Source organism: Apium graveolens, chromosome 4, assembly GCF_009905375.1.
Source record: "Apium graveolens cultivar Ventura chromosome 4, ASM990537v1, whole genome shotgun sequence".
Classification (NCBI taxonomy): domain Eukaryota; kingdom Viridiplantae; phylum Streptophyta; class Magnoliopsida; order Apiales; family Apiaceae; genus Apium; species Apium graveolens.
In genome coordinates this window covers 300,099,340-300,171,428 of record NC_133650.1, presented here as the reverse complement: position 1 = coordinate 300,171,428, position 72,089 = coordinate 300,099,340, and the positions used below count along the sequence as shown (strand labels likewise).

The 72,089-nt window shown below is 35.6% G+C and overlaps 3 protein-coding genes across 3 annotated transcripts; 1 reads left to right on the top strand and 2 right to left on the bottom strand.

Moving 5' to 3' along the window:
• The first annotated feature begins 29,544 nt into the window (after nt 1–29,544).
• On the top strand, nt 29,545–50,478 carry LOC141721385 (4-alpha-glucanotransferase, chloroplastic/amyloplastic). The gene is made up of 16 exons (XM_074524305.1): nt 29,545–30,028; nt 36,725–36,787; nt 37,580–37,668; nt 37,765–37,825; nt 38,713–38,791; nt 39,654–39,790; nt 39,881–40,039; nt 40,132–40,208; nt 46,951–47,090; nt 47,174–47,205; nt 47,296–47,370; nt 47,992–48,064; nt 48,167–48,255; nt 48,556–48,600; nt 48,748–48,900; nt 50,073–50,478. The coding sequence occupies exons 1-16, from the start codon at nt 29,690–29,692 to the stop codon at nt 50,175–50,177; spliced, it is 1,716 nt and encodes a 571-aa protein (XP_074380406.1). The 5' UTR covers nt 29,545–29,689; the 3' UTR covers nt 50,178–50,478.
• Nucleotides 50,479–50,678: 200 nt separating this feature from the next.
• On the bottom strand, nt 50,679–55,211 carry LOC141721386 (uncharacterized). The gene is made up of 10 exons (XM_074524306.1): nt 54,929–55,211; nt 53,534–53,629; nt 53,287–53,361; nt 53,099–53,167; nt 52,356–52,432; nt 52,031–52,119; nt 51,665–51,794; nt 51,208–51,298; nt 51,064–51,129; nt 50,679–50,951 (listed from the first exon to the last, which is right to left on the bottom strand). The coding sequence occupies exons 1-10, from the start codon at nt 55,097–55,099 to the stop codon at nt 50,832–50,834; spliced, it is 984 nt and encodes a 327-aa protein (XP_074380407.1). The 5' UTR covers nt 55,100–55,211; the 3' UTR covers nt 50,679–50,831.
• Nucleotides 55,212–57,461: 2,250 nt separating this feature from the next.
• LOC141721384 (pentatricopeptide repeat-containing protein At3g51320-like) lies at nt 57,462–59,939 on the bottom strand. Its single transcript, XM_074524303.1, has one exon. It carries the CDS (start codon nt 59,803–59,805, stop codon nt 58,072–58,074), a length of 1,734 nt encoding a protein of 577 aa, XP_074380404.1. The 5' UTR covers nt 59,806–59,939; the 3' UTR covers nt 57,462–58,071.
• Between the last annotated feature and the right edge of the window lie 12,150 nt (nt 59,940–72,089).

The following is a 72,089-nucleotide window of genomic DNA, read 5'->3' as shown; positions in this document are numbered from 1 at the left end:
TTGTATATTTACAGCCATATATATATACAACAGAATATACATATATATATGTACTTATTTAATTACGAATTTTAATTGCAACAACTTCACAAATTCATAATAAAAAATCTATAAATCATAAAATTATGAAAAAAATACCCAGACGATCTACAACACTTGTAGAACCCAGATCAACATTCAAAATTATTATGAAAAACGATTTCTCATCAGACAAAATTAATCCATAATATAACTTGTAAAAATCATAATTAATTCATACACGCACATAAAATTCTGAAATTTTTACCACAGATCTATATGCATACAACCTAAGCTCTGATACCATTGTTGGATTTTAATCGCAGCGGAGGCATTGTAAAACACTTTTACACATATAAAATCCAAATAAAAGCATATAAATCGTGATTAAAACATAGGGAACGAATACTAACCTTTAATATGCGATCCAAAAGCAACGATCGGAGATCCTTAGCAGCTGCTCCTCAAACGTGAAGCACTCCACCGGTATCCACCAAGAAAACGACGTTAAGGAGGAGGAGGAGGTGGAGAGAATTAGGTTTTTCTAAAAATTGGGGTTCGAATAAAAATAGGGTTTATAATAGTATATTTATAGGCAAAATTTTCAGCTGAAATTTTTCCATAAAATATTATTATTATTAACCCATTTATTATTCTCATTAATAATTAAAACACCTTTTAATTATTAATCCTTTTTCTAAACACTTTAGAAATAATTTTCTCTCTTGATTTAATTTCCAAAAAATTAAATTCTTAATTAATAATATTAAGAACTTTTCTTAATTAATTTATAATCAATTAAATCTCATTTAATCAATTATTAAATTTGCCAATTAATTATTTATTTCATAAATAAATAATTATTAGCCATTATTAATTAATTCCTCCACCATTAAATCATTCTCTTTTTATGGTGTGACCCTGTAGGTTCAATATTAAGCCGGTAGTAGAAATAAATAATAATAAAACTATTTTATCATTATTTATATAAATTCTCTAATTTATTAAATATGATTAATTAATTAATCATATTTATTCTACATCGTGAGGGATACTTCTCAGCATATCGCGACTATCCGGATAATATGAATTCACTGCTTAGAATACCAAGAACCTATTCAGTGAATAGTTACCGTACAATAAACTCCTTCTACCCTACAATGTCCATGATTAAATACAAGGCATGGATCTCGTGTCAAGCCTATCTAATTTAATCACTTGCTTACCATTTACTATGCTTAGTTCTATGCAAATTAGAAACTCCTTTCTAATTTCATTCACTCTGGCCAGAGATTCCTGAATTAGCATAAGTGGATCAGCCTTGAACATTCGCTTCCTTCACTGGAAGGGGTAGATCCTTTATTGATCATACACTATCTTCGTGTACAAATTCCTATACCCAGTAGAGCCCTAATAATTGTCCCTGGAGACTAAGAACTAAACCAAAGCATAGTTCAGTGTACACAAGATGACTATGATGACCTCAAGTCTAAGGATACTTGTACAACTATCACTATGTGAACAACTGCTGACACGTGAGTGAACTCCATCAGTTGTTCAGCTGTGCGAGTCATGTTCAGTGAACTTATTCTATAATAAGCACCTACATACTAGCTATAGTGTCACCACACAAATGTCTATGAGAACAGACATCCTTCATAATGAAGCAAGCATAGTATGTACCGATCTTTGCGGATTAATAATTACCAGTTAGTAATCCTATGACCAGGAACTATTTAAGTTTAGAGTTATCATCTTTTAGGTCTCACTATTATGATCTCATCATAATCCATAAAAGCTTTACTCTAAACTATGGTATATCTTATTTAAACACTTAAATAGATAGAGCCCGTAATAAAAACAAAACAAGTCTTTTATTAATATCAATGAAATCAAAACAGATTATATAAAAGTTATTCCTAAATCCTAATAGATGATTGGACTTAGGACATATTCCTTTCAATCTCCCAGTTGTACTAAAGCCATTCACTCTGGTATCTAATACCCATCTAGTATTTATGACGATCAAAGTGACTTTCATAAAGTAGCTTTGTGAGTGGGTCTGCTATGTTGTTATGTGTGTCAACTCTATTTCAATACAACACAAGAAATGTTATCGCGCTCCCACTAACCCTTTTGTAGACACATGGTTCATCTACGTTTTTCATAAAACCAAACTCTTTGATTGTCTCATCAAAACGGATGTTCCATCTACGAGAAGCTTGCTTTAAACCACATATGGTTCGCAACAGCTTACACACTAGGTTTTCATTTCTCTTGGAAAATAAACCATCTGGCTAATTGCCAGATCTCATAGTCGTAGTAAGCAGCAATCGCAAGCAAAATCCGAACTGATTATAACAGGGCTACAGGTAAAAGGTTTCATCAAACTCAATCCATTGCCTTTGTTTGAATTCTTTTGCCACAAGCCTGGCCTTAAAGGTCTCCACCTGGCCATCTGCTCTAATCATTCTTTTTTATCCTGTATACATAGATTTCATTCTGGATTTTATGGCACTATGCCATTTCTCTGAGTCAACACTACTCATAGCCTCATTATAGGTCACAGGGTCGTCATCATCAATGATCAACAACTCATTGTCATTCTCAATGACAAGGCCATATTACCTCTCAGGTTGGTGAGACACTCTCCCTGACCTACGAATGGGCTGTTCCACAGAAGGTTGTTCAGTCAGAACAGGTGTTTCCACTTGATCCGTAGTAGTTTGTGCTTCTTGAACTTCATCAAGTTCAATTTTGTTAGGTCCCAATTTGTTTGTAGAAGGGGGGGTTGAATGCAAACAATACCGTTTAGTCGAATAAAATGCGGAATAAAATTGTGAAACAAAATTCAAGTTAAATAAAACTTTTATTAAACTTGAAAGGTGTTACAACTACGGTATCGGTTACAAGGGATTAATCTCAAATCAATTATTACAAATCTAGAATAAATTCGACATGAACTTTTTCTATTTTTGTAATTAAAAAAAAAATCAAATGCTAAATGCGATTTGAGATTAAGTTCTAGGGATTTTAATCCGCTAGATTGATACACAAGAACAAGATAAGTATTTCTAGTTGATTGGATTTAACTTTACAATCTAGAAATTGATCTTGAAGTTGCAGATGAGATGAAATATTTTTCTGCTCCTTTTTCTTTTGTTCTTGAGTTTTTGTTCTGTTTGATTGATAGTGAAATAATAGACTTCTGCTCCTTTTTATCAAACAGCCGAATGTAAACATGTACTGGCATGACAATCTTCTTTGGCCAGCAAGACTTTCGGTATGACAAAATTTACAACTAGCAAGACAATTAAAATGAGCTAGCAAGACTTTCGGTATGACTATTGATTGTCATACCGATTGTCATATTAGTTCAAATAAATTGTCTTGCTGAATTAATAACAGATTTTAATCTAAACAGAAATTCTAATAAGACAATTAAATGTATTGGCATGACTTTCGGTATGACTATCAATTGTCATACCGATTGTCATACTAGTTCAAATGAATTGTCTTGCTGAATTTAAGCAGATTTTAAACCAATTAAAATCTTGTAAATCCTTAATATTAATTCTAAATTAATTAATCAATTTAATTCAATTAATCAATAAATTAATCTTTGCAGATATAATTTATTTTCTTAATTAAATTATATGACTTAATTAATTAATAGAGAATTAATACTAACCCTGAGCAGCATCCATTCTTCTGACAATCTTCTGAAAGTCACTGAGACTTATGAATCAATTCCGCCACTTCAATGCTGACACTCGATGTACTGTCTGGTTCATGAGTGACTAACTTCCGTGACGTTTCTTCATGTCTTGACTTTGATATTCTGATTGAATCCTTGTAATAAATGATACCCTGACGAGATCTATGTCACTTGATTAAATCCACGATCTTGATTTATATCACTGAGGCATGATCAAATTCTTGAACTTCTTCCAGTGAATCTTCAAGTCTACAGATTAACAATGTTTCTTTATTCTTTGACAGATGTTACATTGTGAGATCTCTCTGACGATTGATCCACTATTTACTTATTACATTCTTATTTGAGTTGAGTTAAATACTCGAATAAACGAGTAGGCTATGACATATGCCTTTCAATCTCCCCCTATTTGCTTGTTAGACAATAACAACAAATACCTAGAGGATAACTCAACTAACAAATAAGAAAAAGATATAAACAGTAATGTAAAGTAAATAGCAGAAAAGTTCTGGATTATATTTAACATTTTCCAGATTCCAAATGAAATTTACAAGTGAATACAAGATAGATGTTCCTCTAGCCTGAACATATAACTACATTAGACTATCTTGATTCATAAAGCTCTAATCATATTACATTGAGTTTTGAGCTAATTGACTTCAGTTGTCTTCTCTTCTGACTTCACCTTCTTCTAAATCTTGAAGCAATTCCTTGTCAAAGACACGATCCTTTTCTGAAGTGAAGCTTGCTGGTCTGACTGGTTGAACTCCAACTGACTTCAGCTTATTCTTGAGTTGATTGTATCTTTTAACATTCTTTTCACAATAAGCTTGAATCAAGTCAGCAGCTTGAGTCTTCAACATGGATGAATATCCAGCAGTTCTCAAATGATGTTCCATCCAGACCAGATGCTTAGCTGAGTAGTCTTTAAGAGATTGTACATCTAGCTGACAGATTTGAAGACAATCAGACTTAAAGAATCTCACCTGATGAGGATTGTTGACCACTTGAGGACTAGCCCTGCTGGCAAACTCTTTAAGCCTTTCTCGAAGAACTTCATTCAATTCTGAGCTTCTTTTGACTTTGTTTAAAAGAACCCAAATCTCTGACAAAGAACGATTCTCAAATAGATGAAGTGACACCTTGAATGATCCTTCACTCTGACAATATACAAAAATGCTCATCTCATTTAGGGATCTATCAAAAGCAGCTGTGATCCTTGAGACTTCAGTCTTGATAGCATTCATGTACATGTCATTGTTAGGATTTGAGATTTCCAGCTTGTCAAGAAGATGTAAGAACTGCCTATCATTGTTAGTGCTCAGCTGAGGCATATCAAGTACTCTCCTAGCTTCATCCCATTTTTCACCAATCTTTAGTCTGACATCTCTTCTCCTTTCTTGAGCCTTAATGTCATGAAGACGTTGCTTTTGAAGAGTTTCTGTTCTTTGAATGTCTTTTTTCATGTCAATGATCTGAGAGACCTTCTTGAGTTCAGCTTCTTTTCTTTTCATCTCTGACTGCTCCTTCTGAAATTCTTTCTCAAACATAGGATCCACTTGAGCTTCTTCTTCCCATTCTCCAAAATCACTTTCCTCTTCAGCTTCAAATAACCCATCTTTATCTTCCTGAACTGGTTCAGTGGGAATGTCAAAAATATCAAAGTCATCCTGTTCTCCACTGTAGTAGACATCATCAGCCTTTCCTTTGTTTTCAGCAGAGGTATCTTTTTCTTTCCCTTTGGCACTACTTCCTTTCTTCTCCCCCTTAGTTGAGGGATCCTCTACTGACTTTCCTTTGGAACCTCCATCACCTCCAGAGCCTGATCCTCCACCAGACGGTCCTTCAAAATAAGTTCTTTGTTCTTCATTAGGGCAATGAGAATTCTTGATCATGAAATATAGGTGCTTCATCCCTTCATTGAGATGTTCCATGCCCGTCTCTATCTTTAAAAATCTTGAGGAGTCCAGTGAATGATTCATCTCAACGAGGTCTTCAAGAGAAGTCATTCTTGTGTGTAGAGAGCAAAAGTTGGATATGTCATCAGCTGATAAAGTTGGAGTGTCCTGAATAGAATTGAGCTTTGGTATTACAATGGTCTTTAGATCTGAGATGTCATTCCTTATGATTGCAAGCTGATTGTTGACAGAGGTGGAAGAAGAAGACCGTTCAACCACTTGTGCTTTGAATGCTTGAGCTTCAGCTTGGCTTTTAGCAAGTTCTTCTTTTAGGGCAGCAATCTGAGCTAACAGGTTTACAGTATCAGTGTCTGTGTGTGCTCTCACCTGAATTTCACTCGTGTTTGGTTCACTCACCTCACGTGCATGTGTTTCTCTCAATATAATTGCTCGTGAGGAGTCTTCCTGTTGCTGTTCTTCTGTACCTGCATTAAAAATCACCCTAGCCTCTTCAAGAGAGGTCAGTGGTGGTGCAATGGGAATTCGTGAGTCCCGATCCTCAGTCAATACTATCAAATCTTTTGGAATAGATGTCTGAATTGCTTCAGGGATAGATTGACCGAGTTGCCCTCCACTTTCTCCAGATAAATCTGCGAGTGGAGAATCCCATAAGGGATCCAGAGGTGTTGGATCTGGGAGGGGAGAAAATGACTCTATTAAAGATGGCGGAGAGTCAGATTTTCCCTCTGAAGCATGTGACTGCTCTTCTGCCGTAACTATGGCAGGCACTGTAACCGACTCTACGTGCACTCCTCGCTGTGTGTCCTGAGTATGATCTGGGGAAGTGTATGGTTCCATTGTGAGTAATGGAATTGTGCTTGACTCAGTACAAGATGCCATGGCCCTATGGCGAATTTCAATAGATGCATGCTGTTGAGAGAATGCCTCTAGTAACTGTTCATTGGCCATTTCAAAGTCCATGTGCTGTTGGGAGGACAAGGATGGGCTTTCAGATGCCTCAGAATATGTTCTTCTTTTCTTAGGAGGAGGCAGAGCTGAGGGTTCACTCATATTTAACAATGTACTACTTCCTAGTAATCTTCTGGGTAACATTTTAGACAGTGGGGGAGAGGTTGAGATAGAATGTGACTCTGTGTTTGGCTCTATGACCTGGGATTGAAGCTGTGGTTCTACAACTTCATGGTCAGCCCTATCAACCACTGGGGGTCTTTCAACAGAAGTAGGAAGGGAGTGAGAGTGAGGAATTACTACCTGTAATGGAAGAGCATCTGATGTTGGAGGAGCCTGGGTGGCTTGAACCACTGGAGGTTGAGGTTGCTGTTCATGGCCGGGAAGATTGAAAATAGGTAAAGGAATATAAGTGGCCATAAAAGCAGATACAAGTACTGGAACTTGCATGAATTTGAAGGTTGTGTCTTGGCGAGTGTAAATCTTTTTGCTAACTGGAGGGGGTTCGGTTACTGCAGAGTTAGCAAAAAGGGCTTTGTGTTCAGGTGTGAGAAGATGATCTGCTATAAGCATGAGAAAACGAGCATAGTAACATGATACCCTACGATTTGTAGAATGATCACGTAAAGCAAAAGTTAGACGTCTCAAGAGAATGGGAAAAAGTAGTTTGCCAAAATTGATCCTTTGATTGAAAACAACCGCCAGACCAATATACTGCAGAGTGGAAGTGATGTTATGAAAATTGGATTTTGTGCAGTTGGCAAACACTTTGGAAAGTGTATCGAAGAAAATATCTCATTCAGACACCAAATTTGATTTAGAAAGTTTGGTTAAATTGATCACCCCCTGATAGTGAATAGCATTGAAAAAATTTGAGATATCATTTTCAGAGGGTAAATTACAGAAATTGTCTAGTGGAAAATTTAACGCACGATTGACGACTGTTTCATCAACTACATACTGTGTGTTTGCGACGGTGAATGAAAAAGATTTTGAATCATCGGCCACAGTAGAGGTTGTGCAAATCAGTCTAAGTAGATCGACGTTTAAAATCACATTTGATTTAATAGCAGAGCTAACAATCGAATGGTCATTTAAAAATCTAATCCATGGCTTAAATTTTTCAACATCACATTTTTCCGGATTAAAATAACCAACCTGATTATGCGCGACAATTTGGAAATTGAGAGCCATTTAAAATAATAAGAAGACACACGCTTTTCAGAATTTTAAGAATAATATTAAGAAAATTCGAATTAATTAAATTAATTTAATAATTCGAATTAAATTAATTATAATCGAAAAATTTAGACAGAAATGTATCTCGTTAAAATTCTTAACTCACAAACGCAGTTTTGAAAAACCAAAAGACACAAATCAGAAATTAAAATAAAAATAAAAAGTTCAAAATCAACAAACTCAAATTGAATTTGAAGGGGCAAACTGATATATATAAAAAAAAATTTGAAAATTTTGACAGCACTCCTGTATGTATATATATGTAAGTATATATCACAGGAGTGAAGATTCAGTTTGCTGAGTAAAAACTCGAGCAAGGAAGGAAGCAGTTCGAAGAGAGAGAAGAGAGAAACTGAAGACAAAAACTGTTCGAATTTTTGAAAAGAAATGAACTGATGAGAATGGTTTAAAACAAAACAAACAAACTCCTTTATATGACAGCTGGTATGACAATCCTGGATTGTCATACCGATTGTCATACCAGGCAAAAGAAGGAAAAGAAAAAAACAACAGAAATAAAGGAAATAACAAAATAAACACTGAGTATATATAACTGGTATGACAATCTGATAGTCATACCGATTGTCATACCAGTATAAAATAAAAGAAAATATATATATATATATTGTTTATAACTGGCAAGACAATTGATAGTCATACCGATTGTCTTGCCAGTATAAACTATACTGAAAAATACTAATATGACAATTTTATAGCTTAATGACTTTCAGCAAGACAATTTCAATTGTCTTGCCGATTGTCATTTTAGTAGAAATACAATCAAATATGTACAGACTCTATAAATGTACTGAAATTATATTACAAAATGGTAAAACTGAAATACAGACCTATAATATTTACAGAAACAAAGACAATATATCAGAATTTATTATTTTTTATTCCAAAAATAGATTTCTATTGAATTTTAGCAAATAAAATTTATAGTAAAATATTTTTAGAGGAAATAAAATATTCTGAGATATTTTAAATTAACAAGTAGGGAAAATAAAAATAGATAAGATAATATATATTACATAGAAATAAGCAAGAAATATGATAAAATGATAAAATAAATTTGCAAATGAATTTTTCATTTATGAAAAATTCATTTGTAAATTCATTCAAGAACAGATCCCAGATATTAACTAAATTAATCACTAAAACTATTCAACATGCCCAATTTACCAACTAATCTGGTAAATGTGGATTCGTCAAGTGGTTTAGTGAAAATATATGCTATTTGTTCTTCTGTTGGAACAAAAAATAGTTCAACAGTACCATTCATGACGTGCTCTCTAATAAAATGATACCTGATGTCAATGTGCTTTGTCCTCGAGTGCTGCACAGGGTTGTTGGTGATGGCTATTGCACTTGTATTGTCACATAAAATAGGAATCTTGTTCAATACAGAGCCATAGTCTCGTAGTTGGTTCCTAATCCACAAGATCTGAGCACAGCAGCTTCCAGCAGCAATATATTCAGCCTCGGCCGTTGAGTTGGAAACTGTTTGCTGTTTCTTGCTGTACCATGAGACTAGCCTGCTTCCTAGGAATTGACAACTTCCTGAGGTGCTTTTCCTATCAACAACACTTCCTGCGTAATCTGAATCTGTATATCCAACAAGGTTAAAACCATATTCTTTAGGGTACCAAATACCTAGATTTGGTGTTCCCTTAAGATATCTTAAGATTCGTTTAACAGCAACGAGATGAATATCTCTAGGATCCGCTTGGAACCTTGCACATAAACATGTAGCATACATAATATCTGGTCTACTTGCAGTAAGATAGAGTAACGAGCCAATCATACCTCTGTAGCTTGTGACATCTACCTTAATGGAGTTTTCACATGGTCCAAGCTTGACAGCTGTAGTTGATGGAGTCCTTGCTGATGCAGAATCCTCTAGATTATACTTTTTGAGGAGTTCCTTGAGATACTTGGATTGACAAATAAATGTTCCATCTAACCTATGATTTACTTGTAATCCAAGAAAGAACTTCAGCTCTCCCATCATGCTCATTTCAAACTTGCTGTGCATTAACTTAGCAAATCTCTTACAGAGATTATCATTAGTAGACCCAAATATTATATCATCCACATAGACTTGGACTAATATAGTATCCTTCTTATGTGTTTTAGAAAAGAGAGTTTTGTCTATGACACCTCTAATAAAGCTATTTTCAATAAGAAATTCAGAGAGAGTGTCATACCATTTTCTTGGAGACTGTTTTAGCCCATAGATAGCCTTGAAAAGAAAGAAGACAAAATCCAAATGATCTGGATCTTCAAAACCAGGAGGTTGCTCTACATATACCTCTTCATCCAGCTTTCCATTCAGAAAGGCGCTCTTGACATCCATTTGATAAACTTTAAAGTTTGAAAATGCTGCGAATGCCAGAAATATCCTGATGGCCTCAAGTCTAGCCACTGGAGCATAGGTTTCATCATAATCAATGCCTTCAGCTTGAGAATACCCTTTAGCTACCAGTCTTGCCTTGTTTCTTGTAACCACACCATCTTCATCTAGTTTATTCCTGAATACCCACCTAGTACCAACAGCTTTCTTGTGTACAGGCCTAGGTACCAGTTTCCAGACTTGTTGACTTTCAAACTGATTGAGTTCATCTTGCATAGCAATCACCCAATCTGGATCAGTCAGTGCTTCTTCAATTTTCTTAGGTTCCATCTCAGAAAGAAATCCTGAGAACAGACACTCATTTTGAGTAGCACCTCTAGTTCTGACTCCAACATCTGGATCACCAATAATCAACTCAAAAGGGTGAGCTTTATTCCAGACAGTCTGTCTTGGAAGATTTGATCTTGATGATTCGCCTTGAAATTCATTGTGATGTTGTGTCCTACTAGATGATCCTTCAGCATCTCCCCCTGAGTTGTTGCCATGTTGACTTGAAGATTCTCCGTCAGTAGCAGTGGTATCTCCATTGTTGCCAAAGTTTCCATCACTATTACCTTGAGTATCATCAGGATTAACAGGTTCTTCACCAGCAACAACCTCAGGTACTTGACCATGTTCTGATTCTGAATCTGACGTATCATCAAACTTCAGTTTCTCAGAAGGATCTTCAGTTTGGATACTAGGGAGTTTAGTGTCATCAAATGTAACATTGACACTTTCAGTTACTTTGTGTTGATCAATGATATACACTCTATATGATCTTCTTCCATATCCAACAAAAATACCCTCATATGCCTTTGCCTCGAACTTACCACGACGATCATCTCCATCCTTGAGCACGAAGCATCTGGCACCAAATACATGAAAGTATTTGATAGAAGGTTTCTGTTCATTCAAAATCTCATAAGGAGTTTTCATGAAGTCTTTGTTGATTAGAGTTCGATTCTGAGTATAACATGCAGTATTGACAGCTTCAGCCCAAAAGTACATTGGAAGACCTGATTCACTTAACATCGTTCTTGCAGCTTCAATCAATGTACGATTCTTCCTTTCTACCACTCCATTTTGCTGAGGGGTTCTAGGAGCTGAAAATTGTCTGGTAATCCCTTTGTCTGTACAGAATCCATTGAGAAGTGCATTCTTGAATTCTGTCCCATTATCTGACCTTATTGCTCTAACAGGGACGTTAGAATCTAACTCAATCATCTTGATATGATCAATCACAACTTGTGGTGTTTCATCCTTAGAGTGAAGAAATAAAACCCACGTATACTTGGAATAGTCATCAACTATCACAAGACAGTAACACTTCTTTGACATAGAAAGGATATTAACTGGACCAAATAAATCCATGTGCAATAATTGCAGAACACCAGTTATGGAAGATGTGTCAGTGCCTTTGTGACTTGCTTTCTTTGACTTTCCTTTCTGGCAAGCCTCACATAGTCCTTCTGGAGAGAATTCCAGCTGAGGCAGACCTCTTACCAATTCTCTTTTGACAAGAGAATTCATTGTTTTGAAATTGAGATGAGAAAGTCTCTTGTGCCATAGCCAACTCTCATCTGACGATGTCTTTGCATAGAAACAATTGACTTCAAGATTGCTTTCAGAGTTCATGTCAGCTACGAACAGATTTCCTTTTCGGATTCCCATTAAGGAGGGTTTTTCACTTTTCTTGTGCAGAATCTGACACTTCAGCTTGTCGAATAAAACATTGTAGCCGTTGTCACAGAACTGACTAATGCTAAGCAGATTGTGTTCAAGTCCTTGCACAACATATACATTTTCAATGATAACATTTCCAGCTAGCAAACAGCCATATCCCTCCGTTAAACCTTTGCTGTTATCTCCAAAGGTAACCACTGGGCCAGCTTTCTCAACCACATTTGATAGCAGGGCTCTATCTCCGGTCATATGTCTTGACGATCCGCTGTCAAGAATCCACACTACCGGTTGTACCTGTTTAATGCCCTCTTTTCTTGACGATGAGGTGCTTGCATTACTAGCCATGAGAGCAAGATTCCCAACTTCTTCATCTTCACTGTCAGTATCATCCCAGCTTCTTCCCTTTGCCAGGTACGCCCTTTCAGATTTACTCTTCTGATTAGAATCGTAAGAGTTCTTCCTAGCTTGTTTTGGCTTCCTGCATTCTGTGGCAAAGTGTCCCAACTCATTACAGTTGAAGCATCGAATGGTGCTTCGATCAACCATCCCTGTTTTATACTCACCACTGCTGGTGTTAGAGGATGAAGATCCACCTTTCTGGAATCTGTTGTAGTTGGACTTGTACTTGAACTTGGGATTCCTTTTGAATCTGACATTTGAGAATCTCTTGACAATTAGGGCCATTGACTCATCCTCCAATTGCTCCAGTTCTTCCAAGGAATAATAATCATCTCCTGATTGATTTGAAGTAGGAGAATCAAATTCTGCTACTATCACATTATCTTCAACCTTGGAAGACTGTACCATTCTTTCTGACTGTTGAGATTGTTGTTGATATTGTGGTTGTTGTTGTTGCTCATCAGCTACTAGAGCAGTAGACGTGCTGACCACTCTTCCTTTCCCGTAAACTTCCTTCTGCTGAATCTGCTCCAACTCATAAGTCTTTAACACACCATAGAGCCTTTCCAAAGAAATCTCACTCAGATCTCTTGTTTCTCTTATGGCAGTGATTCTATGTTCGAGATGAGTTGGCAGTGTTAAAAGGAACTTTTTGTTGACCTCCCTGATGGAATAGTATTTACCATTAATGTTCAGGTTGTTGATCAATGCATTGTACCTCTCAAACACTTCAGTGATTCCTTCTCCTGGATTGGATTTAAAGTATTCATACTCAGAGGTTAGGATTTCTAGTTTGTTCTCCCTAACTTCCTCTGTGCCTTCATTAATAATCTCAATAGTTTCCCAGATATGTTTGGAATCTTTACAATTCATCACATGTCTATTCATCAGGGGATTTAGGGAATCTACTAAGATTAATTGAAGGCTAGCATCCAGGGAAGCTTCTTCTATTTCAGCAGGAGAGAAGTCCTCAGGATCCTTCACATAAGTTCTCGCTTTGGTGATCACCACATCATTTTCTATTACCTCTGGTTCCATAACCATAGGAATTTTTGGACCCTTCTTCAACACTTGCAAATATTTGGGATTAGCAACCTGTAAAAACAGTAGCATCTTCTTCTTCCACATAACATAATTTTCTTTATCGAAAAGTGAAATTTTAACGGTTCCAACTTTTTGTGTAGTCATTATGAATTTTTGAGTGAATAAAAAATTGAAGAAGTGAAAGAAACACAAAAGTCTAGGATCTAGATTTGTACGTTAATCAGAAGGCTCTGATACCAATTGTTAGGTCCCAATTTGTTTGTAGAAGGGGGGGTTGAATGCAAACAATACCGTTTAGTCGAATAAAATGCGGAATAAAATTGTGAAACAAAATTCAAGTTAAATAAAACTTTTATTAAACTTAAAAGGTGTTACAACTACGGTATCGGTTACAAGGGATTAATCTCAAATCAATTATTACAAATCTAGAATAAATTCGACATGAACTTTTTCTATTTTTGTAATTAAAAAAAATCAAATGCTAAATGCGATTTGAGATTAAGTTCTAGGGATTTTAATCCGCTAGATTGATACACAAGAACAAGATAAGTATTTCTAGTTGATTGGATTTAACTTTACAATCTAGAAATTGATCTTGAAGTTGCAGATGAGATGAAATATTTTTCTGCTCCTTTTTCTTTTGTTCTTGAGTTTTTGTTCTGTTTGATTGATAGTGAAATAATAGACTTCTGCTCCTTTTTATCAAACAGCCGAATGTAAACATGTACTGGCATGACAATCTTCTTTGGCCAGCAAGACTTTCGGTATGACAAAATTTACAACTAGCAAGACAATTAAAATGAGCTAGCAAGACTTTCGGTATGACTATTGATTGTCATACCGATTGTCATATTAGTTCAAATAAATTGTCTTGCTGAATTAATAACAGATTTTAATCTAAACAGAAATTCTAATAAGACAATTAAATGTATTGGCATGACTTTCGGTATGACTATCAATTGTCATACCGATTGTCATACTAGTTCAAATGAATTGTCTTGCTGAATTTAAGCAGATTTTAAACCAATTAAAATCTTGTAAATCCTTAATATTAATTCTAAATTAATTAATCAATTTAATTCAATTAATCAATAAATTAATCTTTGCAGATATAATTTATTTTCTTAATTAAATTATATGACTTAATTAATTAATAGAGAATTAATACTAACCCTGAGCAGCATCCATTCTTCTGACAATCTTCTGAAAGTCACTGAGACTTATGAATCAATTCCGCCACTTCAATGCTGACACTCGATGTACTGTCTGGTTCATGAGTGACTAACTTCCGTGACGTTTCTTCATGTCTTGACTTTGATATTCTGATTGAATCCTTGTAATAAATGATATCCTGACGAGATCTCTGTCACTTGATTAAATCCACGATCTTGATTTATATCACTGAGGCATGATCAAATTCTTGAACTTCTTCCAGTGAATCTTCAAGTCTGCAGATGAACAATGTTTCTTTATTCTTTGACAGATGTTACATTGTGAGATCTCTCTGACGATTGATCCACTATTTACTTATTACATTCTTATTTGAGTTGAGTTAAATACTCGAATAAACGAGTAGGCTATGACATATGCCTTTCAAATTTTGCTCCCACTATTTCCTTCAAGGATAAACTCCTTTTCCAAGAAGGTAGCATGTCTGGAGACAAACACCCGATGATCGGTGTAAAAGTAATACCCTAAAGTCTCTTTAGGATATCCCACAAAACTACATTTTACGGATCGAGATTCCAGCTTATCTGGGTCAACTTTCTTGACATAAGCTGGACATCCCCAAATCTTAACGTGTTTAAGACCCGGTTTCCTTACTTTCCATATCTCATACGGAGTTTGAGGAACAGATTTGGAAGGCACCTTATTCAGTAAATATGCCGAGGTTTCCAATGCATAACCCCATAGGAATACTGGAAGATTCTCATAGCTCATCATGGACCGAACTATGTCTAACAAAGTTCGATTTCTCCTTTCAGATACCAATCTGGAGGAGTCCACTGGGAGACTATACCATTTACTTTGAGATAATCTAGAAACACTCCATTAAAGTATTCACCACCTCGATCTGATCGAAGAGTTATAATACTATGTTTGGTTGTTTCTCCACTTCATACTTATACTCTTTGAACTTTTTAAAGGCTTCAGACTTGTGTTTCATCAAATACATATCCGAATCTAGATCTATTATCCATGAAAATAATGAAGTATGAAAATCCACCCATGGCTTGCGTAGACATTGGTCCACATACATCTGTGTGTACCATTTCTAGCAAATTTACAGCCCTCTCTCCATGTATACTAAATGGAGACTACAGTGCCACTATAAAGTGAGATTTTCATCATCCCTTTTCTTTTATTAGTTTGTTCAATATGAAGTAAATTATATCACATATATACAGACCATTATTTAAAGCACCACGTCCATAAAGAATATTATCTCTAAGAATAGAACATTCATTATTCTCAATAATAAATGAAAATCCAGCCAAGTCTAACATGGGAATAGAAATAATATTCCTCACAATCAAGGGATCAAAATAACAATTATTTCAAACAATAGTCTTGCCCGTAGGCATATGTAAATGAAATGATTCTACATCTTCAGCAGCAACTCTTGCTCCATTTCCTATCAGTAGAATCACCTCCTCTTCCTCAAGAGTCCTACTTCTCCTTAGTCCCTGCAACAAATTGCAGATATGAGAACCACAGGCGGTATCTAATACCCAGGTAGAAATTTGATTTAATGACATATTCACTTCTATCATGAACATACCTGAATCAGAAGCGGTAGTCTCACTACCCTTCTTCTTCTTCAATTCTGCAAGGTAAACCTTGCAGTTCCTCTTCCAGTGCCCCACCTTGTTACAGTGAAAGCAAACAACTTTGCTCTTAGGGTCTTCAGCTTTTGGTGGAACCGGCATTTTCTCACCTACTTTCTTCTTCTTGGAAGGGTTCCTCTTCCTTTTCTTAGGATTGGAACCTTCACCAATTAGAAGAACAGAACCCTTCTTAGGGGGGAAATTCAATTCCGCAGTCTTTAACATGTTGTGGAGTTCAGGCAGACTGACATCTAACTTATCTATATATTATAAATTGCTGGATAACCCTTTCCTAAGGTTTGGTATCCATATTTTGGTTCGGATATGATTTTTAACTTTAATTTGATCCAGTGGACTATCCATTTTTAGGTTCGGTATCCATATTAAATTTATAAAAGATCCATGTACTTATTATGACCCATTTTAATTATAGAAACTTTGCAATACACTTTTAAATATGAATTGTGTTACTTATGTTAAGTTTTTAATACAAATTTGAAGTAATATTTAAATTTTAATAGATCTATTTATAGAAATAATCTCATAAAATATATAACATAAAAATAACATATGTAACGAAAGCAGTTCTTAAATAAATTTATCATAATATGTAGATGCAATACACTTATTATATAGATAATTTAATCTTTCATAATCATATTATTCAATTTGAATTATAAATTTATTTATTTATTTTATTAAATAATTTTTGAGATCCCCGTGTATGTAGCACGGGCTATAAACTAGTTCATGTGAAAGTTCACAACAAACTGCGAGAACGAACTCGGAAGCGATTGCAAGACCAAGTCTTGGCTCAGCTCCCCATCCATGGCAAAACCAAGTTGTCCAAGACGTTCAATCAAATTGATCATCTTAAGTACATGGTCATTCACAGATGATCCCTCAGACATCCTACAACCGAACAGCTACTTCGATATCTCATATCGAGTTGTCCTCCCTGCCACATCATACAACTCTTGTAGATGTATGAGGATAGTGTGAGCATCCATATGCTCATGTTGCTTCTGTAGCTCAATGTTCATGGAAGCTAGCATGATGCATTGAGCAACATTTGCATCATCTATCCACTTACGATACACAACATGTTCATCATTATGCGCATCGCTAGCAGGTTCAGTAGGCTTACGTGAGTCAATCACGTATTCCAGCTTCTCAATCCTGAGAACAATTCTCAAGTTTCGAAGCCAGTCAGCATAATTAGGACCAGTCAACTTGTGAGCATCTAGTATGCTCCTGAGTGATAGTGCAGAAGACATAACGTACAAAGTAAATCTGTAAATGATAAACACATAACAACACTTAGCAAATATTCGATTTCATTTCAAAACACTATATGAATCGGGTCTTTATTCATAAGTGGCTCCCACTAGTTTATCTAATTTATTCAACCCCCTAAGTGAAAAATTAAGCATTCATAATGCTAGTGGGAATAGGGATCCTACATTCCATTACACAACCCCGGCTGTAGCACGAACCGCCATGTAATGTTCAATAGGCAGACAACTCTTGTCAATTATATCTTATGTTATTCCCTAATCAAACTTTAGCCTCTTGAATAATTGAGTCACGGCTGTGGCACGACAAACTCAATATTCTAAGTCAAGTCTAACCCAACATTTTGTACAATTGAATCAGTCCCCAAAAGCCCACGGCTGTGGCACGTATCGACCTTTAGATTCTTATTCAATGTACACATCTCTATGTAATAGACAAGTATTTCTTATTTCGAAATCAAAGCCCTCGGCTTAGCACGAACCGACAATGATTCAAAAATAAGAACTACTTTTCTATCATGTTGGAAGGCTATGACCGACACAAGCCCGTTGTGTCATTGGCCAATTACTACTTGATATTATTTAATTTTAGAGGGATTATATTACGTTACAATCATAATCATATTATAAAGAGATTCTTCCTTTTAAATTAAATATTTCAAATCAATAATCGATAATCAGATGATTCCCAGATCGGGTGGAGCATTGTCAAGAGGCATCACTTAATAACCCTTTCTTACAGATAGAAATCTGTTGTTGACAGAATCATCCTTTCTCTCATATCGAAAATTCATATTCAATTACGTGTTTCATAAACACAAGAATCTCATGATTGTATTCATAATATTTTTATTAAGGTTATGAAACAATTTCACTATACTAGGTTGTCTAACAAACGCCTTATGTTCATTTAAGTTCACCAAAATCTATCATCGCATGATAAACTAAGCATATATCACATATATAAACATGAATAAACATCAAGGTAGGCATGTTACATCATCTAGCATATAGGTCTAAGCATTATACATCTCTATGTATCACATGAAGCATTTAAAATCAATTTAAACGATCAAAAACAGCTTTAAAACACTTCTGTTAGCTATAAACAGTTCGAAACAATTTCATAAAATATCATATAATATTCCATTAGAAGCGTCTCGAAAAGACGAATCTAACGGCACAAAAATAACCCAATTCTGACCTCCCACGCGCCCTCACGCGCCAAAAGAAGCTTCCCCACGCGCGCACACGCGCTGTCAGGCGCGTGTGTGACTGTCTTCCACGCGCCCCCACGCGCACACGCGCATCACGCGCCTAACCCCCTATGTTGACGTCAGCATGACGTCAACACGACGTCTTCAGCGTGTGTGTACCACGCGCCGCACGTGGCACGCCAGCGCGTGAGCCCCACGCGCGCGTGGTCGACGCGCGGTCCTCCGTCCGGTTTTCAGTCAATCGCCGTTTTTTTTTCTTTCTTTCTTGGTCACCGTGCCGCCGTACTGTACTCTGTCTTCCGTTCCACCACCTCAAACCAGCAGCCAACAGCAAACAGTTGTATATTTACAGCCATATATATATACAACAGAATATACATATATATATATACTTATTTAATTACGAATTTTAATTGCAACAACTTCAAAAATTCATAATAAAAAATCTATACATCATAAAATTATGAAAAAAATACCCAGACGATCTACAACACTTGTAGAACCCAGATCAACATTCAAAATTATTATGAGAAACGATTTCTCATCAGACAAAATTAATCCATAATATAACTTGTAAAAATCATAATTAATTCATACAAGCACATAAAATTCTGAAATTTTTACCACATATCTATATGCATACAACCTAAGCTCTGATACCATTGTTGGATTTTAATCGTAGCGGAGGCATTGTAAAATACTTTTACACATATAAAATCCAAATAAAAGCATATAAATCGTGATTAAATTCTGAAATGTCTATGAGAACAGACATCCTTCATAATGAAGCAAGCATAGTATGTACCGATCTTTGCGGATTATTAATTACCAGTTAGTAATCCTATGACCAGGAACTATTTAAGTTTAGAGTTATCATCTTTTAGGTCTCACTATTATGATCTCATCATAATCCATAAAAGCTTTACTCTAAACTATGGTATATCTTATTTAAACACTTAAATAGATAGAGCCCGTAATAAAAACAAAACAAGTCTTTTATTAATATCAATGAAATCAAAACAGATTACATAAAAGTTATTCCTAAATCCTAATAGATGATTGGAATTAGGACATATTCCTTTCACTTCCTATTGAAGATATGGATGTCCAAGAAAATGATGAGAAGAGAGGATAGCCAGCAGAAGACTTGGTTTCCGTTCCTTTAGACCCCGAGAATCCTGAGAGGATGACTTTCATTGGAACCACATTAGAGGAGCCCCTTAGAGGGAAGTTGGTGAAATTTTTGCAAGAAAATAGTGATGTGTTTGCATGGTCAGCAGCTGATATGCCAGGCATAGACCCGGAGTTTATTACTCACAAGCTAAACGTGGATCCAAGCCGGAAGACAGTGAAACAAAAGAAAAGAAATTTTGTCCCGGAAAGACAAGAGGCTATAAAACAGGAAGTAGAAAAGCTTTTAGAGGCTGGTTTCATTGAGGAGATTCAATTTTCGGAGTGATTAGCAAATCCTGTAATGGTAAAGAAGGCTAATGGAAAGTGGAGGATGTGTATAGACTTCACTGATCTGAATGATGCATGCCCTAAAGACTGTTTTCCATTGCCAAGGATTGATACTTTGATTGATGCCACTGCTGGGCATGAGATGCTGAGTTTCATGGATGGATTTAGCGGATATAATCAGATTAAGATGCACAAGGATGACATTCCAAAGGTATCATTTATCACTGACTTTGGTGTTTATTGTTATCTTGTTATGGCGTTTGGTCTTAAGAATGCGGGAGCCACCTATCAAAGGTTGGTAAATAAAATTTTTAAGGATCTTATTGGTAAGACTATGGAAGTCTATGTTGATGACATGTTAGTCAAGAGTCTAGTAAAGACTGATCATATAACCCATTTGAGGGAAGCTTTTGAGGTCCTGAGGTACCACAAGATGATGTTGAATCCTACGAAGTGTGCTTTCGGAGTAGGATCTGGAAAATTCTTGGGATGGATGGTCTCAAAGAGAGGAATTGAGGCTAACCCCGATAAAATAAAGGCAATCCTGGACATGGAACCACCAAAAATTGTCAAGGATGTTCAGAAGCTCACAGGAAGGGTCGCTGCGCTAGGACGATTCATCTCCAAGTCAGGAGACAAGTGTTTGTCATTCTTCAAGTCACTAAAGAACATCAAAGACTTTGTATGGAATGAGGAAAACCAGAAGGCATTCGAAGAGTTAAAGAAGTATATGGCTCAGGCCCCATTGTTGGCCAAACCATCTTTGAATGAAGTTTTATTCTTGTACTTGGCTGTTTCAGAGAGCGCCTTGAGCGCGGTGTTGGTTAAGGAGGAGCTAAAAGTCCAGAAACCCGTATATTATGTCAGCAAAATTCTGCATGGTGCTGAATTGAATTATTCAACTATTGAGAAATTTGCTCTAGCCTTGGTAATGGCTTCGAGAAAACTGTGTCCTTACTTTCAGGCTCATCAGATTGAGGTGTTAACGAATCAGCCACTGAGAAATATCATTCACAGTCCCAAGGCAAGTGGGAGATTGATTAAGTGGGCAATAGAGTTGGGAGAGTTCGATCTCAAGTATAAGCCACGTACGGCCATAAAAGCCCAGGCACTAGCTGACTTCGTGGTAGAATGTACCATACCCAACCAAGAAGTTGGGGGACAGGAAGATACCATACCTCAAGACAAGGGAGTCGATAATGGGGACAAAGAGAAGGATGATAAAGAAAAAGAATATTGGGTTCTCTATTTTGATGGAGCATCAAAAACAAACTCCAGTGGAGCAGGATTGGTTTTGCAAAGTCCTGATGGGTTCTTAATTGAGTATGCTATGAAGCTAGACTTCCCAACCACAAACAATGAGACAGAATATGAAGCCCTGATAGCTGGCCTTGGCCTAGCTGGAACACTTAGAGTCAAAAACTTAAAGGTCCGTGGAGACTCGAAACTGATCATATCCCAGGTAAAGGGAGAATTTGAGGCAAGGGATGATACGATGGCTAAGTATGTCCGCCTAGTAAGGGTTGTGATGACCCAATTTAATGAATGCCATGTTGAACACATTCCAAGGGAAGAAAATGTTAAGGCAGATGCGTTATCAAAGTTTGCTTCATCTGAGATAGAAGAAAGTTCAGGAAGCGTGTACTTCCGTGTTTTGAAGACACGAAGCATAGATGTTAAGCTTGTGGCTCCCATAGGCCTGGGGACGTCATGGATTGATCCCATCAAAGCTCACATTCAAACTGGTTGGTTGTCAAGCGATGCAACTGAAGCACGGAAGTTGACTGTTCGGGCACTAAGGTATACTTTGGTAGATGGGATTCTGTATAAAAGATCTTTCATGGTTCCTTACTTAAGGTGTCTCAGGCCCGATGAGGCACGCTTGGCTCTTGAAGAAGTGCATGAAGGTATTTGTGGACAACACTTGGGGGGCAGGGCCTTGGCTCATAAGATAACCCGTTTAGGCTTCTATTAGCCAGAAATGATGGCTGATGCCAAAGAATATGTGAAGAAGTGTGATCGCTGTCAGAAGCATGCACTGGTTGTTAGACAACCCCCCGAGATGTTGACCTCTATTAACTCGCCTATTCCCTTTGCTATGTGGGGGATGGATATTCTAGGGTCTTTCCCTATGGCCACGGCACAAAGGAAGTTTCTGATTGTAGCCATTGATTATTTCACCAAGTGGATTGAAGCCAAACCCTTGGCCAAAATCACGACTAAGCAGGTTGCACAATTCTCGTGGGAAAACATTATGTGCCGATATGGAATTCCCCGTATCCTCGTCACTGACAATGGAACATAATTCAACAACGAGGAATTCAAGAAGTATTGTGAAGAAAATGAAATTGAGTTACGGTTCACCTCTGTGGCTCACCCACAAGCCAATGGGCAAGCGAAAGTAGAAAATTGAATAATCCTGGATGGACTAAAGAAGAGGATCGAGAAGTCAAGAAATAATTGGGTGGATGAGATACTTCCTATATTATGGGCCTATAGGACTACCTGTAGAGTCACGACAGGAGCAACTCCTTTCATGTTGGCATATGGGGCAGAAGCAGTAGTTCCCGTGGAGATATTACATTCATCTCCAAGGATTCAGGCTTTCAATGCTGAGGAAAATGAGGAAGGACAAAGGTTAGCTCTGGACTTATTCGACGAAGTGCGAGATGGGGCACATGCAAAGATAGTAGAGTATCAGAAGAAGGCTTCATTCTACTACAACCTAAGGGTTAAACAAAGATTTTTCAAACAAGGTGACCTGGTCTTGAGGAAGATAGAAGCTTCTGGTGTAGGACAGAAAGGGAAGCTTGCCCCAAATTGGGAAGGGCCGTACAGAGTCAAGAGTGTTCAAGGTAGAGGAACCTACGAGCTAGAGACTATGGATGGTTTTGAAGTCCCGAGAACTTGGCATGCACAAAACCTGAAGGTTTACTATGTGTAGGGCAGTTGGATACGATTCTCACTTGTCAAGATGGCGAGTAGGTTGAAAAGCACCTTGAAGCTTTGCTTGCTTAGGATTTATATGTTCTAGTTTTATTACGAAGTTTATTAAGACTTGTGTAAGGGACGAATCCCAGACAATTTTATGAAATTCATGAGTTCTTCAAAGTATGTTTATGGCCTAACAAATAAAAACCAAATGCATGGATGCAAGCATAAAAGGTGATAAACAAAATAGATCGGATAAATATTACAAGAAGTTCGATAAATAAAGTCTCGAAAAAGAAAACAAGCCACGCAGGGCTGAAAAAGCTCTAAGGAGCTGAGGTGCCCTCGGCATCCATATCATCGTCCTCTCCGCTCTCACTGGATGTCTCTGTCGTCTCGGAGGAGGAGGAAGAGCTATCGTCCTCAGCAGGTCTGGAAGAAGACTCGGGAGGAGGAAGGAGTGGATCCTGAGGAACATGATCCGAGACAACTACTCGAGTACGAAACCTCTGTAGCAAAGCCTCGTCATCAGGCAGACATAATCCGCCGGGTTAATATCAGGACAAGCCTCGTTCACGGTCCCAAGGGTCGTGTCCCAACCAGTCCTAAAAAACCCAGGAAAGACTGAATCATCCCTAATCCTCATGGATTTGGAAAACTCCTCCGAGTCCAGATAGTTGTCTATAACTTTATCCTTCTCTGCCCGAAGTACCACTAGCTCGGCGTTGGACTCTCCGAGTTCTTCCTCCTTGCGCTTGAGCTTCTTCTCCAGGGTAGCATACTTCTTCTGTTGCCTCCTAAGGGCATTATCGGTCTTATCAGAAGCCCGCTTCCATGACTCGGCTTGCCTCACAGCGCCTTGAAAATAGGCGTTAGACTGAAACAAAGCAATCAACAAAGTATAAGGCAAGAAAATGCTACAAGAATGAAAGAAAAGTTTAAAAGAGAGAAGGCATATCGAAGCCAGAGACTGGGCTCCCATGAGCTTAATCCTCTCAAGGTCAGGGGTGGCCACCATGTCAGTAAGTCCTTGGGAGTCACGCTATGATAGGACCAATCCCAAGCATGCTTCGTGGAACCAACTACGGTATCCCCTCGGCGGAATCCCCAGAGAGGCTGAAAGGCGCCTGTAGCAGCAGCAGCAGGGGCAGCAGCATTGATAGGAGCATTATGGCCCTCAGCTCCTTCAGCTGAAGCCTCTCCCATAGGCTCCTTGTGCTTTCTCAAGAAGATAGGCTCTGTCGCCTTTCCCCGGGTGTCTTGGCCTGCGAGCCGAGCTTTCTTCATCCTAGCAGTCTCTTCAACAGGAGGAACATTGTCCTCGTTAATCTCCTTAGCAGCTGCAAAACAAGGCAAAAAACAAAATAAGTGATGTTAATAATGCATGAAATGAAATAAAGATGATAAGGGAAGAAAAATACCCTGTTGAGAAACAGAGGATAGTCCCACGTGAATGAGGGAGAACTCCTCTAAGAGAGTCCAGCTGGTAGTAGTGCCGTTGTCCTGAGTAAGCCCATTATAAATAATAGTTTCCTCAGGAGTTAAGTGAATGGATTTGAGGCTACCATCACTGACCTTCCCGAAGGAAGATCGGAAGAGTGTGCCCCAGTCACCATTCTCCCAACGTAACCCAACGAAACTATTCCTCCAGTTTTGGTTGTTATCAGGAATGGAGGCGCTGTTAAAGATGTGTTTACTTTTGGGCCTTTGCTTGACATAGACCCAGCCACAAATACTGGAAGAGCTATTATAGCACTGAAAGACCTTCCTAAAAACAGCTACAGAAAGAGGAAAGCCCTCCCTAAGGCAGCAGACCATAAAACATAAAATATTCCTCCAGGCGTTTGGAGGAAGCTGACACGGGTTGATTTATAAATCAGCTAAAAGATGAGGAATAAAAGGGTGGAAAGGAAACCTAAGCCCAGCATTAAGGGCATCTGTGTAAATAAAGAGAGTGTCGGGTCTCCAATGGCAAGTACGGTCACCACCAGAGACTGGAACTAATCTAAGAGGAGGAAGGACGTTATAACGTGCATTTAGTTTATCGAAATCTATATTGTGCCAAGTATTACAATGATTAAAAGAATCGAGATGTGCAGTAGAGGGATATTCATCCCCCCTAGTGTTAATCATATCGATTAAAGACATATACAAAGAACGGATCTCGATATCCTTACCTCGTTTTGAAGCCGAGGCTATCTTGGCCGCCCTCTCGGAACTCTTGTCAGCCATTAGTAAAGCTGGGAAAAGCCTGGAAACTTTGAAAGGAAGAAAGCTGGAAACTAGGGGAGGAAGGTTGAGAGAGGAGGAAGTTGGAGAATTTTAGAAATGAGTGAAGAGTGAAGAGTGAAGAGTGTGAGTGAGAGCACACTCCCCCCCACCTTTATATAGGAGGAAAAAGAGGAAACTGGGCCTAGAAAAGCCCATTCAGGCCCAAAAATAAGAAGGTTCTGGAAGCATCAGGAAATTCCTGGAAAATTCAAGAGAAAAAACTTGAGTTTTTTTGAAGATTCTGGAAGAATCCAGAACAATCCTAGAGTAATCTGGAATTTGGGCTTAGAAAACAAAAGCCCAGTTAAGGGCCTAAGTGTTTAAAAAGGCCCATGAATGAGGCCCAAATGATTTTAGGGGTGGAAAAGAAGCCCAGCTAAAAAATGGGCCTGAACCCAAAATGTTGGCCCAAATTTAAAGCCCAGAACTAGGGGCCCAATCGAAAGGCCTGAGAAGCCCAGTAAGAAAATAAGCCCAGTTAAAATGAGCCCAAGTTTTAGCCCAGCATTAGGGGCCTAAATCCAAGTATGTATAAAAATATATATGCATATGTTCTTGGCTCTGTCGACCAGAAAGCACAGAGAAATCCTGGTCGAATGGTCTGAGGTCGAATTTCCCTCGACTAGGGCTGATAAAAGAAGCTAATTTGGTCAAGAAAGGAATTCTGACCAAAATTCTTGGTCGAAAATGATATTCCTTCGATCAAAATTCCAGAATAGTATTAGTTCCTTGACCCTGTTGACCAGGAGACAAGATATATTCCTGGTCGAATCAATTCTGCTCAAAAAAGCTTCGATCAAGGCACGAGATGATGGTTAATTCGGTCAAAAATGGAAATCCTGACCGAAAATCTTTACCGAAATAAAAAAATTCCTGGCCGAAAATTCCTCGTCGAAAATTCCTGATCGAAATATTTAAAAAAAGGAGAGGGGGGAGAAATCCTGGCCGAAATTCGACCAGGATTCTTGGTCGAATGGAATCTCCTCGAAATGCTGTCGACCAGGACACAAAGACGGATAATTCGACCAGGATCCTGGTCGAATGGGATTCCTGGTCGAAATTTATATATAAAAAAAAGGGAAGAAAAAGAGAAAATTCCTGGAAAATTACAGAAAAATAAGGAAATTCCTTGAAATATTTTCTGAAAAATATTAATATTTTTCAGAAATAAGGAATAAATCCGTAAAATTAAGGATAAATCCCAGAAAATAAGGGAAAAGTCCAGAAAATTAGGGATAAATCCCATAATTAAGGGAAAAATCCAGAAAATTAAGGATAAATCCCAGAAAATAAGGGAAAAGTCCAGAAAAATAAAGGATAAATCCCAGAAAATAAGGGAAAAATTCAGAAATTTAAGGATAAATCCCAGAAAATAAGGAAAAAGTCCAGAAAAATAAAGGATAAATCCTAGAAAATAAGGGAAAAGTCCAGAAAAATAAGGGAAAAATTCAGAAAATTAGGGAAAAATCCCGGAATTAAGGGAAAAATTCCTGGAAATTAAGATAATTCCTGAATAAAAGGAATAAAAGTAAATCGTGGTAAACGTGTAGGTCGCTCCACACTTTACGCAAAAACGAAACCCTGTAAGGGAATGAATAGACTTAACTTCTGCGAAACCTAATCAATGTTTCCCAAAAGTTGGGGGGCAAATGATAGGGATAAATAAATCCTGATTGTATAATTAAATATTGCATTAATTGTACAAGGTATGGGCTGCTAGGCCCAATAAGAAGATGTATGACATTCAGACCAGAAAGGTTATCATGTCGATCAGGCCTGATGGACCAGATCAGGCCTGATGGAACAAAGAAGGCCCAAAAACCCTGATTATTTATTAATTTCGTAATTAATAAATAAGGGAGAAAAATAGCTATGAAGATAAGTCCTAGTGAGGATATAAATCCTTGTATATTGGCCTCCAAGGAACCTCATGAGATAAGGAATCAGCTTCCTACTCCCCAGGACTCCTAAGTCTATCCTAATTCAGAGACTTGACCACCAAGTCTCCTATACCAAGTCCAATTCAAGGACTCCCACATCTATATAAGGGGTCTCACCCCACAAATCAGAACTACGTTTTTTGACTTGATCCTTGGCAATCAGCAAGGTACGTAGGCATCTTGTTAAGGCAGATTGAGTCACGAAACACAAGAGCAGTCAAATCGAGCCTTGAAGCTCACGTTTCTTAGTATTAAATACAGCAATTATATATATATATTAGTTTTTAATCCATAACAATAGGAAATATGATTTATCATGGGAAGTTAATTCCCTAGTAACACTTGACAGAGCAGTTTCATATTTTTGAGGGGTTAGAGGCGAAATGACAGGGTCCTAAATTTATTATTTGCTTCCTATATTCAACAAAGTAAAATACATAGCAATATAAACTCAAATTTTAATCAAATTTAAAAAATATAATTTATCAAGTAAAATATTCAAGTATAATAATAATTTAAATAACAATATATTAAAACATAATAATATCATGGATGTATATGAGCTTAATTTAAGATATATGTATTGGAACTTCAATGAAAAATACTTAAAAGTTTTCGAAAAGGATAAAAGTACACCAAATTAGGCCTAGATCCATTCTCTTCATGATCATACTACATAAAAAAATGTAATTTATCGAGATATTTGAAAGGGTGTATATTTTTATTGATCTATCATTCAAGAAAGGAGAAAACGAGAGATACTAAACATTTAAATCAAGTTGAGATTGTTGAAATTGAACGCTCGTATATTGTTGTTTTATGATAAGAAAAATAAATTTGTTATGAAACGGATAATAATCAATTAGATATAGAGTTTTTATAATAGGTTAACTATTAGATGAATCCAATAATTTATGAATTATGAAAAAGACAATGACATGACATTTATCTCCACACTTATTACTAAAAAATTAACATTTGATTGTTAAAAATTAACTAAAAATAATGGCTATACTAGTTTTACATTATAAGCTAGTATTTTGTATTTTAAAAGTATACCAATGATGTTATTTGTAGGTATTCAATTACATCCCACATACCAAAAAACATCATTTTTCAATCGACTAAATAAAGTAACAAATTACATACAAATTATACATATTTTATCAAATTCTATTAACTATAATTGAGATATTATAAAATTTTATTAATAAACAGATAATCAAAAAATGATATAATTACGTTTTGTACAAAAATATTCTAGAAAAGAAAATACTGAAAGTCCAAAATATATTGTTGCAATTTTTTTAAATATTTTATAAATAATAATTTTACATAATAATATGAAATCCCCGTATATTTATATACATTTATAAATTATATATCGGTGAGAAAATGGAATCGCATCTGCCCGAATTATTATGATAGTTGTCATATGATCTGATAACTCTTATGATGCAAATCATTTTTATACGATAAAAAACCTCATGAACTCATTGTACCGTTTACAGTTGTCGTAAATTGCTGAAACACTCGTGTCATTCTTGACGAAATTGTAGTTGTACGTTGTACTTGTAATGGACTTGGAATAAAATGAATAAAAATCGGGGCGGGGGGCATTAATTAAATTATGCAAGGTCGAAGCACATGAGCATGGACACTTAAAAAAGGGTAGATGGGGCCTTGAACCAATAAAGGGACATACATCACATGTATGCAGTGTTGTAAGGGGACGATTGGAATTAATGATTTAGGATTAATTAAAAAATAAGAAATTAATTGAAATAAAAATTGGATGTATTTATTAAATTATATTTAATATATTATTTTGATTATATTATTTATTTATCAATAAATATGTGTTTATTATATTATAATTTTTATAATTATTTATATTTAATTAAATACTCCATCCGCTCCGGGTGATGTAATTAAAAATATATTATATTATTATTTAATATAATAATAATTATATTAAAATTTTTATTTTTATATAATTGAAAATATAATAATTTTATTATAATATATCTTAATAAATTTATAAACTATTAATATATCGATAAATTAATAAAATTTATCGATATATTAATATTTCAATTAATTAATAATTTTTAATGTTACAAAGTAATAATTTACGGAGGTTTTACGGCAAGTACATCCTCACTTTCTCGTTAATTTATCGATATATTAATATTTCAATTAATTAATAATTTTTCATGTAACAAAGTAATAATTTACAGAGGTTTTTCGGCAAGTTCATCATCACTTCCTCGTCGCTAACAAACACTATCCTCCAACTCCAGTTCAACTGCTTTAAAGTCTTTGATTCATTACATCAATTACCTCAAATTGTGTTCTAAATCTTGTTACTACTTCAACAATGTCAGTTCAACTTTGTTTAACTAACTTTCCTCGTACACCTCTTGTCAGTTTCCCCAACACTTTCTCTAAATTTCACTTCCCTGTTGCTCGTACCAAACGCGCCCCTACAATTTCGCAGCATTACAATAACTTGACTTCTACTCTCCCTCCCGTCGGCCAAAACTTGCCGGAGGACTACGCCGATTGGTTGCCGGTAAGTGATCCTAGTCAGCGACGAAGAGCTGGGATTCTTCTTCATCCGACGTCGTTTCAAAGTCCTTATGGCATTGGAGATCTTGGTGAAGAGGCTTTTCGGTTTATTGATTGGCTTCATCTTGCTGGTTGCTCCCTTTGGCAGGTCAGCTTCAGGCCTCACTATATATATATATATGTTATTTACGGGTTATTGGGTCCGGTATGCATTTTGTTACGGACACATGTTGTTTTATGTTGTTGCATTGTGTTTTAATTTTAATCCACCTTTTTTTCATTACCTGCCTTTATTTTTAGTAATTTATTTCTGTACCCTGTTTGCTGTTATCATAATTGCACAGTCCGAATTAAATAAGTACTTTACTTGATGCTTACTAGTGTGAATACAATCTGCGATTAATACATATAATCAAACAAATGTGTGCGTGAGTATACGAAATCAAACGGAGGAAGAAAAGATATAAACAGAAGAGAGATCCTCGAGTCCAGTTGAAACTGTATCCTTAAAGTTATTTCGCCTCGCACCGTATGTGCGAGTCGATAGCCTCCCAGGATAAAACGAGGTAGCGGCGGCGTTACGGATAACGAGCACCTTCAGCGAGCTTGAACGGGTACGAAACTATCACCTAGAGAGAGAGTTTTGTGTTTAAAGGCGAATATGTTTTTGGTGTGTCTAACCCTAACGCCTTAGAGGTGTTTATATAGGTGTAGATAGACTTATGCGCTACTCTTTTCCATAATTAAATATCATTAATTATGGAATCGGTGTAATACTTGCAAGCTACTCTATTCCATAAATAATCTGAAACAGAATCAGATTAAATATATCAAGACATACACCATATCAATTAATCTGAAACAAAATCAAATTAATTTATGCCATAATATTTGAGCCAAATTCTAATGGAAAATAATAATTTCCATTATTAAGAGAATATCATCATATCTCACACATCTTTTGGTCATAATGCTCAAAATATGACTTACCAATATGGGACTTATATCCATATTTTCCAACAATCCCCCACATGGGTGAGATTGGTGATCTTAGTAGCACACACCAGACAGACAGACACGGAGTTTGACTTGGTGATAATTTCTCCGATCAGATATAGCATACGATAGGTAGAGAATGCTCCTTGAACCTTCGCTCGAGTAAGCATACCGACTTTATTGGTAGACAGTAGACGTGCTTGTCCTTGAACTGTCCGACCGTTTGTGTAAACGATGATATACTTATCACTATATCGTTTCTGACTCGTTCAGCTCTCATGAGTATGTCCATTTTGGCCATGGAACATCGTCCTGGTTCTGCAGAAGTTTCTAAAGAATTGTGTCTCGCAATTCTCCTTTGAAGCGGCCCCACTTCTCTCCCTCATAGGTGATCTTTATCTTATAGAGTAACCCGCGTTTACTCAACTGAATTCCATGCGTTCACTCCTGAGCTCCATGTATTCATCAAAGATCATTAAAAGCTCAAAGCTTAACCTCGTACCTTACGGGTCTCACTGTTTCCTCATCATAGGAACAGGCCAGGGGTTACCCCCACAGTGATTTGGTCATCATGATTTAGTTGTCCCATTGAACCAAGTTCTTGGGATCTCCAGTCAGCAATGGTTGGGTGTCCGCCATGATGCCGTTAAGCAATAGGCTTAAGGCCCATCCCTCTCGATGATTTCTCAACCACTTCTCTTGATAACCCTTTGGTTAGTGGATCCGCGATATTATCTTTTGACGGTATATAGTCAATAGTGATAATTCCGGTTGAGATCAATTGTATAATGGAACTGTGTCGTCGTCGTATATGACGAGACTTTCCATTATACATCGTGCTCTGCGCTCTGCCAATAGCGGATTGACTATCACAATGAATCCCTATTGCAGTTACAGGCTTTGGCCATCTTGGAATATCCTCCAGAAACTGACGTAGATATTCAGCCTCTTCGGCGCATTTATCTAGTGCCACAAACTCAGCTTCCATCGTGGAATGAGTGATCACCGTTTGTTTTGAGGATTTCCATGATATTGCCGCTCCAGCTAATGTAAACACATAGCCGCTCGTAGACTTAAGTGCTTTCTTGTTAGATATCCAATTTGCGTCAGTATATCCTTCTAATACTGCTGGGTATCTGCCATAGTGCAGTCCATAGTCTCGAGTTCCCCTCAAGTACCTTAGTACCCTTATGATCGCTTTCCAGTGATCAGCTCCCGGATTACTCGTAAACCTACTCAACTTGCTAATTGAGTATGCAATGTCTGGTCTTGTACAGCTCATGAGGTACATCAGACTACCAATTATCCTCGAGTATTCCAATTGGGAAACAGCTACACCTTTGTTCTTGGATAGGTGCAAAGTCATATCCACAGGTGTCCTAGCTTTCTCAAAGTCATCCTTAAGAAACTTCTCAAGGATCTTGTCAATATAATGTGGTTGACTTAATGCGAGACCCTCTGATGTTCTAGAAATTTGAATTCCCAGAATTACATTTGCTAGTCCCATGTCTTTCATGTCGAATCTTGAGTTCAACATGTCCTTGGTAGATTTGATCACTTTATCATTGCTTCCGGCAATAAGTAGATCATCTACATATAGCGTCATCATGACATAGCCATTGTCATTCTCCTTGACATAGCTGTTCTCGTTATCCTTGTAATAGGCACAGCTATCACATTCATTGATTTTGAAGCCATTGGCCAGCACGAACTCATCAAATTTTTCATGCCATTTCATAGGCGCTTGTTTCAAACCATACAATGATTTCACCAATCTACAAACTTTCCTTTCTTGTCCTGGGACAACAAACCCTTCGGGTTGTTCCATATAGATTTCCTCATCTATGTCCCCATTTAGGAAGACTGTTTTCACATCCATTTGATGTACAGTTAGATTACGCATTGCAGCAATAGCAAACATCATCCTTATGGACGTTATTCTCGTTACAGGAGAATATGTATCAAAGTAATCAAGGCCTTTTTGTTGCTTGTATCCTTTAATTACAAGTCTGGCCTTATACTTATCAATAGTGCCATCAGTTTTCAACTTCTTCTTGAAAACCCACTTGCTACCTAATGGTTTGCAACCAGTTGGCAAGTCCACTAATTCCCAAGTATGATTTTGCATAATTGAATCGACTTCATTCTTGATGGCCTCTTTCCACATAGGTCCATCAGGTGAGTTAACCGCCTCCTTATAGGTTTTTGGGTCACCTTCTTCGAGCAAATAGGTAATAAAATCAGACCCATAGGATTTCTCCGTTCGTCGTCTTTTGCTCCTTCTCACTACCCCCACATTTTCGTCTTCACTTTCGTCACTCTCATTATCGTCATCTACAGACTCATGAGATCGTTTAGACGTCGTAGGTTGTTGGTTTCCTGGATTACAGGGAAACATCGTCTCAAAGAATGAGGCATTCCTTGATTCCATAATGGTATTCTTTTGAATATCAGGAATCTTGGATTCATGAACAAGAAACCGATATGCAGTATTATGTGGAGGATATCCGATGAAAATACAATCCACAATCTTAGGACCTATCTTCACCTTCTTCGGTGTAGGGATCAGTACCTTTGCAAGGCACCCCCACACTTTCAGGTGTTGGTAACTTGGTTTCTTTTTCTTCCACATTTCATAAGGACTTACATCCTTATTCTTGCGCATCGTAATATTTAAAATATTATTTGCGCTTAAGATGGCTTCTCCCCACATCGATTGTGGAAGCCCAGAGCTTAACAACATCGTATTCATCATTTCTTTCAGAGTGCGATTCTTCCTTTCAGCCACACCATTTGACTGAGGGGAGTATGGTGCAGTGACCTCATGGATTATACCATGTTGTGAACAAAATTCTCCAAATGGTTCAACATATTCACCTCCACGATCACTTCGTATCGCTTTGATTTTCTCAGTCTGTTGTGTCTCAACTTCTTCCTTATAGATTTTAAATTTATCTATAGCTTCGTCTTTGCTTTTCAACAAATATACATAGCAGTATTTTGTACAATCATCGATGAATGTAATAAAATACTTGTTTCCTCCTCTTGTTGGAGCGAATTTTAAATCACATATGTCGCTATGTATTAGGTCTAGCACTTTGGTGTTCCTTTCCACACGTTTAAATGATGATCTCGTTAATTTTGCCTCAACACAAGTCTCACACTTATGTTTTGAATCAATAGTAAGTTTAGGTATGTATTCTTTTGCACTTAAACGTCGTAAAGTGTCATAATTTACATGTCCTAATCTAGCATGCCATAAATTAGGAGACTCAAGCAAGTAAGCAGAAGAATTCTTCATTTCATTATCGTCCTTAACGGACATTACATTGAGCTTAAAAAGCCCATCGGTTAAATAACCCTTGCCTACAAACATACCACTCTTAGACAAAATTACTTTATCTGACTCTATTACAATGCGAAAGCCATGCTTACTCAACAGAGAACCAGACATAAGGTTCTTGCGAATATCAGGCACATAAAGTACATTCTTCAAAGTCAGATTCTTCCCAGAGGTCATCTTCAGGATCACCGTGCCTTCACCCTCAATGGTAGAAGTTGCTGAATTCCCCATGTAGAGCTTCTCACCAGCATCAGAAGCTTTGAGGCTAGAGAAAATCGCCTTGTCTGAGCAAACATGCCTAGTAGCACCAGTATCAATCCACCATTCACGTGGATTAGAACCGACCAGGTTCACTTCAGAGACCGTAGCACAGAGGTCTATATCACCCATATCCTTGGAGATATTCTCTACCATGTTTGCTTCTTTCTTCTTGTTGGGCTTCTTGGGCTTCTTGCAGTCAGAAGACCTATGACCAACTTTATCACAGTTGTAGCACTTCCCCTGAAATTTCGACTTCGAAATCCCTTCTTTGGGTGCCAGCTTTGCCCCTTTACTAGAATTAGTCTTCTTGGGCTTGGAGCTTTGAGCATGCTCCACCATGTTTACCTTCTCAGTGGCAACATTAACTTTCTTCTCGGACCCTCTGTTGTCTTCTTCAATACGAAGTCTAACAATAAGATCCTCCATAGACATCTCCTTTCGCTTGTGCTTAAGGTAGTTCTTGAAATCTTTCCATCCAAGTGGAAGCTTTTCAATAACAGCAGCAACTTGGAAAGACTCACTTATGACCATTCCCTCAGCATGAATGTCATGAATGATCACCTGCAGTTCCTGCACCTGACTGACCACAGTCTTAGAGTCTGCCATCTTATAATCAAGAAAGCGGCCAACAATCCACTTCTTTGCCCCAGCGTCCTCGGTTTTATACTTATGGTCGAGTGACTCCCATAAGACCTTAGCTGTTGGCTTCGCGCTGTATACGTTATACAACGGGTCAGACAAACAATTTAACACATAGTTCCGACAGATGTAGTCGGAGTGCTTCCAAGCATCAGCAGCATACACAGTCTGCATGTTACTCTCAGCAGTGAGCAACGGTGGTTCTTCCTTAAGGAAGCGATCCATATGCAACGTGGTCAGATAAAAGTGCATCTTTTGTTGCCAACGTTTGAAGTTCGTTCCGTTGAACTTCTCAGGTTTTTCAGCATGTGCAGCAGGCACAGTTGGCATAACAGGTGCAGCAGGCACAGTTGGCATAACAGGTGCAGCAGGCACCACAGGTGGAACAGATGGTACGTGCGTCTGTACTACAGGTGTATGCACACCAGTAGGCACCGCAGGTATGATCGGAGGAGTGAATCCTGCCGATATCTGTCCAAGAGGAACACTAAACTGTCCAATGACAGTGTGTCCCACAGGCACATGTCCCGAAGGCACATGTCCAACAGGCGTTTGACCCCCATCAGATCGTACGATCCGTGCGTTAAGGTTAATCGGCTGCTGGTGAACCCCATCGAATCCAGTGATCTGTGCGTTGGGATCAGCCGTCATGTTCATCGGATCGTTTACAGTTTGGTTCTCCATCGATCTGTTACTCAATCAAAACAAGCAGATACAGATGTATCAGTCACAGATGTATAAAATAAATAGCTTTAAGATTGTGAATACAATCTGCGATTGATACATATAATCAAACAAATGTGTGTGTGAGTAAACGAAATCAAACGGAGGAAGAAAAGATATAAACAGAAGAGAGATCCTCGAGTCCAGTTGAAACTGTCTCCTTAAAGCTATTTCGCCTCTCACCGTATGTGCGAGTCGATAGCCTCCCAGGATAAAACGAGGTAGCGGCGGCGTTACGGATAACGAGCACCTTCAGCGAGCTTGAACGGGTACGAAACTATCACCGAGAGAGAGAGAGAGAGTTTTGTGTTTAAAGGCGAATATGTTTTTGGTGTGTCTAACCCTAATGCCTTAGAGGTGTTTATATAGGTGTAGATAGACTTGTGCGCTACTCTTTTCCATAATTAAATATCATTAATTATGAAATCGGTGTAATACTTGCAAGCTACTCTATTCCATAAATAATCTGAAACAGAATCAGATTAAATATATCAAGACATACACCATATCTATTAATCTGAAACAAAATCAAATTAATTTATGCCATAATATTTGAGCCAAATTCTAATGGAAAATAATAATTTCCATTATTAAGAGAATATCATCATATCTCACACATCTTTTAGTCATAATGCTCAAAATATGACTTACCAATATGGGACTTATACCCATATTTTCCAACAACTAGTTTACACATGTTTTTTTGATTGAATTCTGTGAGTACAGATGTTAAGCATTGCCTTCTTTTGGTCTTAATTTTTGGTCTTAATTTGTGCCGCTTTTTTAATTTTATAATGTCGGACTAAATTTGACAGTTTTATGTTGATACTGCTTACTTCTTAGTTATGTTTGATTTAAGGATGGTGTATATTGTCGATGCAGGTTCTACCTCTTGTACCCCCGGGAAGGAGGGCCAATGAAGAGGGCTCCCCCTATTCTGGGCAGGTCATATTACTTTTTTTTAGATTGCCTAGGATCTCGTTTTTTTTGTCAGGCCTAGGATCTCATTTTTATCAAATATATTTATGCTAAGTTTTCTTCTGGCGTACTCAAAGGTACCCGGTTTACATATTGGGAAATCTTGAGAGTTTGCTATCGGAAATTACTCCACTAAATTTTATTGTCTAATGGTAAATCTACAAATATATATGGACTCTAATTTTTTTTCTAGATATAATGGTTACATTTTCTTGTCATTTTTTTGTTTTTATCATGCATTTGCAAATGCAATGTTTTTTGCTTAATCACACCCTACCTGTAATGGAACCACAAATATGAATTTAATCGAGTGTGAATACTCTGCTTTCATCTTATTAGAGACAAATAAAAATATGTACTTGTTTAAGATTTAAGAATACCTCACGCTAAGTTTCTGTTATGTCAAACATGCAAAACTCCATTATGACCCTTCATATTCTTTTTAAAAGATATACTCATTATCCGCCATTATTATCACTATAACTTCACTTCTTTCAGTTTTTGCATAATTATTGTTGGACTTTGACCTGAGAGCTAGTTGTTTTTTCCTAAATAGAGAGCTAGTGTGTTGGCACCTTAATGCTAAGCTTGAAATATGAAAACTATGAAATGTGGTTGACAAGCTATATAGTACAATGAATGTACCTACACATGGCCTAGGTTGGCTCTGCCCTGCTTCCTGGATTACCTCTGGTGTATAGTGCTTAGAATCTGATACAAACTCCATTGATAATGACTTTCTTTAGTTGCTTTGTTTAGGATGCAAATTGTGGCAACACCCTTCTAATCTCTCTGGAAGAGCTTGTAAAGGATGGCTTGCTTACACAGGACGAGCTCCCAAAACCATTGTGAGAATTAATAATATATGAATTTTGAAGGAATGAAAGTGTTAAGATCACTTCTGAAATACATATGTGCTTCGTTATGAATTGGGATCCTTGCAGGGAAATGGATCGTGTAAATTACTCTGTTGTCGCCGATATAAAGGATCCTTTAATTTCCAAGGTAAAATGAAAAGAAAAATTTATGAAGTTTCATGTATTGCTTTTATCTTTGTTAAATTTCATGCGGTTCAAATGGGCATGCACAATTCATTACTGTTAGTTAAGACGTGAAACTATTTTTTTTGAAATGCTCATTAATATGATCAACAAGCTTATTTAGATTTAACCCATTATGGAAGCACATAGTACATACAATTTCACCACAAAAGATTAAGACTATGGCCAGCCACAGTGTATTATGAACATTGCTGGAAGGCTACTGTTAGTCAGCATTACGAGATTATCAACACAAATTAATTTGGAAGTATTATTTATCTTCATCCAAATACATTGTATAGCCATAGTAGATAATTTTATATCAAGCCTATTCGTCTTTCCCTAAACACTGCTGTTGAAAAACAAAAAGTAGAGAGTAGTCTGTAATTTACATATGTACTTCGGTCTCCAAGTATCGGGACATCATCTCTTCCTGTGAGTTCCGTAGTTCCCTATGTTGTAATATAATAACCTAATTTATTGGTACCTTATATACCTTAGCGCTTCTTTGACTGTTTAATCTTTTAATTTGTTGCACCTTTTGCCTTTATCCCTTTTGTCCTACTTAGCTTTGGCACAGATTAAATACAACTTGCTGCTGTACGTTGGGATTTAGATTCTAGTTTATGGTTCATTATTTAGTTCTTTAGTCAGGCAGCTACTGATGCCTCTACATGAATAACTCAAACAACACTGTAGTTATATCTTGCAGTTTTAGCTTATAATTGCCTAGTGTGTGCTTGGTCTGTTATTTTACTATTTCTCCCTATTATGTAGCATACATGGACTTAATTAAGACTGTGTAAATACATTCATCTACATGACCTACATGATGATTTGGTATATTTTTAGGCTGCGGAGAGGCTCGCCTTGAGTAAAGGAGAGCTTAAAACTCAACTTGAAGAATTCCGTAAAGACCCCAATATTAGCAGTAAGATATCTTTTTAGATTTTTTAAGGGTTGCCTGATGAAGAGAAACGTCAATACCGTTACTTCAAGTATGAGTTCTGAAATGTGTGTTTGCATTTGAAAGCCTAATAGTCTTGATGTGGCATTCATTTTTTTTTCATGTATTCTGATTGAGGAATCATTAGGTTCTTTTTAAGCCATTAAATTGAATCAAACTGAACTGTATTTAAGAGTTTAGTTTAGTTTGACCTCTTAAGCAGTTTAGTTTAACTGTTTTGATAAAAAAATAGTCCACATTTTGGTTTAGGTTTTCCATTTTTAAAATACTAAAAATAAACGTAACCATTATAAATAAATGATCGCTTAGACCACTTTAGTGAAAAGGTTATAAGAAAAGTATTGTTGGAATATTTTTATTAAATTTATACATCTAATCTCCAGAATATAGGTACTCATATAAACATTCACCTTCTTTTTTAGCCAAAGCAATTAATTCAAAAATCTTTCTCCGTCCTTAACCAAAATATGTATTTATATGTCTGTTAAGTGAGTTTGTCCTTTTAACTATTAGTTATTTTAATCAGTCTCCCTGTTGATAAATCAGGATAGCAAATTCAAGCAACCAAGAGTTTCCTTCACCATTCTACAAATTAGAACATAATAAAGAACTGGAATAGTTTTTACTAAATGTAAGTAGACAGCAATAATTTTTTTCGAGGCTGATATGTTCTTGTATTATTATGCAAATTTTAGTGGTTTACATTTACGAAGGTAATTATTTTATGATTCTTTTAGCCTTAGGTTCCGACATTAGTTTTGTGCTGCTGCAACCATCCACATATCTCTCTAAAATTATTCCACCCATGTATTTCATAATTTTGTAGGTTGGCTTGAGGATGCAGCAATTTTTGCTGCAATTGATGACTCTTTCAAGACCATGAGTTGGTATGATTGGCCTGAACCTCTAAAGAATCGCCATCTCGCAGCCTTGGAAGAAGTTTACCAAAGCAGAAAGGACTATGTAAGATCTGTGTGAACTTTGAGTGTGTCACAGAGCTCATATTTGAATTCTAGAACTCATGGACATGAAATGACAAATTCACATTTACAGATAAATATATTCATTGCACAACAATTTTTATTTCAACGACAATGGAAAAAAGTCTGTGATTATGCAAGGGGTAAAGGAATCAGTATTATGGGTGACATGCCCATATATGTAGGTTATCACAGCGCAGATGTTTGGGCTAACAAGAAATCGTTTTCACTGGTCAGTATTTAAAAGAATTTGTTATTTTTTCATCTGTATATGTTAATATAACATGGACTAGAATGAGGGTTTAGTAACTGTTTGTCTGACAGAACAAAAAAGGTTTCCCGCTTCTAGTTAGTGGTGTACCTCCTGATGCCTTCAGTGAAACTGGTCAGCTCTGGGGCAGGTATATAATTTATCAAAAAAAAATTGTGTATGAATTTGCATTTTTCAAATTGCAGTTTTACGCATGTAGAAGTTGACAAGTTTAGGGATGGCAAGGGGTCGGGTTCGGATCGGGTATTGTAAAATCCAAATCCAAATATTTTCGGAGTTATCCAAATCCGTCAAGTTTCATATCGGATCGGGTATTTTTCGGGTATCCAAGAGTACAAAAATATAGTCAAATTTTATATTATTTATACATGCAAACACCATTAATTACATTTGAATATTAGCTAAAATTAAAATACATTAATTAATAAGTAGTCAAACACATTAAAAGACAAAATATTAAGTATTTCATCACAAATGATTTTTTGTTGTAAATATTTGAAAAGTACATTTTAAATAATAAAATTTGATATTAAAATAAAGAGTTATAATTTACTAAATAAGTGTGACAATCTTGACATTAATCTCCTACTACTCGAATAATACAATAAAAATATGTAAATTACATGTTTAGATCTAAAATTAAAATATAACATATAATATATTATTTATGTGTCGGGTTTTAATCGGATTTGGATTAGGTTTTGGATTCCAGATCGGGTATCGGTTCTGTATCGTTGAAATCCAAATCCAAAATTTCGGATTCGGTATATCCAAAATTTCGGGTTTCCGGTCGGGTATCCGTCAGATCGGATTAGTTTGCCATCCCTAAACAAGTTTACTTGGCTACATTTCAGTTCATTTTACAAGGTCAGGCTAGGGATGGAAAAATAATCTGATCTGATGGATACCCGATCTGAAATCCGAAATTTTGAATTTACCGAACCCGATTTGTTGGATTTGGATATGGATTTAATTTTTAAACCCGAAAATTTTTGGATTTCGATTTGGATATTAGGTATACCGATCCGAAACCCGATCCGAAATCCGAAACTGTATTCGAATTCGAAAGAAACTCGAATAATTATTTATATATTAATTATATATATATAATATTAGAATTTTATATATTACACATTATAATATTATAATATATATATATTATAATATACATTATACATATTATTATATAATTTTTTGAACATATATTTTTATATTTATGTTAAAAATTAACTAATTATAAAGTTTAATGAAATATAATTATTCAATCATTTAAACGGGTGTTAAGTTTATAAGGTTAACAAAACATCTTTTAGTAATAAATCTAAAAAACTGGATATCAATTGAGTTGAGTTTTTATATATTAGCTATACATATAATAACACAATTAATGATGTGGTGGAGTGGTTGATGATGACACGTTAAAACTCTTTCTCAACGAGTCGTGTGTTCGATCCCAAACACTTGCAACATCAATAATTAAACAAATTTTCAGATTTCGGGTTCGGGGTTCGGGTTTCGGGTTCGGGTATGAATATCCAATTCAAAAAAATTTTGGGCTTCGGGTATACCCGAAATCCGATGGATCGGGTTCGGGTATTCATTTTCGGGTATATTTCGGGTTCGAGTATGGATACAATTTTCGGGTTTGGATATGGATTCTGCAATACCCAACCCGATCCGACCCGATTGTCATCCCTAGGTCAGGCTCCATTTATCATTATATCATACTCATTTTTATATATGGTTTTAATGTAAAGAATGTGAATGACATAATTCAAATACTATTTATCCCGGGTTAAAGATAACTAATAGACGCATATATTTGATGTATATTTCTCAGCCTATAATTAGGGAATCAGTATCATCATCTAGCAGATTTGTAGGCATTCAATTATATTGTATCCATAATGTGAATAGGCTGGTAACTATTTATACAGATGAATGAATGTGAAGAGGGCAAGGAGCCTATTACCTCTTTTATGGTATCAGAGCAAAGTCCTCTAACCTAATTCCTCTCCTTCCACTCTTCTTCTTCTTTTCACCACCAAGATATGACTTCCAAAAACCAACTCCACCCTGCTACAACAGTGTCCAATATAAAGAGTTTTATCCCAATAACCTTGGAAATGGAATCAGGCCAGTATGCTTCCTGGTCTGAGTTGTTTAAAATCCATTGCAGAGCCTTCTTGGTCCATGACCACCTCTCCCCCATGCCTGATACTCCCAAACCAGTCACATCTCCCTCTAACAAAGAATCACAGCCACCCAAACCCGATGATGAGTGGGATCGCCTGGACGCCATTGCCCTACGATTTATGGCACGATCTCAAACGACCTCCTTCACACCATTCTCAAACCTAATTCAACTGCGTACGCTGCCTGGATTGCTATACAAAACATCTTTCAAGACAACAAAAGTTCACGTGCCATTCATCTTCTTCACAAGTTCTCTAATACCCGTTTGGATGGATTTCCCAACGTTTCTGCATATTGTCAAGAATTAAAAGTGTTGGCTGACCAACTTGCCAACGTCAATACACCGGTAGATAATGACAGGTTGGTATTGCAACTAATTGCTGGGTTGAACGAGCAATATGAGGGTATAGCCACAATCCTTCAACAACAAGAGCCCCTCCCCTCTTTCTATACCGCCCGTTCGAAATTGGTTCAAGTTGAGAGTCGGAAGGCGGAGTAGGCACTCCACGCCTCTAAAAACGCCGGGACAACCCTTGCAACAGGTACATCACGACAGCCCCAGTATGATAATCGGCCTGATTTTACTTACGAACGCAGCAGGGGCCGTGGTCGCTTCAGAGGTCGAGGTCGTGGACGTAACTTTGCTGGTCATGGACGATTCTCCTTCTACAACAATCAGGGTCCCTTCTGGCAGCAATCATACCCGCCTTCGCCCTGGCAGCAACCTCGAACAGTTCCTCATGCACAACAGGCTCAGCAGTTCAGTTGGCCCAGTCCACCTTGCCCGTACCCCACCACTTCAGTCCGGTCAAATCAGGCCCGACAAAGCACACAAGGTCTACTTGGCTCCCGACCAAATCAGGCATATCAGGCTGCTTACACTCCAACAAATATCGAGCAAGCTCTCTACACCATGTCTCTACAACAGCCCGATCCCACTCTCTACATGGACACCGGAGCAACTACCACCATGACAAACGAGCAAGGTGATTTTCATTCCTTCTTTAATAATTGCACTTTACAAAATATTGTCGTTGGAAATGGTGACTCCATACCGGTTCTTGGACAAGGCACAAAATATCTTCCCAAACCCTTCCCACCCTTTGTCCTTAAAAATGTGCTCTACGCCCCTAAATTACTTAAAAATTTAATCTCGGTTCGTAGATTTACAACTGACAACTCTGTGTCCGTTGAATTTGACCCTTTTGGTTTTCTTGTGAAGGATTACAAGACCCGGACCCCTATCCTCCGGTGCAACAGCAGCGGTGATCTTTACCCTCTCGTGCTCGGGTCGGGCTCATCACAACCCTCGGCCTTTGCTGCTATTTCTTCACAACTCTGGCACCAACGTCTTGGACATCCGGGACAATCTCCTTTGCATTCCTTAAAAAATTTTGGTTCAATTGACTTTAATAAATCTATGAATAGTGTTTGCCAATCTTGTGTTCTCGGCAAAAGTATTAGATTACCTTTTTACACTTCTACCTCTTGTACTTCACAACCTTTTGACATCATTTATAGCGATTTATGGACATCTCCCATTGTAAGTTCAGAGGGTCATAGATATTATATTTTGTTTTTGGATGATCTTACCAATTTCTTATGGACTTTTCCCATCTCAAAGAAATCTCAAGTTTTCTCAGTTTTCTCCAACTTTGCACAACACATAAAAACACAATTTGAACGAACAATTAAAACCTTCCAATGTGATAACGGAAAAGAGTACGTCAATGCATCTTTCCAAATTTTTTTTACTGAAAATGGAATGGTATTCCGCCTTTCTTGTCCTCACACATCTTCCCAAAACGGGAAAGCGGAGCGAAAAATCCGCACCATTAATAACATGGTGCGCACTCTTCTAGCCCATGCCTCTCTACCTAACATTTTTTGGCACCATGCCCTTGACACTGCCACTTACCTCCTAAATATTCTTCCAATCAAATCCAATAAACAAAACACTCCTACCGAGCTCTTGTATAACAGCACACCCTCCTTTGATCACTTACGTGTTTTTGGGTGTCTATGCTACCCACTCACCCCATCCACTAAAATTCATAAACTAGAACATCGCTCCCATCCTTGTGTGTTTTTGGGTTACCCATCGAATCATCGAGGATACAAATGTTTCAATCTTCAAACCAAACAAATTATTATCTCTAGACATGTAGCGTTTGATGAGACAACATTCCCATTCTCTCATACGCTCACACCCACACCTTCCTATGATTTTCTCACCCACACCCTATCTCCTCACTACTGGCAGCATATTTCATCTTCGGTACCTACCCAGCCAGCAAACCAAGAACCCCAACCCTCACCACCCAGCCCTACACACTCAACTACAATCGACCAAACATCCCCTACATTACCTACTAGACCAAATAGACAGCTCGCTCCGCCACTAATTTCTTACAACCGCCGCCCCAGAGCTCCACCCGCCCAACCACCTACTTCACAGACCTGTTCCAATGACACAATCAGCAACCCTGCTTCTGGTACTTTAGCAACAATCGACCCACATATCACAACAGCCTCTGTTCCAAACCAAACTACACATACAAACCCACCGCCACCACCCTCTCGCACCATGCATACTCGATCCATGAGTGGAATTACCAAACAAAGAAACAACCTAAACCTCAACAAATCTGCAAACACCATTTCCATCATTCCCGTTCCCAAAACCCCGATCCAGGCCCTGTCCACACCGGAATGGTACACCGCCATGACAAATGAGTATAATGCACTTATTAAAAACGGAACTTGGGTGTTAGTACCACGTACACCAAATATGAAAGTCATACCTAGCATGTGGCTCTTTAAACATAAGTTTAAATCGGATGGTAGTCTGGAACGATATAAAGCCTGTCTGGTGTGTGATGGTCGATCACAACAAGTTGGCGTGGACTGCGGGGAAACTTTTAGTCCAGTGGTTAAACCAGCCACAATTCGGACAGTTTTATCTATTGCTTTGTCTAAGTCATGGCCCGTACACCAACTGGATGTCACTAATGCGTTCCTCCATGGAAATATATATGAGACAGTTTACATGCATCAACCCATGGGTTTCCGTAACAAAAACTTTCCTGACTATGTTTGCCTACTTATAAAGGCTCTTTATGGCCTTAAACAGGCACCTCGGGCCTGGTACAAACGTTTCACCGACTTTGTCTTAACTTTGGGTTTCCATCACAGCAAGTGTGATGCTTCTTTATTTATTCTTCATCAAGGTCGGCACACGGCTTATCTGCTACTGTATGTCGATGACATTCTTCTTGTCACCTCCTCTGCTGCTCTGAGACAACAACTCATGGCTAAGTTGGCAAGTGAATTTGCCATGAAAGACCTTGGCCCCCTCAGTTTCTTTTTGGGCATCTCCGTCGAGCGACAGAAAGATACAATGTTTCTCTCTCAACACTCTTATGCCACGGAAATTATTGCTCGAGCAAGGATGCAATCTTGCAATCCAGTATCCACTCCCGTTGATGCAAATGCCAAACTCAGTGCAGATTCGGGTGACCCATTTCACGACCCCACCCTGTACCGTAGTCTAGCAGGGGCGCTTCAGTATCTGACTTTCACACGGCCCGATATTACCTATGCAGTTCAGCAAATCTGTATGCACATGCACGATCCCAGGACATCTCATTGGAACGCTTTGAAGAGGATTATTCGGTATATCAAAGGCACACTGTCTTTTGGCCTGACACTCGGCCACCACAGAGATCCTTCCTTGCTTGCATACACAGATGCCGACTGGGCAGGATGCACTGATACCCGACGGTCCACTAGTGGGTACTGCATATATTATGGTGATAATCTACTCTCATGGTCCTCTAAACGCCAAAGCACTGTTTCTCGCTCTAGTGCTGAAGCTGAATATCGTGGTGTTGCAAATGTTGTAGCCGAGATTTGTTGGTTACGTAATTTACTTCTGGAGCTACATCATCCACACACTCGGGCCACGTTAGTCTATTGCGACAACGTCAGTGCGATATATCTGTCCAACAATCCAGTTCAACATCAACGGACAAAGCATATTGAAATTGACATTCACTTTGTTCGAGAACAAGTACAGCAGGGTCAAGTAAGAGTTCTCCACATCCCATCTCGCTACCAAATTGCGGACATCTTCACTAAAGGTCTTCCACGTGTCCTATTCGAAGACTTCAGATCCAGTCTCAGCATCCGCTCTCCTCCCGCTTCGACTGCGGGGGTATAATAGACGCATATATTTGATGTATATTTGATGTATATTTCTCAGCCTATAATTAGGGAATCAGTATCATCATCTAGCAGATTTGTAGGCATTCAATTATATTGTATCCATAATGTGAATAGGCTGGTAACTATTTATACAGATGAATGAATGTGAAGAGGGCAAGGAGCCTATTACATCTTTTAATAACCAAACTGATATATAGACTTTAACATGTTATTGTGATTTTGTGTAATGTATTGTGTCTTTATTACCTGAAACTTATATGTTTTTCTTTCCGTAACCTGTTAAACATGTGTCCTCTAATTACCATTTTGCTGTAAATCAGATCATCATCACATTGCAAATATTTGTATAAATATTAAAAACAATTATTTATTAGGATTGTTGTTTTCTCCGATCATTTTTTTTAATCTATTAATTTCCCTTACTACTATATTTTTATTTATAATGAAAGCCCATTATATGATTGGGAATCCATGGAGAAAGACGGATTTTCCTGGTGGATTCACCGTTTGAGACGTGCACAGGATTTGTTTGATGAATTCCGGATAGATCATTTTAGAGGATTTGCTGGTTTTTGGGCGGTTCCTTCTGGTTAGGCCCTATCTAACTTGTACTGATCAGCTAAATGATTGTTATAGCTCTGGAAAATAACCATTATTCTCATACATGTGCAGAAGCGAAAATCGCGACAGTTGGAAAATGGAAGGTCAGATACTATCCTTTTGGAAGAAATTATTAAAATTTAAATTCTACACATGCCACTGAATTAGTTCTGATGTGCTTCTTTTGCCAATAGGTTGGACCGGGAAAGTCTTTGTTTGATGCCATATTCAAAGATGTTGGCCAGATAAATATAATAGCAGAAGATTTGGTAAAGCCTTTGAAATTGGATCTAGACACTTTTTACTTCAATATTGTAAAACCTTTTTTCATTACTGAGTCATATGTTGCGGTGCTATTGTACCTCTCTCAAACACAGGACTTCCCTCACCCTTATTATCACCCTTTCACAACTGATATGTAATAACCACACAATATCCCGTCCACAGCTCAGGATTGGCACCTGCCAAGAATAGCCCCTTTGCCATGTAACTGGGCTCCCCTTGGCCCACTTGGATCCCACCTAGAGATCATTATAATGTAGGCCGTCGAGTGCTATTGGCCCCCTCTCAATAGGGTGAGGATTTCCCTCTCAGCAATATGCTCATCCACAATCGATGTGGGATAACTGCTTTTTCCAACACCTCAAGATTTTTGGGAAGCTGGTCATCTGACAAACTCTTCACATAAACATTTTCATACTTCATGTGTATTGCTTTAATTTTTACGTTCATTTAGGGGGTGTTACTTTCTAATTGTATGCCTTTGCTACCTAAAATGCTTTTTAATTGATGTTGTTATCGTAAAAAAAATCACGCATTCTTATTGTAAGCATTGATGTCTGTTACATGAACAGATCTTACAGCCCTTGTTATATGCTTTTGCTTGTCAGGGAGTCATCACAGAGGATGTAGTTCAGCTTAGGAAGTCAATTGGAGCGCCTGGAATGGCTGTCCTACAGTTTGGTAGCGAAAGTCTTTTTGCCTGGTTTGGACAGATCATTCATTACATGCTAAAAAAGCATTTAATAAGTATATACTAATTCTTGCATTCATCCTTGTGGTTAGGTTTTGGAAGTGATGCAAGAAACCCTCACTTGCCTCATAATCACGAACCCAATCAAGTTGTCTACACCGGGACTCATGATAATGACACGGTACATTGTCTATGCCTTCTCATCTATATCAGAAGTTAGGTAGAAGTAATTTTAAGATAGGCTATACTGTACTATTACATCTACTTAAATTGATTAGATAAAACTGGTACAAAAATTTTGAACTTTTGCACTACAAAATTTAGATTGAAGCTGAATATATTTTACCAAAAAAATTTCAACTCAAACATGGTGAAATAATAATTGCCCAAAGTCGTGGTTTCATATTTATGTTTTATCATTTTAAATAATTAAATTTATTCTAAAGATAAACTTACTATCTGATACTTGTTTATGTTGCAGGTTCGAGGTTGGTGGGATCTTTTGCAGCAAGAAGAAAAATCCAATGTGAGTGATTCTTTGTAGTAAAAAGTGGTGACTATTATATTACAAAAAAAAGAAGAAAAAGAATTAAGTTCAAGTGCTTTACTTTTGTGCATGCCTAACATCACTGCATAATTCCTCATTTTCTAGTAAATATAATTGCAATTGCAGGTACTTAAGTATCTTTCCATTTCCGAAGAAGATGATATCTCGTGGGCATTGATACAGGCGGCACTTGTTTCTGTTGCTCGGATATCAATCATTCCTATGCAGGACGTCCTTGGGCTTGGAAGTTCTGCTAGGATGAATATTCCAGCTACTCAGGTAAAGGAATTTCTTCTTCATGTGTAACGTCAAAGTGGACATTTTTTTTGTCTTAAGTTCCATTATTTTCCCGTCTTAGGTTCGATGCTTTCTTTTAGATCACATAGGCCCAAGTTCGGTAGCCTCAGTTACTATGATGATTTGACATGCTCGGGGATATGTGCACAGTTGTGCTTCATTATACAACTGTATCCCACTTGCAAAATAAGACAGATCATATAGAGTCTGTTTTTTATTGTTACCATTGTTTGACACAACCATATTTCCATCAATCTACTTTTCGTTCTTAGGGTTACCGGAAAAAAAACAAAGACTGCATGCTCGATATATGCTCATTTAAAAATGGAGCTCTTTTGTGAAACTGAAATGTATATTCAGAATGTGTAATCAGTCTCATTTTGGTTCTATGGTTCTTACAACATGAAGAAATCTGTATGTGGCACTGATACTCTGTATAGGAGAGAACATCTTATTCCACTAATTAAATATAACATAATATGCTGGCTCTTTGTAACTTGGGATATAGATATGTGATTTTATCTTCAATGATACTCCTAATACTCTCTCCTTATTTGATTTTTTATTGTTGAAGTACTTTTTAGCAAAAGAAGTACAATATAGAAAGGAGAGAGTTAGAGAGTACTTTTAATAGTTTTAAAGAAAGTATAACGTAGGAGAGGGAGGAGACTCCTTACAAATTTATTCCCAGTGATTTGAGAAGGCACTAACCTCTGGGAGCGCCACTTTTACTCACACTCCTCAAATTTTAACTTAGGAGCCTCTTGGCAAAAAAATTGCATGATCATTTGCAATGTATATGATCATTTACATGGTTTTAAATATATTTTTCTACTAAGGTTATATTTAAATATGACATAAGAATCTGCCTAGGCGTCTAAATCCCGCCTAATTAATCAACACTTGTACTTTACTTAACTGCAGCCTAGCTAAGCGTAGCGTTTTTTAGAATATTGATTGCAAGATGATGTGGCAAAAACCTGGAGTCTTGGAATTGTAATTTTATAATCCATTGCCAAATTATATGTAAATAGTGGACAAGTCAAGTATGATATCTTGTTGCACATTGCTTAAAGGGAAATTTCACGAGTAGTGGAATAAATGATTTTTTTAACACTAATGAATACTTGGAAACCTATTTGTGGTGGATGTAGTTTGGAAACTGGGGTTGGAGGATGCCTACTACAAAGAGCTTTGACAAATTGAGTAATGAGGCACAGAAATTGAGGGAGTTGCTTTCAACATATGGACGGTTATGAGCGCTATGTATCTTCACTTTTCTTCTCAGAGCATCTTATCTGAAAATGTGTTCCTCACTTTCTCGGCGGACTTGGACGTCCACGAGATTAGAAGACTCAGTATACACCAAAGAAGCTAATAAATGCTGCTGTCATATGGATATGTAATAATGGCACATTCATCAATACTTTAGTGCTACCAGATTTTGTTTGGCGGTTTAGTTGTAATCTGTGGAAACCTATAATCGGCAGACTTCATGTTTTGAGGATCCTTCAGTTCGGCTACATGAATAAAGAGAATTAAAGTATGTTATAATTTTAATATGAACAAGAATATGATGAATCCAAATAAATGCTTAGCTTCAAACACTCTCAACCTCGCACATTATACTTGCTTCATGAACCATTGTTTACTGAAGTAGCTACATGGAGCTAGATCTCTCTTTCTACATTTTCCCTCTTTTTCTCTTTTTAGTTAAGATAAAGGATGATAATGGTCGTGCAGTTTGGAATAACTTATAATGAGAAGTATTTTCGCAAACGATATTAATTGTTTGCGACTGCTTTATTATGAGTGTGCAAAAATGCTGTACAAGTTAATTTTTTTCCTATGAATTCTTATATACTCTTTATAATTTATAATGAGTATGCGGTCCATGAAACTGCATATTTTGTTTAGGCAGCTTTCTCAATTGCTTCTATGCACTCCAGAACAGTTGCTTTATTTGACATTGCTACCATTAGGGCTTCATGTAGTGCAGTGTTGGTCTTTAAGAGAGATGCAGCGAGGAGAACCTGCACTTAAGTATGTTGCTTCATCAGTATATTAGCATAGTAGAAACACTAAAGTTGAAACTTTCTTGAAACAACATTTTGTAGAGAATATAAATGGAAGAGAGCAACATACTGCCCATCTTGTTAGATTTTGTTGTTGATCTTTGGTGATGGTTGGCTTGCTCCTGTTTATGAATCTCTGAAGATGAATAAATCATCAATGTTAATAATCAGTATTTCTACAGAGTTAGTGTGTAATTTGATGGTATCCACAAACCTGAAGACTAAAAAGATCAACAGATTGGCCAACAACTTTCTCGTATTTTAGACCTTCTGCTGCTAATCCAGCCATGGCTACTACTGCCAACCTGGTAACAATTGTCAATATAAATCCTTATATTCTTGAAGCTTCCTCATCCTATGCTTTGCACTCAAAGACCCCAACTAGTCGCAACTATAACAACTTCCCGTTTTCCACACAGAAAAACCAGAACGGCGGGACCTAGAAATTAGAGAGTGATTCTATCTACACACCCTCCCCTACTTAAAGAATTATAAGAATAAAAAAGAATTTAGTACAAGCTAAACATGGGAACTAACTATTTACGTGCCCCCTTTTCACTCGCAAAGAAGTATTGCAAAGAAGTATGCGCTCAAGCAGAATCAAAGTTAAGCTCCAGGTAAACAACATTAGGCAGTCTATAATTGGAATTTGAAGAATTGACAGCAGATACCTGTCCAGTTCTTTTGCATCAAGCTGCCCGCTGTATATCAGTTTTTCCAGCCGTTTGTCAGTCAGATTTACGTTCTCTTTCCCAATATCCAAAGAATACCCAAGTATCGGAAGGCCAAGCAAATAGGCAACTACCGAAATTCAACCAGTTGTGTTAGAGAACAAACGTCAGCAAGTTTTTTGATTCAAGTAGTTGAATTTATGCATGAGTGTCGGTTTATCATATATTCAGAGATTTAGTATGATTGTGTACCAGCAATTATAACATCTTATCTTTAACAATAACAGATAATGTGATTGTGTAATGAGATGTTTATGTAGTACTTTTTGTTTTCCACAATATCAGTGAAATTTCCAGAGAGAGCACCTAAAAAGTGAGCAGCTTCATGCCTAGCAATTCTGTCCTGATAATCAGGAAAAAATGTTGAAAATCCCCCAATGGCGGCCTGAAGAAGCCTACAAGGAAGCATGCAAAATTCAGCTTTTAATACAAGGTTCGATGAGATATTTGGTTAATCCTTGTTCAACTTTTAATAGCCACCACATCAATCTTAAGAGGACTTGATAGTCCAGACATGTAAACATATACTCTTAAAAAACTGAACTATTGAACACACACATGCGACAGACACACACACACTATTACTGCCGCTTGATACACTGTATGTTGATGTATGGTAGACTTAACTTACCCAGGGTTGGTGCTTCCAACAGCCAAAACTACTAAAGATATACTCCCAATTAAATAAGGCACAAAGAATCCCCAATCCTATCAAATGAAAATTTTAAAACTGGTCAGTGATGGAACAAGCATATGTAGCAAGGATAATTAATACATGCCAGTTAAATTCTAGATGGAACAAATAAAACAAAGATCTACACTCCCTCTGTTTGTAAATAATTGACTCATTAACTCATTTAAAACAATTATAGAGATTGATATAAAACATGACAAGAATTTCCGGTTCACATGTACTCATTTACTCAGGATTATGATGTGTAACGAGGATAACAGAAACGTGCCACTTACATTCTAGATGGAACAAACAAAACATAGATTAAATAAAACATACGAGATTGTTCAGTTTGCATACACATTTGCTATTCAAAATTATAACTATTGAATATACAAGAAAAGTAGAAAACTAGATTTCACAGTCATGAGAGGTCAGATTGTTAACGGCACTGGGTGCATTTGAAATTAAGCGTCTGCAAGTTTGATTTAGATATGCTTGACAATTATCAGATGTGTAAGTTAGTCGACGAACCATTGTCCCAGAAATTGCATTAGACATAACATGTAGCATTAAATGGTGATATAATAATCAATTTAAATCTGATATGTAGCCTTGTTCCAGTACACTGTACAACTACTCATATAGTAAGATCACTCTAATAAAATGTTTATGTACCGAGGAGATGAATATGAAGTTACCCCAGGAAGTTGGCCAGCAAGAGTACCTAAAGCCCCTGTTGTTCCCACCACTGTGGTAAGAAAAGCAGCCTGCATCACTGCAGAAAATTAATGAAATGAAAACTATTGTGGAACTAACTACCAATTTGAATATTGCTATGAAGATTCTAAGACTATGCACAACAAATGAGCGAGTATGCTAAACTTACGTCGTTTCTAACACTTGGGATTGCAAGGTTCTCGGCGTTTTTAATTCCAAGAGTTGTCAGCTCACGCAGAGATGTCTGCGCATAAGAGTGAATTAGTTGTGAGATTAGTTTTCCCTACTCGTAAAACTCACATTTATGGAACTCAGTCCGCAAACAAGCACATTTGATTTATTGCTCAATCTGCATTGTTTTGTAACTGTCGTTAATGACTGAGTGGAACTCGCTCAATACATCAACGGAGACTAACCGTACGACGGGAGATGTTTGGTTGAGAACCCCACTGCTTTGCCCAGCCTGCTTCTCTCAGCTTATCTAATGCTTCTTTCACTGCATCACTATCTTTCTGCACTAGAAGGAAAGCTACATTAGTACTGCTGATTGCACATACTGGAGCTGAAATGATTTATACATTTCCAAAGAATTCGTAATCATTCTCAGCAGATAATAACTTAGGCTATGCTTATTTGTACTCTGTCAGACTGTCACATTTAAGTGCATTTTATTGATACATTGTCTCTCATCATTTATTTATTATTCTTGTGTTTGTGTTTTTATTAAGTCAAGTTGATGCAGTACCAAATGATCGTAGATTGGACTCTCTTAACATATTGAGATCCAAAATTATATTCTTGTATTTTGTGTTTTTATTAAGTCGAGTTTCTCCAAATTAGGGATAAGGCTGCGGCCTGTGGGTCAATTTATGAAAACCAGGGGTAAGGTTGCCCGGAGCGAGGATACCAAGTCCAGGAAGCCGAATTACATTCATCAGAAAATTAAAAAACAAATGTATACTTATTGGATCGTAAATATTGCCTAGAGAATATCATTGTCTATAATACCAAGAGAATCAGTGCGTTAGAGTGCTATTTTTTTCCAAAATATCATGTGTTAGGTAGATATAATTGCTAAAGACTCTTCCGTTAGAAATCTCCATTCTATACGGATAGATCATGTTTGTTTCATAATATTAAATATAGGATATAATTATAATCCTTTAAATTTTCCAATCTCATGTTTGTTTTGTAAAAGTTTATTCCTCCATAATCCAAGGATTACAATCCTTTAAATTATATGTTTGTTTTGTTGAAGTAGATGACATGATTATAATCTCCTCCAATACTTGGTCGAAGAATGTATATTATTTAATCTCATCCAACAAGTCATGGGACCGAAAAAGTTAAAGGATTATAGTCCAATCCCCGTGATTATTCTAAAAAATAAATATGAGATAAAACTTTAAAGAATCATAGTCAAATCTTAAAACTTAATCCTTCAAAATAAATATAAAATATGATTAATTAATCCATATGATTAATATTTGTGGAATTAGTTATACCGAATTATAATCCCCTGAAACAAACATGGTCATGGAGTGTTCAAGTTTGTACTCCTATAATTCTTTAGATTAATAATTTTGGAACATTCATAGAAGCTAAGTGACCAGTATAATACATTTTTGGGCGGTTTACTACTTTTTTTTGTTAATTAGTTACACACGCACAAGCAGTTTGCATCCGCAAGGGGGACAATAGTTCAACCACTAACCAACCCTTTGTCGGCCAACTTAGTCTTACTCTAACTACACTACACACACAATTGAGAGGAAACTCAAAAAGCTCAAAGTAAAAAAAGAAACGGGGACCTGGGAAATAGCTGATTCGAGAGTTGAAAGATCGACGCTGGGAGGAGCTGAAGAAGAAGCAGCAGCTTTGATCAACGTCCATTTGGAGAAAGATCCGTTACCCATGTGCTTGTAATTATTTCCGGTAGAAAAATTTGCCCCGACGATCGGTAAATACATGGAGGATGCCATTGCTGGTTTTTATATATTTCGTAGAGGCGTTTATTGTATTATATGGCCTGGGGATGAAGATAGAGATATTAGTAGCTGATAAGGGTCGTTTTGCTTGGCGGGAGTCATTTTTCATCTACCCACCACCCTACTTTAGTACCTGACGAATCTAATTTTACTATTGATTTTAGACTTAATTGCACCGAAATGGTATGAATTATAATTTTTTTTATAAAATGGCTAATATATAATAATAGGTATCCATATGATTCATGTATAATTTTCTCGCCACCTGATTGCATTCTGTTACTTATCATAATCAGGGGGTTTTCATAAATTAAAGATGTAATTGCACGAAAATGACCTAATTATAATATTTTTACACAAAAATGATCAATAAAGGAATTAAAAATCAAAGAGCATTTATAAAATAAATCAATCACGGAATTAAAAATCAAATAGCAGCTACAAATTAGCAGAAAAACTTGTTTTTATAAAGGTAAACGACTTTTCTTTTATAAAACTACATAATCACACCTTAATCTACATTTTCGGCACATAGCCAAGACGGAAAACAGTACCTTAATTTATATTTCTGGGACAGATCTTTGACGAAAATAGTAAACCACATTTCAAACATAAGCATTCAAAAGTATATTAAACTTAACACCTTAATTTTCATCTTTTTCGTCTTCATCTCCGCCACTAGTTTTTTTTGAAACTGCCTTATGATTCTTTCGCTTAACTATGTCACGTCGACCACCATCAAAGAGACTCGTAAGTGAGAAGTCAATATATTTATGATAATACAGTTTCATCATGAACAAGGGAACATTCATCACTTGCCTTCCAAAACTTTAGTATCCACATAAAATAAGTGTTAAAATATGCATATCAACCATTTCTTACTTAGAATTATGTAATTTCTTATATTCATGTACAGTCTGATAACATGAAAACAATAATTAAAGATACTAATGAAGAATACCAATGTACCAACATATCATGAATCCAAATTTCATAAATTCTTAATTTTATGCTAGGCAACATCTATAAGTGATAGTTAGAAAGCATCCAAATTTTACGTCTTAGGAATGGGACAACTCATACAAAATTAGTACATTTTTAATAAGTAATATAAGCTAATGAGTACAATGTAAAGAAATACCAAAATATTTTAGTATAAAGCCAACATAGATAGATTAAACTAAAGAGAGACTTTCAGGTTATACATAAAAAGCCAAGAAATTTATACAGTCATGCACTCGACTTCACAAAAGAAATCAGCAAAAACGTTCTTTTCTTCGAGTCCTGGGATAGAACTATCGAAATATTTGTAGTTGCTCTTTAGTTTTTAATTTCGTGATTAATTTAATTTGTAGATACTTTTTGATTTTTAATTCTTTGATAGATCATTTTTGTGCAAAAAAATACATTTCAGACCATCTTAGTGCAATTATATCTTTGGTTTAAAAAAATCTTAACGTCCGTTAAAAATAACTAACGAAATGCAATCCGGTGGCAAAAAAATTATACATAGTCATACAGATGCCTATTATTATATGTTGGTCATTTTTGTGCAAAATAATTATAACTCATGTCATCTTTGTGTAATTATGTCTTGATTTTATAGTAATATATATTTATACTGAGTAGATAGTTGTCTCTAACCCGTCCCCGTATTTTTACATGTGTTCTAACAAATTTTGAGATGCATTAAAATCGAATCTGAAACGATAAAAGATAAATTCTCATCATTTGGGTTATCTTATCGCACTCAAATCCGTTATTAATTTCAGAATAACTAAACTCTTCAATATTGTTATTTTCGACCTGCCTCATTGATTCCAGAATAGCTAAATTTTCCAATATCGTTTTATGAATTTATGCTATCGAATAAAGTTTTAAACAAAATGGATCAAAAAAATTATTTAATTCGTTAGTTAAATAAAAAATTAATTTAAAAGTCTCAGCTTTATACTTTTCAATCCCTTTCGGTTGGATCTTAATTTATATTAAAATTATTTGTTAATAACATTTTTGGTTGAAATTTAATATATAATAAATTTATAAATATATGTTAATTTTTTCAATTGGGTTTCATAGAGAACAATTTAATTGGAGAATATCGGAGAACACTTCATTTTTGTATATTTTTTATCTCTTATTCAAAATACATGTGTTATGTTAATGAAAACAAAAAATTGTATATAGCCAAAAAATATGAGAATTTTTTTACGGAAAATATACATATGGTATGCACAAATTAAATAACATATTATACTTCTATATTTAGTGTTCTATAATAAATATGAATTTATTTATTAAAATTTTGGGATGTATTATGTAAAATTAAAATATATTTATGATAATTTTTGATGCAATTGAAGAAAAAATATTAACACATAAATATAAATTACAAAAATATGAACTAGTCCTCATCTGAGCCTACCCTATATACTATGTGTTCATGATAGAAGTTATTATTTTTATTCGAATGTAAGCCAAATATGCCCCTAACAAGATTAGAGGAAACTTGGTGCACTTGGTTTGGTGATTTAGGTTTCCATATCAATTGTCGAGACGGAAGCATTTGCTTGAAGAAAGAGGCTAATGGATTTACCAGATGAGATGTTACATCATTTTAAGCACTCTGTTGGGTGAATCAAGCCCGGAAGGAACTGGTTTTAGCAACAAAGACTGTGTGATTATTTACTCTCCAATTCATCAAGCAATGTAACCCATTTAACTACGGGACAACAGTAACTGTTCAGTTCTGTTTGTCTTGCTCGCAGTGATCTTAGCTATCCTTTTCAAAAAACTTCAGTTGCATGTTACAACAATTTTAGAACTCAGAAAACACCACGAAGCTTTAAACTTTAACATCTGCAATGAACGTGCGATCCAGAAAAAAAGAGAGATCCAAATCCTTCAGTCTCGAGTGGAAGTCTCAAATAGGAGATTTCCATGTGGAGTGTTGTGTCTATCAAGAATTACTGGTTAATTTCCATGTCGACATGTTGTATATATCTATTGTATAGTTCATTTCCCACCTCAAGGTTGTGGACAATACACTTCAAATCTGCAAGAGTATAGCCTGGCATTTTCTTAAACCCTCTTTCTTTCATTGTTTCCTTTGTACGAACAACTTCCTCCCATTGTCCGGCCACAGCATATACAGCCATTAGCAGTGCATGATATGATTGATTTTGCGGATCTTGATCAATCAAAGTTTTTGCAATTTGTTCTCCTAATACCATATTGCCCTTAAAACGGCATAAACCAAGTACCACAGCCCACAATGTTAGCTCTGGAGGTGATCCTGCAAAAGATGGCATATATCTTAAGATTTCCATTGCCTCTAGCATTAGACCAGAACTGGCTAGAATATTTGCCATGCACCAATAATGTGCGAAATTTGGCTTTACACCAAAAACATCTGTCATTTGTTTGAAGTATTCTATTCCTTGTTTTAGAAGCCCTTCCCGCAGGCAAGCACATAGAACTCCTATGTATGTCACTTCATCAGGAAGCACCGCTTCACATAGCTCCACACTATCATCGTAATCAATTCTACAATCTATTAGCCTAGTTTTAGTGTGCATTTGAGAAAATAACTCAAGCCCGTCCCTTGGATTCCCATGAAGACAATGTCCCAAAATCATTGCATTCCAACAAACTAAATTTCTAGTATCTAACCTTTCAAACACCTTGCGAGCAATGTCTGTTCTTCGACACTTGCTATACATATCTATCAAGGCCGTATTAATAATTAGACTCGACCATAACAATGTCCTAATAAGATGTCCATGAACAGATTTTCCTTCTTTGATTCTAGCCGATCTACCACAAGCAGTAACAACACTCACCATAGTCGTATCATTACCTTTAAATCTCAACACCACCATTTCCCGAAACAACTTCAACCCACACCCAGGATTCCCACCACTCAAATAACCCGAAATCAAAACATTCCAAGAAATGACATTCTTATGAGGCATACAATCAAACAATTTATGTGCACTACTCAAATCACAAACTTTAACAAAAGCATCAACCATACTATTCCATGACACCAAGTCTCTCGCAAACATTTCAACAAACAACCTCTTAGCAACATCAATAAGCCCAAAACAACCATACATATGAATCAAACAATTCTCAACTTGCAAAACCCAATCAACCCCAATCTTAACAGCTTGCCCATGACATTTAAGCCCAATTTCTACACACCCCATTTGAACACAAGCTTTAAAAAGTGAAACAAAGGTATAACTATTAGGCAAGACTCCATTTTTAAGCATATCAAAGTAAAAAACCACAGCTTTATCAGGTAAACAACTCAAAGCACAAGCCTTTACGACAATATTATAACAAAAAGTATCGGGAAAACTAAGGCATTTAAACAACAACAATGTGTAATCAATGTGAGCATATTGTGCAGAAAGGTTCAAGATTCTTGAAGAAAAAGATGGGTTTTGAAAGAGAGATGAAGTTGTTAAGTTGGCTTGGATTTGATAGAGATGGGTCATGTTTTGACATGTTTTGAGAAGGTGTAGAATGTGATTGATTGAAGGAGTTGTGTTGTAAAGATTGAAAAAGGGAGAAGAAGAAGAAGAGATTAAAGATGGGTTTGAGTGACAGAGAGAGATTTTAGATTGAGAGAGAAGAGATTGATGGGTTTTTAGTCTAAGGAGATCTTTCAAAGTGGTGAAGGCTCTTGCCATTCATCTGCAACTTAGTTTCGCCATCAATGGTAGTTGTTTTGTTTTTTGAATAAATTCTAAACACCAACTAGAATTAACAAAATGAAATGTAACAATAATCTGAAGATCCTAAAATGAATCGGTGAAATCATACATGGGCCACTTGTTAAAAAAAATGCCGAAAACTTGTTACTATACAATGCTAAATACCACTAAAAAAATTATACAAATGCTAAGTTCCGGCATAGTTTGCGAATGCGTCAAGATTATAAAATACAGTTCAAGTATATTAGCCAAATGACCCTCCTCATTTTCCATGCAAACACTTGGACACTTAATCATCTTCAAGGTTTTTGTTAATCATTTTCTAGTTTTTTGTGCATACCGATGACTTGAAATGTGTACATGTATATATTATAATATTTTAACAGTTAATTCATTTAACTTATATTTACAGTACAACTAATAATATATTGAACTTATATTTTACACATAATACATTTAACCTGATATAATATTCATTTTGACTTATATTTATAATATACCTATTAAACTTATATTTTACACATAATTCATTTAATCTGATATAATTTTCACATTAACTTATATTTACAATGCACTTAATAATACAATTAACTTATATCTTACACATTATACAATTAATCTCATATAGTTTTCCTATCATATCTCACCTATAAATATATGACTAACTCTTACTTATTTATTTGTATCTCTCTTTAAAATATCTTAGTATAATTTGCTCATTTTCAATCCATCATCTGACTCGGGAGTAAGAAAAGAGTTTCATCAGAATTTCATCATCATCTTCAATCCATTATTTAATCGCTAGCAAGAAGAGAGTTTCATCATCTTTAACTAAAGTGATTTAAAGATTTTATCCATTTTTTTTCCAAGTCTTGTCCATTTTTTTAATACACAAAAACTTCATATTTTTTTGCTCTTTTGATGATATTGTTGTTTTTTATTGAGAAATCTATATAATATGTGTTAAATTAATAAATAACTTTATCTTTATGTTCATTTTTAATCATTAATTGTAAATATGTGTTCTAGTTAATATTTAACTAACTTATGTTTTTTTGATGGTAATATCTTTTTCTTTGAAAATTTGTATCGTATTGCTAAAATTAATAGATAACTTTATATTTATATCATTTGTTAGTCACTGATTATAAATATATATTGAAGTTAAATTTTTAGCTAATTTATGCACTTTTGATGGTACTCTTTTTTCTTGGAAAATTTGTATAATATGTGCTAAATTAATATATAACTTTATTTTCATGTCATTTTTTAGTCACGGGTTATAAATATATGTTGCAGTTAATTTTTAACTAATATAAAAATATATATATATATATGTGAATACTAAATATCTACTAATGCATGCATGTAATGTAAGATAGAGTGGTGTTTTCAAACTATTTGTTTTATCTTTTTCAACTAATTTATAATAAGTGTAGTGTTTTCACACCATTTGTTTCATCTTTTTTTTAAAAAAAAAATTAGTTTTCTGCATTTTTTATAATCTATGCAATCTCCATTAAATATAAAATAATTTTTCAAAATGCATTTATGTTTTGGCACCATTTTTTTTGCCCGAGTAGAAATAAGATACAATATTAAATTAATAAATTTATATATATATATATGTATATTGTAAATTAATTAAATTATACAATGTATTCAGTCTTGATTAATAAATTTAATTACTAATTAATAACATAATAACTAAAAAAGTATATAACATATATATTGGTCAGCTTATAAATGAATCTAAAATATATATTATTTTAATGAGTAAAGTAAATATAGTTGAAAAATTGATAAAAGTGAGTAGTGAAAATAAATGGCCTAACTTGACATTGACATATTCATCTTAGTGTGCATTAGACATCTTAGATAAAATTATATGTAAGCTAGACTATCATTTATGTATTAACTTGCAATTAATCTATATATTATATTGATATTAATTTTTTGTGTCACACAAATAATAATTTCACATGAAACAATATTTTCTAGTTATTGCATTAACTCTTTGGATTGTTGGTCTTTTTTCACAGGAAAAAATTTATTTATCTATGGATGGAAAAGAAGAATTTTTAGGTGAGTTTCTTATAATTATTTTTTGTTCCAAATTTTCTTATATTTCTTTTGCTAAATTATTTATATGCATCTAATAGTATTTATGTTAATTTATATTTATTTTCATGTTTAGTATTGCAGGGTGTATATTTTGATGTCAGTGTTTTGCATCTCTTGACTGAATTGATTGGTAAAATTTCTTATACAACTATTAAAAAAATTATTAAGGAATATAATCGTCAATGTGGTTGTTACTTGAGAACAACTCATGGTCTTCCATGCGCGCATGAGATGATGATATTAGACAATGTAGGAAAGAGCATCGAGTTGAATAGTATTCATGTTTTCTTAAAAAAACTCTTCATATGGAAGGTGATACTTTTTATTCCGATGATAACCACGAACAATTTCAAGATGCTGATGAGATTTTGTGGAATTACTTTAACATTACGCTGAAACAATCACTGGAGGTGAAGAAAATGTATATATCTAAACTGGAGAAAATGATGCACCCAGATACAGTGATAGAGGAAGAGCCTTTTAGTGATCGACAAAGTAAGGGGCGCCCGAAAAGTAGGAGTTCCACAAAAAGAGATCCTTCATACTTTGAGTATGTTGACAAAGAAACTTCTACATCTAAATCAGGTAAAAAGTTCAAAGGGCCCGCAACGGAAGAATCCATTCTTTCAGAAATTTCAAAATTTGTTGTTCCATATATTCATGAATATGTAAATGTTTCCGCTGACAATAATTGTGGGTATAAATCAGTAGCCCGTCAGATTTATGGGTCAGAAAATCAATGGAGAAGGGTGCGTACAGATTTGCATGATTTCATAGAGACGCGTTTCGATTATTGGATGAAAGTATGTCATAAAAATTTGGATGAAGCAAGAATGACGTTAAGAAGAGTTAACCATTGTGAAAGTTCTTGTTCATATGAGTATTGGATGTCTTTGGATGAAATGGGTCCAGTAATTGCGACTATTTACAATGTGATTTTAGTTGCTTTGGTCCCAATACAAATGGGTACTTTGACATATTTGCCACTATATGTTCCAGAAGACATTAATAGTCCGGAGAAACTCACCTGCATAACATTTCTAAAAAGCTCTAATCACTTTATTTCGGTATGTATGCTTTACTAGTTTGTCAATGTTTATTAACTCATATCATATTATTTTGATATTATGATTATATTTACAGGCCCCTATGATCAATAATTGTTCTGTTCCGGAGATTTATAGATTTTGATTCAAATTTCATGAAGATTCTGTACATGGATGGGATGCTCCTCTGATGACTAGAATTGAGAAATGAAAATCTTTACGTACCTGAATGTTTATATGTAATTTAATAATGTGTATGTGCCTTTTTAATATATCTTTTATACAATTAAGAGATGTACAAATAAATATTTGTGAAATAGTTAGCATGGTCGTGCTCTAGCTGATCCAGTAGAGGGTAACACCTCCGTCACCTGAGACCTTTATGCATACTATTTAAAAGATTTCAAATAAATACTTGCAAATTAGTTAACAAGTATATTTTAAATATTATTATTGTGTATTCAAAATAGAAACAAAAATTATATAATTAATTAATTAATATCTCAATTTAAAATATATTTTGTTTTTTTAAATAAGTATACTTTGAGAACAATTTCTATAAAAAATCATATTTTATAATTGATATTATATAAGAAAAATAAAAATAATTGATATTAAATATAAAAAAATTTAATGACATTCAATGAATATTTTAAATTTGATGTGTTATATTTTCAATAAAAATTGATATGATGAATTATTTTATAAAAAGTTAAATATTTATAAAATATAATATCACATATTATTTTATATGAATATTAAGTCTAATTATTAATCTACTTAGCAATCAATAACATTACGTAGTAATTAGGAAAAGTACACCTGCATACATTAATTAATATTGAATCATTTATTGAGCACGAAGGGTTTTAACGTAATCTAACTAAATTGTATTTGGCAAAAGTGACCTGCATTTGGCACCACCCAATTCTGGAGAGTCAAGTGTTTCACTATTGAAAACGAAGGAAAATAATGTTAGAGGTCCAAATTCATATCCAAGATAAATATTCAAACTCCCTGTATAAACATAATTTTTACCAATAAAATCATTCTAAATTGTTAAGATATTATTGACATATTATTTGTGACCAAATTATTTGGTATTAATGATTAAATAGTACTCCATGTGTCCCTCTCATTTGTTTACAATTTTCTTTTTTGGGATGTCCGTTCCAATTGTTTATATTTCAATTTTTTTGAAAAATAGTATAGTTTTTATAACATTTAAAATAACTACATCCACTACTTATTTCCACTATATCCACTTTATACATATAATATTAATCGATCTCACTACTTTACTTACTTTTTTTAACTTTTCTCCACTATTTTATTATTTTTCTTAAACTCTATGCCCAACCCAAATGTAAATATTTGGGAGGGACGGATGGAGTATAATTTACTTTAAATGATATATATGAAAATGTTAACAAAGCGTTGATGCAATTATTGAGCTTGTAATTTGATTCATGATGTGTTTATGTATGATTGATTATTAAAAAAGATATATGTGAAAGTCTGTATCTAGGTACCTCAGTTTTTCCTAAAAACAATTTCGTAGGATATGACGTGGTATTTTTTTACATCTTCATCTATATATAATAGAAGAACATGATGATAATATTGATGAGATTAAAAAGTCTCATTAAAATGACTAATTTATCCCTATATTTTAAATTAATATAAAAGAGGTTTTTAGGGGGAATTGAACCCGAGTCTTTACATTCACAAACACACATCATCTTATCACTACACCACATGTTACTTAAGTTTTTTCATACACATAATATGTGAGTGTCGTAAATAATGACAATTTATTTAACTTTAAACATGATTACTAAAATATTTGAAAAGTTATTTTTGAACAATTGAATTTGAGATATAAAGTTAAGTATAGTATATAAACGAATCATTCTCTTATTTATTAAACAATTTTTAATTTGAAAAGTATGTCTCATACATTTTTAATATATATTTTTAATAAAAAATAAATTGTACATATAATTAAATTTTTTATATGTTGAAAAGAGATACACTTATATAAATAATATATATGTGTAAAACATATTTAGATTAGTTATAATTAGCGTATTTCGATTTATTTCGAATTCAAAATTAGAACTTTACTCATTTTTCAAAAAATACTCGAAATTTGACTAAATGACATGCGCGTAAATACCACGTCACTACCTAGGTATAATTTAAATTACGAGTTTAACCAGAAAATCTTACCAACAAAGAAAAGTTTCGTGATATCTTACGTTGGTAAAAATTAATATCTTTGAGATCTTTATGAAATCAAGTCAATTGATATTATGTATCAAAATTACTAGCTTAAAATCAGAATTTTACCCATTTTGAAAAAATACTCGAAATTTGACTACATGACCTAGCCGAAAATACATCATCATTATATAGGTTTAATAAATTTAAATTACGAGCTCGACGAGAATATCTTACCAATAAGGATAAATTTTATAATATCTTATATTAATAAAAAATAATATTTTTGAGGTCTTTATACGAAAGTCAACTGATATTATGTATCAAAATTATTAACTGACTGGTTTTACATTATTACATCTGGAATTTGACCCAATATTTAAATATATTCAAAATTTGACATGAGATGTCACGAGCTCCGTTAAAACTACGAATATATACTAAATCGATTTATTTATTAATGTTTCACTTTAAAAAAATTAGGTTTAAAATATTATTTAATGATAGTGAATTTATAAAGAGGTGCTCCCAAAATCCTATTTTTCATTCTCTTTAGAAAAAATTAAACTACAACTATAAAGTAAAATTAATAATTTTCATTAACATAACATTTGATGTTTTTTCATAAAAAAATATTTTATTTATTGCATTATTTAATTAAAGATATATTTTTAATCAAATATTTGTAAGACAAATCCCAAATTTTATATACTTCAATTTGACATGGTTATTATAAGTAATCATATACATAAAGTCCCTATTTTTTTCGTGGAGTTTATGAGTCCAAAATCCTAACTTTATATTACAATTCAATCTAATGGTTTAGGTTTAATGTTTCTAATAATTTAAAAACTAAAACAATAAACTACATGATATAAACGCGTGTTGTGGTGTTATATCATTAATGTTCAGCAAGTTGAATATGAAATTACACCTAGAGGGGGGGGGTGAATAGGTAATTATGGCTAACTAGGTTTACTTTTAAATTTTACCCGATAATAGCTTACTGAGATTTTATCAACTGAGCTATAATCTGACAATGATAGTAAGCTGAGATGACTAAATGCAATGCAGAAAATAATGTGCAGGAAAGTAAATAGGAGACACAAGAATTTTAGCCAGGTTCGACCCCTAAGCCCCTATGGTCTACGTCCTGGTCCCTTACCAACTTGGTAAGAGAATATATTATTGATCAATGAAGGTTACAACTACAAGATACAACAATATATCTCCCTTTATCCCAACTGCTGATAATGGCTTGCTGAAACCCTGTTTAAGAACCTGCTCTCTAAGTACTATACTACCCCGTAGTACAAACTCCTCTAGCAAGTACCACTAAACCCTTGTTTCCCTAGCCAACTTATCCAGCAACTAATCAATACAATTGAACAATACAAATCAGTGATAAAGTTTACAACTCAAACTATAAACTCTCTCTAAGATGAAACATGTGACGCCCTCCAAACCCGGGGTCTAGATTTGGGGGTCACTCGCCAATAAACTAAAATAAAATAATCACAGCGGAATAATAAAATAAATACGACCCCTTTACCTGCACTGGATCGATCACAGGTTATAGTATGGAACAGGCACTACTACAAATCAAGTGTTATTACAAACCATAGTCTAATTAGTTTTACAGATTATTCAAATTATATTACAAACCGCTAGACTATCCAAGCGTCCCAAAACAGTCTACCTGGAAACACACCAACTATTTACAAACACACGACTTCTGGTCAAACTTGGAACTTAAGCTTGCTCTGGCCTAACTGAAAGAATCAAGATAAGAAACAAGTATGAGCGAAAGAAATGCTCAGCAAGTAGTAAATAGCTTATGATTTGGAATAACAACAGTATATCTGATGAACAAAACCAACTACAATAATTGAGCAGTATCAAAACTGATATAAATTTGATAATAAACAACATTTGCAATATATTATGTTTTGGGATTGGAATCCTCGAACGACGGTGTGTTGCCGCCGGTGATCAGCCGCGGAGCAACACCGGTATGCCGAAACATATCCAACTAAACAAAAGGTACCCAAGGCACATATTGGCCTAGCAAGGTGTTATATCCTGTATAACACATAGCTCACACTGGACCGCCGCCACGGCCTCTTACGCAACCATCCAACCCATAAAACCATTTGCCGTCAAAGGAGTCGAATCAAATGACATCCTTAACCACATAACTCCCCATTTCTCATGGTCCGGAGTTTTCTCAACAACCAATGGCGAAATAACCAGAACAATTAGTTATTCGCTAGTCTCAATTCAAAGCTTCACTGTATAGAGTAAGTTATAGCGAAATGTAAAAATATTTAACTATTCTGAACTTAGAATAGTAGAGAAATTAAAAGGATAAATTTAGAGTCAATAACACTTGAATGGCATGTGAACATATAAATATTTGCATAATAAGATTCAAAATAAACGTCACTGGAACAATAAGTGAAGTTAGGGTACTTGCCTGGTATGCTCAATAATCTTTTACTTTAACTCTGTTTCTATCTGCTGGCTACTATCTCCGTCTAACACTTGACTGCGCTCCTTGCTACTTGATTCTATAAACAAAAGGACTATCTTAATTGACAGATCTAAACTTAATCGACGTAACTATACGTCTTGACATCTACCCGATCGTTTATAACTAGCATGGCATTTTAAAATTATAACAGATAGCATGCATATCACGTAACACGTAATCATGACATTTATATAACACGTACTCACATATTTTATGTAACACATAAGTCAAATCATTAAGAGATACATCTCAGTGCGTTCAGAATGAAAATTAGGTCAATATTAGCATTTACCGATCAGATACCGACTTAAACTGATACACAAATCAAATGACATTGCAATACAAAAGAAATTAGGTCTCAAAAGTATTTTTATTAAAAGCGCAATATTTTTCTGAATCTGTACGCGTTCGTTTCGTATTAAACGGACAAACGGTTGATTTATTATGAATTTTTGAACATTTTTCGGAATAAAACGGGTCTCCGAATCATTTAATAATTAAATAATAGGGCTCGAACACTCGAAAATAATTTTGTAAAAATTATCGAGTTTGGAAAATAATTTAAAATAATGTTTTAAAGCTCGAAACTATTTTTCAGAATTTTTAAATCAATTTTAAATAATTAAATCTAATTAAATAATCAATTAAAATTAATTAATAACTAATTAAATTAATTAACCAACTAATATTTAAATTAATTGACTAATTAAATAATTAATTATCAACTAAAATTAATTAACTAAATAATTTTGATTTATTTTTGAATTAAAATAAATTTTCAGAATTAAATTAATGAATTTCAAAATAAAAATAAATTTTCAGAAATTAAAATAGGATTTTTGAATTATTTTAAAACAGAAAATTACAGAAACAGACTTATGGAAATTGGTTTGGGGAAAAATGGATTGAAATCGGGTCGGAAATTGGGTTAAAAACGGGTCGAACCGGGTCGTCAAGAAACCCAAGAACAAGCCGGAAATCCGCAGATTCCGGCGAGTCTTCCGGGTTCCGGCGAACGCCGTTCACCCTTCTGTGTCCCGATTTTGCAATTCTTTTCAATACAGAAATGATTCACAGTTGTATCAGCAACACAACCATAAGAATCATCTTCACAAACGATCCAAAGATCGACAACTCCGGCGGAAACCACCATTAACGCCGGTGGTTTCTTCGAGTTTTCCGGCAAAACTCGACTGTATCATTCCCGAATTCAAACACTACAATTTTGTACATAATTCGACTAGAATTCATCATATAAAACTACTTATAACATCAAAACAATCAAACAATCATCAGAATTCAAAACCCCAATTTCGAATCATGAACCCTAAAACCGATTTTCAAATTTAACAACTGTTAGAACGATTTGATGATATAAAATGATAGAGAATCATCTGTGATTCATTTTGGTTATTCATACTTCAAATTCTGAAATCTGCATCACCCTCAAATTTGGGTTTGATTCTCAGAAATCTTCAAGAACACCAAGAACACATATTCAAGAAATTTTCAGAAATTAAAACCTCAATTTCTATATGATATTGAACTCTATTTTTGACATATAATATACCAAATTGACCAGAAAAACATGCTCTTCAACATGGAAGCATCAAATCACATCAACAACATCAAGAACAAAAATTCATAATTTAATTATCAAATAATTCGAATATAAATAATTAAATAAGAAAATTACTGTGATTTCTGGAAGGAAACTGATGATTGATTCAGCTAGAAGATTTCGAGAGCTTCGTTTTGATATGCTGCACGCCCGAATCGGAGTTCGATAACGCCTTCGTTCGTGTGTTTGATTCTCGGGAACGTATCAGTTTTCTCGAGTTTTTCTCTGTATTTACGGTGTTTTAACTGGTTGCAAATGAATAAACGGAATAAACGAAATAAGAAATAGGCTATTTATATTTATGGAATATTGGATCGTTCTGGATCGTTTTGGATCGTTAAATTAGTTGCTTAGCCGCTAAGTAACTGTAAAACGATACAATTCAATACCAGAATTGGATAATTATCAACACCGGGCTTTTTATAAAACACCATATACGAACATAACGTAAAAATATCCCGTCTTTCGAGATTACGGGTTTTTATTGATTACCGAAATAACTATCGTATCGAAAATATTGCGCCGGGCCGCGCACGGGTCAAACCGTAATCCGGATCGAAAAAGTCAAAACACGGAAAATGTCCGGAATTACCAGATTAGGTTAGGAAGGAGTTTTCGGAAGAGTTTCGGGTTGTAAAAACGCAAAACGGTTGAAGTTTGGAAGATTCCCGGCTTTATAAAATAATTTTATAATTATTCTGAAAATAATTAATAATTCATAAATCATTATAAAATCATATAACACTCCAAAAATTACCAGAAAAATACCACAATTATCTATATTTTATTCTGGACATATAAAAATTCAAATATTCAAATAATGTCACATATAACATTCAGATATCTATTCTACTTTTCAGATAATTCACCAAAAATTTACATAAAATCACATAAACAATTCCAAATAATAATAATAATATTTGAAAATATATGGGATATTACAATCTACCCCCCTTAACAGGATTCTGTCCTCAGAATCAGCCTAGGAAAACAAATGAGGATACTTGGATTGCATTTCGCTTTCCAACTCCCAAGTCGACTCTTCAACCTTGGGATTCCTCCACAAGACTCGCACTAAAGATACAGACTTATTCCTAAGTACTCTTTCTTTCTTATCTAAAATCTGCACTGGTTGCTCTACAAAAGATAAATCTGGTTGGATCTCGATTGGCTCGTATTCTATCACATGATTCGAATCAGACAAATAACGCTTCAACATTGACACGTGGAACACGTTGTGAATATGCTGCATGTGAGGTGGTAACGCTAATTCGTAAGCAACCTTTCCTACACGCTTCAAAATCTCAAAAGGGCCAACATAACGCGGACTCAACTTTCCTTTTTTTCCAAATCTTGATAAACCTTTCCAAGGTGAGACCTTTAATAGTACTGCCTCTCCAACTTCAAATTCCATATCTTTTCTGGTAGGATCAGCATATTTGCGTTGACGATCTTGAGCTGCTGTTAATCTTTTCCGAATGAGTTCTATTTTCTCCTTCGTCTGTTGGATCAATTCTGGACCCAAAATCTTTCTTTCACCAACTTCTTCCCAACATATTGGAGATCTGCATCTTCTACCGTACAAAGCTTCATAAGGTGGCATTCCAATACTGGCATGATAGTTGTTGTTGTAGGAGAATTCAACTAATGGCAAATGCTCGTCCCAACTACCTTCAAAATCTAGTGCACATACCCTTAGCATATCTTCAATAGTCTGAATCGTTCTTTCACTTTGACCGTCTGTCTGCGGATGATACGCGGTACTCATGTTCAGCTTCGTTCCGAGACAATCTTGAAAACTTCTCCAAAATCTTGAGTTAAATCGAGGATCTCGGTCTGAAACTATGGATACTGGAACTCCGTGTCTTGTCACAATTTCTTTAAGATATAACCGTACCAATTTATCCATTGAGAATCTCTCGTTGATAGGAAGAAAATGCGCCGACTTCGTCAATCTGTCGATAATAACCCAAATAGCATCATGATTCGCCCTGGTCCTTGGTAATCCAACTACGAAATCCATCGCTATATGCTCCCATTTCCATTCTGGAATGTCCAATGGTTGTATCAGTCCACTGGGCCTTTGATGTTCCGCTTTGACTCGCTGGCAAGTGTAACACTTACTTACCCATTCTGCAATTTCCTTTTTCATGCTTGGCCACCAAAAGTTTTCTCTTAAGTCTCTATACATCTTCGTACTCCCGGGATGAATTGAATATCTAGAGTTGTGAGCGTCTCGAAGAATTTCATCTTTCAGCTCGGCTACATTGGGTATCCATATTCTGGAAGAAAATCTTAATATCCCTTTATCATCCTTTTGACTCCCTATTTCTTCTCCTGTCAAACTGTCTCGTTCATGGCTCATCACTTCTTCCTGACATCTTCTTATTTTCTCTAATAATTCTGGTTGAAAAGACATTGCACACAATACCTCTGTAGACATACTTGGAATATTAACCTCTATTTCCAGCTTCTCAAATTCCCTGATTAATTCCTCAGATGAAGTTATCATGTTTAACCTTTCTTTTCTGCTCAGAGCGTCGGCCACCACATTTGCTTTGCCTGGATGATAGTTAATAGTACAGTCGTAATCCTTGATTAGTTCTAGCCATCTCCTCTGCCTCATGTTCAATTCCTTCTGAGTAAAGATATATTTTAAACTCTTGTGGTCCGTGTAGATCTCGCACTTCTCCCCATAAAGATAATGCCTCCA

Excerpts from the sequence above, each read along its gene's own strand:
- LOC141721384 (XM_074524303.1), bottom strand. The coding sequence starts at position 59,805 with ATGGCAAGAGCCTTCACCACTTTGAAAGATCTCCTTAGACTAAAAACC.
- LOC141721385 (XM_074524305.1), top strand. The coding sequence starts at position 29,690 with ATGTCAGTTCAACTTTGTTTAACTAACTTTCCTCGTACACCTCTTGTC. Across the intron at positions 47,206-47,295 it reads CGACAGTTGGAAAATGGAAG|GTTGGACCGGGAAAGTCTTT; the intron begins GTCAGATACTAT and ends TTTTGCCAATAG. Across the intron at positions 48,065-48,166 it reads AATGGCTGTCCTACAGTTTG|GTTTTGGAAGTGATGCAAGA; the intron begins GTAGCGAAAGTC and ends CCTTGTGGTTAG.
- LOC141721386 (XM_074524306.1), bottom strand. The coding sequence starts at position 55,099 with ATGGCATCCTCCATGTATTTACCGATCGTCGGGGCAAATTTTTCTACC. Across the intron at positions 53,362-53,533 it reads CAAACATCTCCCGTCGTACG|ACATCTCTGCGTGAGCTGAC; the intron begins GTTAGTCTCCGT and ends TCTTATGCGCAG. Across the intron at positions 51,299-51,664 it reads GATGCAAAAGAACTGGACAG|GTTGGCAGTAGTAGCCATGG; the intron begins GTATCTGCTGTC and ends AATTGTTACCAG.